Here is a 72,089-nt window from a genome sequence, read left to right as displayed (position 1 = left end):
CGTGAACATGTGCCAAGTCAAGCCACTCAAATCGTTCAAAGGAGGATACCACCCTATCATACCACATCACGTTTTAATAGCATGTTGGTGTAACATCCCAAATTTTTAATTTGGAATGTTATACATTAGATCATCATGCATATCATATTTTATTTTGCATTTTGGTTGATCCTAGAAATTCTACGCAACTCAATGACCCATGGAGAGAGTTGGGGATTTCGTTATTTTCATATTTGAGTTCTCTCAAATTTTGAGAATAGGATCATTTGATTTTATTTATTTTATCATCAATTATTTCTATTACAAAAATATGAGAGAGGGAATAAAATGACTTTCCCAAAATAAAGAAATATTGAGGATTTAATAAAAAAATCAAATAAGATTTTATTTCGGAGTTTTTCGGTGTTTTATTTGAATTTAGGAAAAATGTGCGTTTTTCAAAATTGCATTTAGGGCCCAAATAAATGTTCACCTTGTGCGGCTTGATTTTAGAAGCCCGTAAAAATTTATTTCGGAATTTTTGGAGTCCGTTTAGTATTTCTTTTTATTTTTCTTCCGAGCGAAATAATTAAAAAAAATGAACCGACTTCGGGCCGTACCCGAGCGGGACACCGCTCGGGGGCAGCCTTTAAATAGCGCCGCCCCGAGCCGCCCCAGCCCATCAGCCCCGCCTCGATCCGCGTGCGCCGTCGGAGCCGCCGCTGCCGACGATCCCGCCGCCCGAGGTTCGTTGCGCCTCATTTTCTGTGCCGAAAAAAAAGAGAAAAAAAAATCGGCGTTCGTCGTTTTTCTTTTTCTCGGATTAAATCCGCGATTTTTCTGATCGCGATTCCTGATCCGATTTTTGTTTTAGTTTAACTTTTCGCTCGTTTATCGGAATCAGGTGATTCAAGTGCCTAGGGATTTGTCTCGAAACCCTCTATCTGTTTAACCAACTTAAACAAGTTTTTCTTACTGTAAAATTTGCCCTAGATCCAGATTAGTAGAACGAAGTTGTTTTCTTTCGTCGTTTGTCTTTCGTTGCTTCGCTCGATTTGATTCTTTTTGCCAACCGGAGTTCTTAAGTTGAACCTTCGGGTTAGATATCTTATTTGAGTTTTACCTGTGCTTTAGATGAATGCTTATTGTATGCTTGTTTGTTTGTCTGCGATAGAGTACTCGGAGTGCGCCGCCTATTACTTCAAATTGTTAGGTTTCGCGGATCATCAGCAAGGCAAGTAACACTTTGATCATACCTTTTCTACTACCCAGTTTTATTGCATTAGATCAACCCTCACACATTGCATGATTAGGATCTAATTAAATTGTGGGATGGGAAGTAGATGAGGTAGTACCTATTACCTGTTATTATCAAACCTTTGGGAGTTACTTCTACGTTTGCTTATCATGCCATGCTATGCTAGTAGACGTGGATTGGGTGAGTGATATCCATGACAGATATGAGATTGTTAAATTAATGGTTTATCTAAGGTGGCAACTTAAACACACATCTGGGTGGATTGAGGCACCAGGGTATTCCAGGACTTGCCTGTTTTTTTTTGGACCGCCACCCAGGCTCAAAGGGATCATGAGACTATTCATACTATAAACTTCCGTGTGCAGCCACAAGCTATTATGGGCTCTAGCATAGTTGACTAAGTCGTGCGAGCTCTTACAGTGGTAGACTAGCAGATGTAGGGGATGTAGGTGGTACGGTCTACCCGATCGTAAGGTGCTAGCGCTTCTGAAAGACTATGTCTCGGTCATCCGTCTTCTCAAACACCATGTAGTGCGAGAAACCAAACGGAGGCGATCGAGTCTTGTGGGGAAAAGTGCGCAAACCTCTGCAGAGTGTAATAAACTAATCATGGTTAGCCGTGTTCCCGGTTATGGACATCTTGAGTATCTAGTACTTGGATTTTCATGTGAATCTCAACATGTTACTCTAAATTAATTTTGTTGGGTTATGTTTAATGATGATGCTTAATTGGGATTGAGAATGCTGTCAACCATTCTCAATGTTTAACAACCACCATGATAGTAATTAAGTTTTATTCCTTTGAAGTAGGGAAAAATTGGCTTTACGCAAAACTGTAACCATAGAGCTTTCCACCAGCCAAATATGCATATAGTATAGCTGTTTCATTCCATTACTCTCTATGTGTTACCTTGCTAGCATATTCCATGTGCTGACCCATTTTCGGGCTACAACGTTAATGTTGCAGACTTTTCATATGACGATTAAGGAGTTTTTAGGTCGTGGTTCTATACTCAGTGATGCTGTTGGAGTTGATGGACTCACTTATCTTCCAAGCCTTCCGCTGTTATCGTTATTAGATGGCCTTAAGCCATACTTATTGTAATAAGTTCTCTTTTGAGACACTCGATGTAATAAGTGTGTGATTGCTACTCTGTTATAAATCCTCCAAGTACTGTGTGGTGTCAGCATTACTGATCCAGGGATGACACCGGAGCACAGAGATTAGACTGTTTGAGGTCTGGTCGCTACAGAGATGGTATCAGAGCACACGCTGACTGTAGGACACGACCACTAAGCTAAAGACCTAGATCACTATTCACTCTCTTCTCTTCTGACCTCTCATCTTTTCTACTCTTTAGGATGGCGGATGCAAGGAACAAGTTCACACAACTGGATGAAGATACACCCTTTGGACGCCACTTGAAGGAAGTCACTAGATACCTGAATATAGGAGTACCAAGCTTCACGGGAACCTACAATGCCACTTTACCTGAAGAAGAGCGCTGGATGATTCAAGTTCAAGTTTCAGGAAGGACGTTCATGCCAGTCACTGAGCCCATAGAATTTTATTTTGATGCACCAACTTGGAATCTAGGAAAGAGCATGGCAGCTCACATCGCCATGGGACGCATTGGAGAAGTCTACCGCAAGGACCTCAAGGATACTCTCTACCAGATTTGTGGGCGCCGAGATGAACACTGGGAGATGATCAGCACCAAGAAGGATAGATCAATCGCAGCTTTTATCCAGGAGTTAAATCAGCACATTCGACGACAGGAGAACCAGATGTGCGCCGACATGATAGACCTGAAGAAGGCAAAGACTAGAATCAAGGAACTAGAGGAAGAACTCAAGGCTACACTGAAGATTATGAAGAGGAAATTGAAGTATTGGTGGAGAAGAATGATGACCTGATCAAGAAGATTGGAATATTTATAGGAGACCCTATGCTAGTAGATGAAGACGAAGAACCTCAGGAAATTAGCCCGGAAGACTACATCATCATCAACAGCACCGACTCGGAAGCAGATAGTAGCGATGATGACTATGTTGATGAAGCTGGAGCAGATATCATGGAGTTAACGACCGAAGAATATTTCTAGTAGACCACCTCATCAGTAGTAGTAGTCCACCATGTAAATATAGTAGTCCGAGCACTTTTGCGATAGATAGATCGATTGTATGCCCTTGTTTGATTGGTTGAAGTGAATTGTTTGTTTTGCCTCATGTGCATATGGGTAGTGTTTTCTCTTTAGACCCCCTCTATTCTTATATCTCATCTTTTCTAAATCCTCAGATGCCTCCAAGACGTGACCCCGGATTTGCCTTTCCACCGGAGCTCACCCAGTTGATCCAGCAGCAGAACACATTGATGCAGTTGTTAGTCCAGAATCAGAATCAGGGGAACAACAACAACAACCCACCACCACCACCACCTGTTGACCACTTAGCCCGTTTTCTTAGGCTAAATCCGCCGGTGTTTTCCAGTAGCACCAAGCCGATAGTAGCAGATGATTGGCTCCGCAAGACAGCTAGGGAGTTGACCACAGCAGGATGCACAGATGTGGAGAAGGTGAAGTTTGCCGCACATTAGTTAGAAGGACCCGCAGCATCATGGTGGGAGAATTTCACAGCCACTTTCCCAGTTGACACTATCACATGGGACCAGTTTCAGCAGGCTTTTCATACTGCACACGTTTCAGCAGGAGCTATGGCCATGAAGAAGCGTGAGTTTCGCAACTTGCGCCAAGGAGGAAGGACAGTTGGCCAGTATGTGGAGGAATTTAGTAAGCTAGCACGTTATGCCCCAGATGACGCCGCTACGGATGCAGCTAAGCAGGAGAAGTTTCTAGAAGGACTGAATGATGAGTTGAGCATGCAGTTGATGGTAGCCACCTTCAACAACTACCAGGAGTTGGTAGATCGTGCTCTTATGATTGAAGGGAAGCAGAAGCAGATTGAGAATCACAAGAGGAAGTATGGACAAGGAAAGTACAATTCAGGAGCTCAGCAGAAGCCACGTTTTACCCCTAGACCGGGAGGACATTTTCAGCATACTCATGGAGGAGGTAGCTCGCACAATCACAATGGCACCAAGAATGGTAATGGCAATGGAGGAAGCAACGGCCAGAACCGCACCAACCCCTCAACCCCAGCCAAGAAGGACCTAAGCCAAGTCACTTGCTTTAAGTGTTCGAAGACAGGACATTATGCCAATGAATGTCCTGACTTACAAAATGGAAATAGCAATGGAAGTTCCGGGAAGAAGCCGAACCCTTTTAACAGGGGACAGGTGAACCACGTTAGCGTGGAGGAGGTTCAAGCTCAGCCCGATGCAGTAATAGGTAAGTTTTTGGTTAAGTCATTTACTGCACTCGTTCTTTTTGATACTGGTGCATCGCATTCATACATCTCAAGGGGATTTGTGAATAAGTATAACCTACCAACCCAAGCCCTTAGGTCACCCATGTTAGTAACCTCGCCCGGAGCAGAGTATGTGGCTAGTCTATGGTGTGATCGGTTACCATTAAGGATTGGTAACTATGTTTTTCCCTCAGACCTAATAGTATTGGAATCTTAAGGATTGGATGTGATATTAGGCATGGATTGGTCATCAAAGTATGAAGGGAATATTGAGTGTGCTACTAAGACAATTTTGCTCACCACCCCAGAAGGGAGAAGAATCAAGTATGTATCCCGGCATGTGCCAAAGAGGACTCAAGTAAATTTCCTAACAGGAGTTGTGCAGGAGGAAGTACCAGTGGTAAGGGATTTCCCTGATGTATTTCCAGAGGAGTTGCCAGGCATGCCACCGGATAGAGATATTGAGTTTTTGATTGAGCTATTGCCAGGCACAGGGCCAATATCAAAGAGACCATATAGGATGCCAGCAAAGGATTTGGTGGAAATTAAGAAGCAGATTAAGGAGTTACTGGATAAAGGATATATTCGCCCAAGTTCTTCGCCTTGGGGATCGCCGGTACTACTAGTGGAGAAGAAGGATGGATCGTTAAGGATGGTTGTTGATTATCGAGGATTGAATGAAGTAACGATCAAGAACAAGTACCCACTACCAATGATCAACGATCTGTTTGATCGATTGCAAGGAGCTAAGGTATTTTCCAAGATCGATCTGCGATCAGGATACCACCAGTTGAAGATTCGAGAACAGGATATTCCGAAGACAGCTTTTACCACCAGGTATGGGCTGTACGAGTATACCGTTATGTCATTTGATCTGACTAACGCACCTGCATATTTTATGAACATGATGAACAAAGTGTTTATGGAGTTCTTGGATAAGTTCGTCGTAGTGTTCATTGATGATATCCTGGTTTACTCGAAGAATGAAGAGGAACATAAGGAGCATTTGCGTTTGGTACTTGGAAAGCTCAGAGAACATCAAATTACGTGCCAAGTTCAGCAAATGTGAGTTTTGGTTGAAGGAAGTAGGATTCCTCGGACATGTTATATCTGGAGAAGGTATAGCAGTAGATCCCGCTAAATTTGAAACCGTGACCAAGTGGGAAGCCCCAACAACAGTTGGAGAGTTCCGGAGTTTTCTTGGACTCGCAGGATACTACCGGAGATTTATTGAGAATTTCTCAAAAATTGCGAAGCCTATGACTGAGTTGTTGAAGAAAGATACCAAGTTCATATGGACAGAGGAATGTGAGGCTAGTTTCCAGGAGTTGAAGAAACGTTTGGTTACCTCACCAGTGTTGATTTTGCCAGACCAGACCAAGGATTATGAGGTGTATTGCGACGCTTCACGTCGAGGACTTGGAGTAGTGCTTATGCAGGAAGGGAGAGTTGTTTCATATGCCTCAAGACAACTGAAGCCTCATGAGTTAAATTATGCCACGCATGATTTGGAGTTAGTAGCCGTAGTGCATGCATTGAAAACATGGAGACATTTTCTCATTGGAAACCATTGTGAGGTGTACACGGATCATAAGAGTTTGAAGTATATTTTCACACAGAAGGAGTTAAATCTCAGACAAAGGAGATGGTTGGAGCTTATCAAGGATTATGATATGAAATTGCATTATCACCCCGGAAAGGCTAATGTAGTAGCTGACGCATTAAGTCGCAAGAGCCATGTCAATATGTTAATGACGGGAGGAATACCAAGGGAGTTAGTAGATAATCTTCGTGAACTATGTTTGGAAATAGTTCCGAGAGGCTATGTAGCAGCATTGGAGATTCAGTCAACCTTGATGGATAAAATCAGGGAAGCTCAGAAAGTTGACAAAGAGATTGCCGCTATAAAGGAGAAACTGAGCAAAGGAAAAGCTAAAGGATTTCGTGAGGATGAGCACGACACCTTATGGTTTGAAGACCGCGTTTATGTGCCCAATGACCCAGAGATCAGGAAGTTGATTTTGCAAGAGGCACACGACTCATCGTATTCAATTCACCCAGGAAATACCAAGATGTATTTTGATTTGAAGGATATTTTCTGGTGGACAGGAATGAAGAAGGATATTGCGGAGTATGTAGCAGTTTGTGATGTATGCCAGAGAGTAAAGGTAGAGCATCAGAAGCCAGCAGGATTGTTACAATCATTGCTGATACCCGAATGGAAGTGGGATAAGTTAGGCATGGATTTTATCACGGGATTGCCCGGGACTCGTTCAGGCTATGACTCGATTTGGGTTGTAGTTGATCGATTGACGAAAGTAGCTCATTTCATCCTAGTAAAGACCACTTATACCAGTGCTAAGTTGGCAAAGATATACATGACCAGGATCGTATGTCTGCATGGAGTTCCAAGGAGTATCGTATCGGATAGAGGAACCCAGTTTACCTCAAAGTTCTGGAAGCAGTTGCACGAAACTTTGGGAACCAGGCTAGAATTCAGTACATATTTTCATCCACAGACAGATGGACAGACCGAGAGAGTCAATCAGATTTTGGAGGATATGCTGAGAGCTTGTGCGCTAGATTACGGATCTAGTTGGGACGATAATTTGCCATATGCAGAGTTCTCTTACAACAACAGTTATCAAACCAGTTTAAAGATGGCCCTTTTCGAAGCTTTGTACGGAAGGAGGTGCAGGACACCGCTGTCATGGGACGAAGTTGGAGACCGCCAGTTGTTTGGTCCTAACTTGATTAAAGAGTCTGAACAGAAGGTGAAGTTGATTCGCGATAGGCTCAAGGTAGCCCAGTCCAGACAGAAAAGTTATGCAGATTCTAAATGCAAGGAGACAGTTTACAAAGTCGGAGACAGAGCTTATCTTCGAGTATCTCCACTTCGGGGAACAAAGCATTTTGGAATTAAAGGGAAGTTAGCACCACGATTTGTAGGACCATATCGAGTTTTGGAGTGTATGGGAGAAGTGGCCTACAAGTTGGAATTGCCCGAAGAATTGTCAGGAGTACATGATGTGTTCCACGTTTCTCAGTTAAAGAAATGTCACGCGGAGATGGCTGACATACCGTTGAGAGACACAGTGCCTTTGGAAACTATTCAGTTGGATAACGATTTGACCTACGAGGAGAAACCAGTCAAGATTCTCGAGTTTGCCAGCCGAGTTACTCGCAGCAAGGTTATCAAGTTTTGCAAAGTTCAGTGGAGCCATCACACGGAGGATGAAGCCACCTGGGAACGAGAGGAAGATTTGCTCAAAGACCACCCTCACCTATTTTCTAGCCAACCCGAATCTCGAGGGCGAGATTCATCTTAAGGGGGGTAGGTTTGTAACATCCCAAATTTTCAATTTGGAATGTTATACATTAGATCATCATGCATATCATATTTTATTTTGCATTTTGGTTGATCCTAGAAATTCTACGCAACTCAATGACCCACGGAGAGAGTTGGGGATTTCGTTATTTTCATATTTGAGTTCTCTCAAATTTTGAGAATAGGATCATTTGATTTTATTTATTTTATCATCAATTATTTCTATTACAAAAATATGAGAGAGGGAATAAAATGACTTCCCCAAAATAAAGAAATATTGAGGATTTAATAAAAAATCAAATAAGATTTTATTTCAGAGTTTTTCGATGTTTTATTTGAATTTAGGAAAAATGTGTGTTTTTCAAAATTGCATTTAGGGCCCAAATAAATGTTCACCTTGTGCGGCTTGATTTTAGAAGCCCGTGAAAATTTATTTCGGAATTTTTGGAGTCCGTTTAGTATTTCTTTTTATTTTTCTTCCGAGCGGAATAATTAAAAAAACGAACCGACTTCGGGCCGTACCCGAGCGGGACACCGCCCGGGGGCAGCCTTTAAATAGTGCCGCCCCGAGCCGCCCCAGCCCATCAGCCCCGCCTCGATCCGCACGCGCCGCCGGAGCCACCGCCGCCGACGCCGACAATCCCGCCGCCCGAGGTTCGTCGTGCCTCGTTTTCCATGCCGAAAAAAAAGAGAAAAAAATACGGCGTTCGTCATTTTTCTTTTTCTCGGATTAAATCCGCGATTTTTCCGATCGCGATTCCTGATCCGATTTTCGTTTTAGTTTAACTTTTTGCTCGTTTATCGGAATCAGGTGATTCAAGCGCCTAGGGATTCGTCTCAAAACCCTCTATCCGTTTAACCAACTTAAACAAGTTTTTGTTACTGTAAAATTTTCCCTAGATCCAGATTAGTAGAACGAAGTTGTTTTCTTTCGCCGTTTGTCTTTCGTTGCTTCGTTCGATTTCATTCTTTTTGCCAACCGAAGTTCTTAAGTTGAACCTTATGGTTAGATCTCTTATTTGAGTTTTACCTGTGCTTTAGATGAGTGCTTATTGTATGCTTGTTTATTTGTCTGTGATAGACTACCCGGAGTGCGCCGCCTGTTACTTCGAATCGTTAGGTTTCGCGGATCATCAGCAAGGCAAGTAACACTTTGATCATACCTTTTCTACTACCCAGTTTTATTGCATTAGATCAACCCTCACACATTATATGATTAGGATCTAATTAAATTGTGGGATGGGAAGTAGATGAGGTAGTACCTATTACCTGTTATTATCAAACCTTTGGGAGTTACTTCTACGTTTGCTTATCATGCCATGCTATGCTAGTAGACGTGGATTGGGTGAGTGATATCCATGACAGATGTGAGATTGTTAAATTAATGGTTTATCTAAGGTGGCAACTTAAACACACATCTAGGTGGATTGAGGCACCTGGGTATTCCAGGACTTGCCTGTTTTCTTTTGGACCACCACCCAGGCTCAAAGGGATCATGAGACTATTCATACTAGAAACTTCCGTGTGCAGCCACAAGCTATTATGGGCTCTAGCATAGTTAACTAAGTCATGCGAACTCTTACAGTGGTAGGCTAGCAGATGTAGGGGATGTAGGTGGTACGGTCTACCCGATCGTAAGGTGCTAGCGCTTCTGAAAGACTATATCTCGGTCATCCGTCTTCTCAAACACCATGTAGTGCGAGAAACCAAATGGAGGCGATCGAATCTTGTGGAGAAAAGTGCGCAAACCTCTGCAGAGTGTAATAAACTAATCATGGTTAGCCGTGTCCCCGGTTATGGACATCTTGAGTATCTAGTACTTGGATTTTCATGTGAATCTCAACATGTTACTCTAAATTAATTTTGTTGGGTTATGTTTAATGATGATGCTTAATTGGGATTGAGAATGCTGTCAACCATTCTAAATGTTTAACAACCACCATGATAGTAATTAAATTTTATTCCTTTGAAGTAGGGAAAAATTGGCTTTACGCAAAACTGTAACCATAGAGCTTTCCACCAGCCAAATATGCATATAGTATAGCTGTTTCATTCCATTACTCTCTATGTGTTACCTTCCCAGCATATTCCATGTGCTGACCCGTTTTCGGGCTGCAACGTTAATGTTGCGGACTTTTCAGACGACGATTAAGGAGTTTTTAGGTCATGGTTCTATACTCAGTGATGCCGTTGGAGTTGATGGACTCACTTATCTTCCAAGCCTTTCGCTGTTATCGTTATTAGATGGCCTTAAGCCATACTTATTGTAATAAGTTCTCTTTTGAGACACTCAATGTAATAAGTGTGTGATTGCTACTCTGTTATAAATCCTCTGAGTACTGTGTGGTGTCAGCATTACTGATCCAGGGATGACATCGGAGCACAGAGATCAGACCGTTTGAGGTCTGGTCGCTACAGTTGGTACGCAAGGTAAACCATTATAAACTCCTAGCAAATTAAGCATGGCATAAGCAACTATAATCTGTAATTGTCTTTGCAAACATGTTTCATTCATAATAGGCTGAATCAGGAATGATGGACTAATCATATTTACAAAAACAAGAGAGGTCGAGTTCATACCGGCTTTTCTCATCTCAATCAGTTCATCATATATCGTCATTATTTCCTTTCACTTGCACTGCCGAATAGTGTGGATAATAATAATAGTGCACGTGCATTGGACTAAGCTGGAATCTGCAAGCATTTAATTCAAGAGAGAAGACAATGTAATATGGGCTCTTTGTTAGATCAACAATAATGCATATAAGAGCCACTCAACAATTTCATTATGGTCTTCTCCTCTCGACCCCCAAAGAAAAGAAATAAAACTATTTACACGGGAAAGCTCCCAACAAGCAAAAGAAGAACGACAAATCTTTTTGGGTTTTCTTTTTAATTACTACTACTACAGGCATGGAAAGTAAACTAGCTAAAAGCTACAAGTAAATTTTTTTGGTTTTTCTTAAGGTTTTTCAAACACACAAGAAGAAAGCTTAAAAAGAAAATAAACTAGCATGGATGATACAATGAAAAAGTATGAGCACCGACAACTGGCATGAGTGTGTGAACATGAATGTAATGTCGGTGAGGAATACGTACTCCCTCAAGCTTAGGCTTTTGGCCTAAGTTGGTCTATGCCCAAGGATCAAAGTTGTAGCTGGGGTCGTACTGAGATGCAGCAGCAATTGCCTGATGAGCTGTAGCTTGGAGGCGAGCTGCCTCCGTCCTCCTCTCGTACTCGTTCGCCTCCTCCCTGGTTATAACATATCTACCTTTTGCCTGAAAGTCAAAGAAAGTAGGAGCAGGGAGAGCGACGCGATTGGTGCGTCGTTTGTCAAAGATTAGTCGGTGCTGGAGGAATTGATCGTTCCTCTCAACAAACTGATGACGAACCATGGCATTATAATCTAAATAAGCAGGAGGCAACTCAATATCATCTCCATGCATGGGTATCTCAAGAAAATCAGCTAAACGGGCTGCATAAATTCCACCAAAGAAATCTCCATCAATACTATTATTATGCAACCTACGTGCAACAATGGCCCCCAAGTTATATTGTCTATCTCCTAATACAGCACTCTTGAGAACACTAAGATCAGGAACACACATGTGACATGCCTCATCCTTACTGTTAATGCATCTACCTATGAAGAGAGCAAAATAATGTATGGCAGGAAAATGAATGCTCCCTATGGTAGCTTGCGTGATTTCCCTAGATTCCCCACTGTTATACTAGCAAGAAAGTCTTTATATCCAGATTTGCGAGGTTCACTAATATTACCCCACTGCGGGAGTTTACAAGCAATATGAAAATCTTCTAAGTCCATGGTATAAGATTTACCATAAAGATCAAATAGGACAGTTTGAGAATTGCGTGATGATGTAAATTTAAACCTTCTCACAAATGAGTCAGTTAAATAGAGGTACCGACGGCACTTATCTGCCACGAAGCTCCCAAGATCGGTGTTACGCACATATGTTTCAAATTCCTCCTTAATTCCTGCCTGAACCATGAAGTCCTCTGACGGTCATTCACAAGGCCGCACTTGAGCATCTCTTGGTAGTTCATTGTCTGGCTCGTGTATTGCGAGCCTTGGGCCTTGCTTCCTTGAGGAACCACCTTGGTACATTTTCCTAAACATATTTATTCCTCTGAAAAATTTCTGAAATTTTTATTAACTCAAAAATAAAAGTGAACCAAACTCAACAAAATTGATAGCAACTACTCCTACAAGTGCCTAGAGGCTATATCATGCATTAAAACTTCTTTTGACCACATAAATTTGACATGCAAGCGCAAGAGCAGGGTCACCTAAGCAGGAAAAATTTGCAATAAATAAAGCACTAGAACAAAAGCTAATTGGACCATTGGAGGAGTCACATACCAAAAAACAATCCCCCAAAGCAGTTTTGTGAATGGAACTTTGAGCAAGGAGATCGAAAATGGCAGCAACCTGAGCTAGAACTCGGGTTTGAGCTGGTGGGTGATTTTTTCTGGAGCAAGACGAAGTGTGTGGGTGCAAGGATAAGTGGAGGGGACCCACGTGGGGTCCATGAGGCAGGGGGCGTGCCCAGGGGGTGGGCGCGCCCTCCACCCTCGTGGGCACGTGGCTGCTCCCCCTGTTGTGTTCTCAGTTCCTAAAATCCTCAAATATTCTAGAAAAAAAATCATATTTCATTTTTAGGGCATTTGGAGAACTTTTATTTTTGGGGTATTTTTTATTGCAAGGATAATTCACAAAACAGACAAAAAATACTATTTTTGCTTTATCTAATATAAATAAAAAAAAGTAAAAAGAGGGTACAAAGAGTAGTGTTTTCTAAATTCATCCATCTCATGCTCATCAAAAGGAATCAACTAACAAGGTTGATCAAGTCTTGTTAACAAACTCATTTCGAATAACATGAAACCGGAGAATTTTCGAATAACACTGGGTTACCTCAACAGGATATGCACGTCCCCAACAATAAGAATGTCATATTTCTTCTTGACAGTAGGAAGAGGAAATTCAAAACCTCCAATAGTAATTGTTGAAATTTTTCCAATAGAATTGATATTGTGGACTTGAGGTTGTTTCCTCGGAAAATGTACCGTATGCTCATTACCATTAACATGAAAAGTGATATTGCCTTTGTTGCAATCAATAACAGCCCCTGCAATATTCAAAAAAGGTCTACCAAGGATAACCGACATACTATCGTCCTCGGGAATATCAAGAATAACAAAGTCTGTTAAAATAGTAACGTTTGCAACCACAACAGGCACATCCTCACAAATACCGACAGGTATAGCAGTTGATTTATCAGCCATTTGCAAAGATATTTCAGTAGGTGTCAACTTATTCAAATCAAGTCTACGATATAAAGAGAGAGGCATAACACTAACGCCGGCTCCAAGATCACATAAAGCAGTTTTAACATAGTTTCTTTTAATGGAGCATGGTATAGTTGGTACTCCCGGATCTCCTAGTTTCTTTGGAATTCCACCTTTAAAAGTGTAATTAGCAAGCATGGTGGAAATTTCAGCTTCCGGTATCTTTCTTTTATTAGTAACAATATCTTTCATGTATTTAGCATAAGGGTTTATTTTAAGCATATCAGTCCAACGCATACACAAAAAGATAGGTCTAATCATTTCAGCAAAGCACTCAAAATCCTCACCATCCTTTTTCTTGGATGGTTTAGGAGGAAAAGGCATGGGTATCTGAACCCATGGTTCTCTTTCTTTACCGTGCTTCCTAGCAACAAAGTCTCTCTTATCATAACGTTGATTCTATGATTGTGGGTTATCAAGATCAACAACAGGTTCAATTTCTACATCATTATCATTGCTAGTTTGAGCATCAACATGAACATCATCATTAGCATTATCACTAGGTTCATGTTCATTACCAGATTGTGTTTCAGCATCAGAAGTAGAAATATCATTGGGATTCTCAGGTGTGTCGACAACAGGTTCACTAGAAGCATGCAAAGTCCTATCATTTTTCTTTTTCTTCCTCTTAGAAGGACTAGGTGCATCAATATTGGTTCTCTGAGAATCTTGCTCAATTCTCTTAGGATGGCCCTCAGGATACAAAGGTTCCTGAGTCATTTTACCTCCTCTAGTTATAACTCTAACAGCATTATCATTTTTCTAATTATTTAATTCATTGAGCAAATCATTCTGAGCCTTAAGCACTTGTTCTACTTGAGTGGTAACCATAGAAGCATGTTTACTAATAAGTTTAAGTTCACCTTTAAGTCTAGACATATAATCACTCAAGTGTTCAAGCATATCAGCATTGTATTTCAATTGTCTACCAACATAAGCATTGAGGTTTTCTTGTTTAACCATAAAGTCGTCAAACTCATCCAAGCATTGGCTAGCAAACTTAGTAAATGGAATTTCCCCGAAAGAGAATTTACCTTTACTACCTGTGTCGGGTTATCAAGGCCATGCATTTCTTCAATAGATGGTAAATTTTTAAGATCTTCTACTTTGATACCTTTTTCTTTCATAGATTTCTTTGCCTCTTGCATATCTTCAGGACTAACAAATATAATACCCCTTTTCTTCGGAGTTGGCTTAGGAGTTGGTTCAGGAAGTGTCCAATTATTTTCATTAGTCAACATATTATTCAATAGCAATTCAGCTTGATCAACAGTTCTTTCCCTGAAAACACAACCAGCACAACTATCAAGGTAGTCTCTGGAAGCATCGGTTAGTCCATTATAAAAGATATCAAGTATTTCATTTTTCTTGAGAGGATGATCAGGCAAAGCATTAAGTAATCGGAGAAGCCTCCCCCAAGCTTGTGGGAGACTCTCTTCTTCAATTTGCACAAAATAATATATTTCCCTTAAAGCTGCTTGTTTCTTATGAGTGGGGAAATATTTAGTAGAGAAGTAATAAATCATATCCTGGGGACTACACACACAACCAGGATCAAGAGAATTAAACCATGTTTTAGCATCACCCTTTAATGAGAACAGAAATAACTTAAGGATAAAGTAATAGCGAGTTTTCTCATCATTAGTGAACAGGGTGGCTATATCATTTAATTTAGTAAGATGAGCCACAACAGTTTCAGATTCATAGCCATAAAAAGGATCAGATTCAACCAAAGTAATTAACTCCGAATCGACAAAGAAATCATAATCCTTATCAGTAATAAAGATAGTTGAAGTAGCAAAAGCAGGGTCATATTTCATTCTAGCATTCAAAGACTTTTCTTTAAGCTTAGCTAATAATTTCTTAAGATCAGATCTATCATTGCAAGCAGGAAAGTCTCTAGCAGTTTCTTCATCCATAGCATAACCCTCAGGCACAATAGGCAATTCATATCTAGGGGGAGAATCTTCATCATCACTTTCATCAATATTATCAGTTTCAATAATTTCATTCTCTCTAGCCCGAGCAAGTTGTTCATCAAGAAATCCACCTAGTGTCACAGTATTATCAAGCATAGAGGTAGTTTCATTATAAGTATCTTGAAAAGTAGAAGTGGCATCATCAATAACATGCGACATATCAGAATGAATGGCATGTGTAGGTGTCACAAGTTTACTCAAAACAGAAGGTGAATCAAGTGCAGAGCTAGATGGCAGTTCCTTACCTCCCCTCGTAGTTGAGGGAAAAATCTTGGTTCTTTGATCTTTCAATTTCTTCATAATGATAAGCAGATATAAATCCCAAGTGACTCAAAGAATAGAGCTATGCTCCCCGGCAACGGCGCCAGAAAATAGTCTTGATAACCCACAAGTATAGGGGACCACAACAATTTTCGAGGGTAGAGTATTCAACCCAAATGTAATGCTTCGACACAAGGGGAGCCAAAGAATATTCTCAAGTATTAGCAGCTGAGTTGTCAATTCAACCACACCAGGAAACTTAATATCTACAGCAAGGTATTTAGTAGCAAAGTAATATGATAGTGGTGGTAATGGTAGCAAAAGTAATATTTTTGGTTTTATAGTGATTGTAACAGTAGCAACGGAAAAGTAAATAAGCGAAGAACAATATAAGAAAAGTTCGTAGGCAATGGATCAACGATGGATAATTATGTTGGATGCGATCAATCATGCAACAGTTATAACATACGGTGACACAGAACTAGCTCCAGTTCATCAATGTAATGTAGGCATGTATTCCGAATATAGTCATACATGCTTATGGAAAAGAACTTGCATGACATCTTTTGTCCTACCCTCCCGTGGCAACGGGGTCCTATTGGAAACTAAGGGATATTAAGGCCTCCTTTTAATGGAGTACCGGACCAAAGCATTAACACATAGTGAATACATGAACTCCTCAAACTACGGTCATCACTGGTAAGTATCATGTTTATTGTCACTTCGGGGTTAACAGATCATATCACATAATAGGTTACTATAGACTTGCAAGATAGGATCAAGAACTCACATATATTCATGAAAACATAATAGGTTCAGATCTGAAATCATGGCACTCGGGCCCTAGTGACAATCATTAAGCATAGCAAAGTCATAGCAACATCAATCTCAGAACATAGTGGATACTAGGGATCAAACCCTAACAAAACTAACTCGCTTACATGATAAATCTCATCCAACCCATCACCATCCAGCAAGCCTACGATGGAATTACTCACGCATGGCGGTGAGCATCATGAAATTGGTGATGGAGGAAGGTTGATGATGGCGATGGCGACGGATTCCCCTCTCTAGAGCCCCGAACGGACTCCAGATCAGCCCTCCCGAGAGAGTTTAGGGCTTGGCGGCGGCTCCGTATTGTAAAACGCGATGAATCCTTCTCTTTGATTTTTTTTCTCCCCGAAAGTGAATATATGGAGTCAAGATGGACGTCGGTGGAGCATCAGGGGGCCCACGAGGCAGGGGGCGCACCCGGGGGGTAGGCGCGCCCCCACCTGAAGGAAATATGCCCTAGAGGCAATAATAAAGTTATTATTTATTTCCTTATATCATGATAAATGTTTATTATTCATGCTAGAATTATATTAACCGGAAACATGATACATGTGTGAATACATAGACAAACAGAGTGTCACTAGTATGCCTCTACTTGACTAGCTCGTTGATCAAAGATGGTTATGTTTCCTAAACATAGACATGAGTTGTCATTTGATAAACGGGATCACATCATTAGGAGAATGATGTGATTGACTTGACCCATTTCGTCAGCTTAGCACTTGATCGTTTTAGTTTACTGCTATTGCTTTCTTCATGACTTATACATGTTCCTATGACTATAAGATTATGTAACTCCCGATTACCGGAGGAACACTTTGTGCGCTACCAAACGTCACAACGTAACTGGGTGATTATAAAGGTGCTCTACAGGTGTCTCCGATGATACTTGTTGAGTTGGCATAGATCAAGATTAGGATTTGTCACTCCGATTGTCGGAGAGGTATCTCTGGGCCCACTCGGTAATGCACATCACTATAAGCCTTACAAGCATTGTAAATCATGAGTTGTTGCGGGATGATGCATTACGGAACGAGTAAAGAGACTTGCCAGTAACGAGATTGAACTAGGCATTGAGATACCGACGATCGAATCTCAGGCAAGTAACATACCGATGACAAAGGGAACAACGTATGCTGTTATGCGGTTTGACCGATAAAGATCTTCGTAGAATATGTGGGAGCCAATATGAACATCCAGGTTCTGCTATTGGTTATTGACCGGAGACGTGTCTCGGTCATGTCTACATAGTTCTCGAACCCGTAGGGTCCGCACGCTTAAAGTTCGGTGACGATTGGTATTATGAGTTTTTGTGTTTTGATGTACCGAAGGTAGTTCGGAGTCCCGGATATGATCACGGACATGACGAGGAGTGTCGAAATGGTCGAGATGTAAAGATCAATATATTGGACGACTATATTCGGACACCGGAAGTGTTCCGGGTGATTTCGGAGAAAACCGGAGTGCTGGAGGGTTACCGGAACCCCCCGGGAGAAATAATGGGCCTTATGGGCCTTAGTGGAGAGAGACAGGGCTGGCCTAGGTCAGGCCGCGCCCCCTCCCCCTCTGGTCCGAATTATACTATGAGAAGGGGGCGGCGCCCCCCTTTCCTTCTCCCTCTCCCCCTTCATTTCCCCCTCCTAGTAGGAGTAGGAAAGAGGGGAGTCCTACTCCTACTAGGAGGAGGACTCCTCCTCCTGGCGCGCCATAGAAGCCGGCCGGCCTCCCCCCTTCTCCTTTATATACGGGGGCAGGGGGCACCTCTAGACACACAAGTTTATCATTGATCCCTTAGCCGTGTGCGGTGCCCCCCTCCACCATAATCCACCTCGATCATATCGTAACGGTGCTTAGGCGAAGCCCTGCATCGGTAGCAACATCATCACCATCAACACGCCGTCGTGCTGACAAAACTCTCTCGTGAAGATCTACTGGGTTGGAGTTTGTGGGACATCATCGAGCTAAACGTGTGCTGAACTCGGAGGTGTCGTGCGTTCGGTACTTGGAACGGTCGGATCGTGAGGACGTTCGCATCAACCGCATTCTCATAACGCTTCCGCTTACGGTCTACGAGGGTACGTGGACGATACTCTTCCCTCTCGTTGCTATGCATCACCATGATCTTGCGTGTGCATAGGAATTTTTTTGAAATTACTACGTTCCCCAGCAGTGGCATCCGATCCAGGTTTACGCGTAGATGTTATATGCACGAGTAGAACACAAGTGAGTTGTTGGCGATACAAGTCATAATGCTTACCAGCATGTCATACTTTGGTTCGGCGGTATTGTTGGATGAAGCAGCCCAGACCGACTTTACGCATACGCTTATGCAAGACTGGTTCTACCGACGTGCTTTGCACACAGGTGGCTGGCGGGTGTGAGTTTCTCCAACTTTAGTTGAACCGAGTGTGGCTACGTCCAGTCCTTGAGAAGGTTAAAAGAGCACTAACTTGACAAACTATCGTTGTGGTTTTGATGCGTAGGTAAGAACGGTTCTTGCTCAGCCCATAGCAGCCACGTAAAACTTGCAACAATAAAGTAGAGGACGTCTAACTTGTTTTTGGAGGGCATGTTGTGATGTGATATGGTCAAGACATGATGCTATATTTTGTTGTATGAGATGATCATGTTTTGTAACCGAGTTATCGGCAACTGGCAGGAGCCATATGGTTGTCGCTTTATTGTATGCAATGCAATCGCCCTATAATTGCTTTACTTTATCTCTAAGCGGTAGCGATAGTCGTAGAAGCAATAGTTGGCGAGATGACAATGATGCTACGATGGAGATCAAGGTGTCACGCCGATGACGATGGTGATCATGACGGTGCTTTGGAGATGGAGATCACAAGCACAAGATGATGATGGCCATATCATATCACTTATATTGATTGCATGTGATGTTTATCTTTTATGCATCTTATTTTGCTTAGATCGACGGTAGCATTATAAGATGATCTCTCCCTAAATTTCAAGGTACAAGTGTTCTCCCTGAGTATGCACCGTTGCGAAAGTTCATCGTGCCGAGACACCACGTGATGATCGGGTGTGATAAGCTCTACGTTCACATACAACGGGTGCAAGCCAGTTTTGCACATGCAGAATACTCGGGTTAAACTTGACGAGCCTAGCATATGCAGATATAGCCTCGAAACACTGGAGACCAAAAGGTCGAGCATGAATCATATAGAAGATATGATCAACATATTTATGTTCACCATTGAAAACTACTCCATCTCACGTGATGATCAGACATGGTTTAGTTGATATGGATCACGTGATCACTTAGATGATTAGAGGGATGTCTATCTAAGTGGGAGTTCTTTAATAATTTGATTAACTGAACCTTAATTTATCATGAACTTAGTACCTGATAGTATTTTGCATGTGTATGTTGTTGTAGATAGATGACCCGTGTTGTTGTTCCGTTGAATCTTAATGCGTTCCTTGAGAAAGCAAAGTTGAAAGATGATGGTAGAAATTACACGGACTGGGTCCGTAACTTGAGGATTATCCTCATTGCTGCACAGAAGAATTACGTCCTGGAAGCACCGCTAGGTGCCAGACCTGCTGTAGGAGCAACACCAGATGTTATGAATGTCTGGCAGAGCAAAGCTGATGACTACTCGATAGTTCAGTGTGCCATGCTTTACGACCTAGAACCGGGACTTCAACGACGTTTTGAACGTCATGGAGCATATGAGATGTTCCAGGAGTTGAAGTTAATATTTCAAGCAAATGCCCGGATTGAGAGATATGAAGTCTCCAATAAGTTCTACAGCTGCAAGATGGAGGAGAATAGTTCTGTTAGTGAACATATACTCAGAATGTCTGGGTACCATAACCACTTGACTCAACTGGGAGTTAATATTCCTGTTGATAGTGTCATTGACAGAGTTCTTCAATCACTGCCACCAAGCTACAAGAGCTCCGTGATGAACTATAACATGCAAGGGATGAATAAAACAATTCCCGAGCTCTTCGCAATGCTAAAGGCTGCGGAGGTAGAAATCAAGAAGGAGCATCAAGTGTTGATGGTTAACAAGACCGCCCGTTTTAAGAAAAAGGGTAAAGGGAAGAAGAAAGGGAACTTCAAGAAGAACGGAAAACAAGTTGCTGCTCAAGAGAAGAAACCCAAGTCTGGACAGCCTGAGACTGAGTGCTTTTACTTCAAACAGACTGGTCACTGGAAGCGGAACTGCCCCAAGTATTTGGCGGATAAGAAGGATGGCAAGGTGAACAAAGGTATATGTGATATACATGTTATTGATGTGTACCTTACTAATTCTCGCAGTAGTGCCTAGGTATTTGATACTGGTTCTGTTGCTAATATTTGCAACTCGAAACAGGGACTACGGATTAAGCGAAGATTGGCAAAGGACGAGGTGATGATGCGCGTGGGAAATGGTTCCAAAGTCGATGTGATCGCAGTCGGCACACTACCTCTACATCTACCTTCGGGATTAGTATTAGACCTGAATAATTGTTATTTGGTGCCAGCGTTAAGCATGAACATTATATATGGATCTTGTTTGATGCGAGACGGTTATTCATTTAAATCAGAAAATAATGGTTGTTCTATTTATATGAGTAATATCTTTTATGGTCATGCACCCTTAAAGAGTGGTCTATTCTTTTTGAATCTCGATAGTGGAGATACACATATTCATAGTATTAAAGCTAAAAGATGCAGAGTTGATAATCATAGTGCAACTTATTTGTGGCACTGCCGTTTAGGTCATATTGGTATAAAGCGCATGAAGAAACTCCATTCTGATGGACTTTTGGAATCACTTGATTATGAATCACTTGGTACTTGCGAACCGTGCCTCATGGGCAAGATGACTAAAATGCCGTTCTCCAGAACTATGGAGCGAGCAACAGATTTGTTGGAAATCATACATACTGATGTATGTGGTCCGATGAATATTGAGGCTCGTGGTGGGAATCGTTATTTTCTCACCTTCACAGATGATTTGAGTAGATATGGGTATATCTACTTGATGAAATATAAGTCTGAAATATATGAAAAGTTCAAAGAATTTCAGAGTGAAGTGGAAAATCATCGTAACAAGAAAATAAAGTTTGTACGATCTCATCATGGAGGAGAATATTTGAGTTACGAGTTTGGTCTTCATTTGAAACAATGTGGAATAGTTTCGCAACTCACGCCACCCGAAACACCACAGCGTAATGGTGTGTCCGAACGTCGTAATCGTACTTTACTAGATATGGTGCGATCTATGATGTCTCTTACTAATTTACCGCTATCGTTTTGGGGTTATGCTTTAGAGACGGTTGCATTCACGTTAAATAGGGCACCATATAAATCCGTTGAGACAACTCCTTATGAACTGTGGTTTGGCAAGAAACCAAAGTTGTCGTTCCTTAAAGTTTGGTGCTGCGATGCTTATGTGAAAATGCTTCAACCTGATAAGCTCGAACCCAAATCGGAGAAATGTCTCTTCATAGGATACCCAAAAGAGACAGTAGGGTACACCTTCTATCACAGATCCGAAAGCAATACTTTTGTTGCTAAGAATGGATCCTTTCTAGAGAAGGAGTTTCTCTCGAAAGAAGTGAGTGGGAGGAAAGTAGAACTTGATGAGGTAACTATACCTGCTCCCTTATTGGAAAGTAGTTCATCACAGAAACCGGTTTCTGTGACACCTACACCAATTAGTGAGGAAGCTAACGATGATGATCATGAAACTTTAGATCAAGTTACTACCGAACCTCGTAGGTCAACCAGAGTAAGATCCGCACCAGAGTGGTATGGTAATCCTGTTCTAGAGGTCATGTTACTAGACCATGACGAACCTACGAACTATGAGGAAGCGATGATGAGCCCAGATTCCGCCAAATGGCTTGAGGCCATGAAATCTGAGATGGGATCCATGTATGAGAACAAAGTGTGGACTTTGGTTGACTTGCCCGATGATCGGCAAGCCATCGAGAATAAATGGATCTTCAAAAAGAAGACAGGCGCTGATGGTAATGTTACTGTCTACAAAGCTCAACTTGTTGCGAAAGGTTTTCGACAAGTTCAAGGAGTTGACTATGATGAGACCTTCTCACCCATTGCGATGCTTAAGTCCGTCCGAATCATGTTAGCTATTGCCGCATTTTATGATTATGAAATTTGGCAAATGGATGTAAATACTGCATTCCTGAATGGATTTCTGGAAGAAGAGTTGTATATGATGCAACCTGAAGGTTTTATCGATCCAAAGGGTGCTAACAAAGTGTGCAAGCTCTAGCGATCCATTTATGGACTAGTGCAAGCCTCTCGGAGTTGGAATAAACGTTTTGATAGTGTGATCAAAGCATATGGTTTTATACAGACTTTTGGAGAAGCCTGTATTTACAAGAAAGTGAGTGGGAGCTCTGTAGCATTTCTAATATTATATGTGGATGACATATTGTTGATTGGAAATGATATAGAATTTCTGGATAGCATAAAAGGATACTTGAATAAGAGTTTTTCAATGAAAGACCTCAGTGAAGCTGCTTACATATTGGGCATCAAGATCTATAGAGATAGATCAAGACACTTAATTGGACTTTCACAAAGCACATACCTTGACAAAGTTTTGAAGAAGTTCAAAATGGATCAGGCAAAGAAAGGATTCTTGCCTGTGTTACAAGGTGTGAAGCTGCAGAAGATAGAGAGAAAATGAAAGATGTTCCCTATGCTTCAGCCATAGGCTCTATCATGTATGCAATGTTGTGTACCAGACCTGATGTGTGCCTTGCTATTAGTTTAGCAGGGAGGTACCAAAGTAATCCAGGAGTGGATCACTTGACAGCGGTCAAGAACATCCTGAAATACCTAAAAAGGACTAAAGATATGTTTCTCATTTATGGAGGTGACAAAGAGCTCATCGTAAATGGTTACGTTGATGCAAGCTTTGACACTGATCCGGACGATTCTAAATCACAAACCGGATACGTGTTTACATTAAACGGTGGAGCTGTCAGTTGGTGCAGTTCTAAACAAAGCATTGTGGCGGGATCTACATGTGAAGCGGAGTACATAGCTGCTTCGGAAGCAGCAAACGGAGGAGTCTGGATGAAGGAGTTCATATCCGATCTAGGTGTCATACCTAGTGCATCGGGTCCAATGAAAATCTTTTGTGACAATACTGGTGCAATTGCCTTGGCAAAGGAATCCAGATTTCACAAGAGAACCAAGCATATCAAGAGACGCTTCAATTCCATCCTCGATCAAGTCCAGGTGGGAGACATAGAGATTTGCAAGATACATACGGATCTGAATGTTGCAGACCCGTTGACTAAGCCTCTCTCACGAGCAAAACATGATCAGCACCAAGACTCCATGGGTGTTAGAATCATTACTATGTAATCTAGATTATTGACTCTAGTGCAAGTGGGAGACTGAAGGAAATATGCCCTAGAGGAAATAATAAAGTTATTATTTATTTCCTTGTATCATGATAAATGTTTATTATTCATGCTAGAATTGTATTAACCGGAAACATGATACATGTGTGAATACATAGACAAACAGAGTGTCACTAGTATGCCTCTACTTGACTAGCTCGTTGATCAAAGATGGTTATGTTTCCTAACCATAGACATGAGTTGTCATTTGATAAACAGGATCACATCATTAGGAGAATGATGTGATTGACTTACCCATTTCATCAGCTTAGCACTTGATCGTTTTAGTTTACTGCTATTGCTTTCTTCATGACTTATACATATTCCCATGACTATGGGATTATGTAACTCCCGATTACCTGAGGAACACTTTGTGTGCTACCAAACATCACAACGTAAATAGGTGATTATAAAGGTGCTCTACAGGTGTCTCCGATGGTACTTGTTGAGTTGGCATAGATCAATATTAGGATTTGTCACTCCGATTGTCGGAGAGGTATCTCTGGGCCCACTCGGTAATGCACATCACTATAAGCCTTGCAAGCATTGTAACTAATGAGTTAATTGCGGGATGGTGCATTACGAAACGAGTAAAGAGACTTGCTGATAACGAGATTGAACTAGGTATTGAGATACCGACGATCGAATCTCAGGCAAGTAACATACCGATGACAAAGGGAACAACGTATGTTGTTATGCGGTTTGACTGATAAAGATCTTCGTAGAATATGTGGGAGCCAATATGAACATCCAGGTTCTGCTATTGGTTATTGACCGGAGACGTGTCTTGGTCATGTCTACATAGTTCTCGAACCCGTAGGGTCCGCACGCTTAAAGTTCGGTGACGATCGGTATTATGAGTTTTTGTGTTTTGATGTACCGAAGGTAGTTCAGAGTTCCAGATATGATAACGGAAATGACGAGGAGTCTCGAAATGGTCGAGACATAAAGATCAATATATTGGATGACTATATTCGGACACCGGAAGTGTTCCGGGTGATTTCAGAGAAAACCGGAGTGTCGGAGGGTTACCGGAACCCCGTGGGAGAAATAATGGGCCTTATGGGCCTTAGTGGAGAGAGAGAGGGCTGGCCTAGGGCAGGCCGCGCGCCCCTCCCCCTCTGGTCCGAATTGGACTAGGAGAGGGGGGCGACGCCCCCCTTTCCTTCTCCCTCACCCCCTTCCTTTCCCCCTCCTTGTAGGAGTAGGAAACAGGGGAGTCCTACTCCTATTAGGAAGAGGACTCCTCCTCCTGGTGCGCCATAGAGAGCCGGCCGGCCTCCTCCCTTGCTGTCTGCGGTGCGCCATAGAGGAAATAGGGCACCTCTAGATACACAAGTTGATCATTGATCCCTTAGCTGTCTGCGGTGCCCCCCGCCACCATAATCCACCTCGATCATATCGTAGCGGTGCTTAGGCGAAGCCCTGCATCGGTAGCAACATCATCACCGTCAACACGCCGTCATGCTGACGGAACTCTCCCGTGAAGCTCTGCTTTATCGGAGTTCGTGGGACGTCATCGAGCTGAATGTGTGCTGAACTCGGAGGTGTCGTGCGTTCGGTACTTGGATCGGTCAGATCGTGAACACGTTCGACTACATCAACCGCGTTCTCATAACACTTCCGCTTACGGTCTACGAGGGTACGTGGACGGTAGTCTTCCCTCTCATTGCTATGCATCACCATGATCTTGCGTGTGCGTAGGAATTTTTTTTGAAATTACTACGTTCCCCAGCACCACCCTCGTGGACAGGGTGTGGTCCCCCTGATGTGGATTCTTCTTCCAGTATTTTTTATATATTCCAAAAATAATCTCCGTTGATTTTCAGGTCATTCCGAGAACTTTTACTTCTGCACAAAAATAACACCATGGCAATTCTGCTGAAAACAGCGTCAGTCCGGGTTAGTTCCATTCAAATCATGCAAGTTAGAGTCCAAAACAAGGGCAAAAGTGTTTGGAAAGTAGATACGACAGAGACGTTTCACTCACCATTGCCGTTGCCGAGGCTCCGCCACGACGGTCCCGTGCGCCAGCGGCCTCCACCACGCCCAGCCATGGCCGCTAGGGGGGAATCCGAGCAGCATGGCCTGGACCACACACAGGGAAGCCCAGCACCGCGCAACGACGGGAAACCCTAGGGGCGGCGGTGAAGAACAACGAGTACGACGATCGATCAGCAACATGCATGGGTCGACGTACACATCAGAGATGGAGTCCAGTTTAGCCTGGGCTTCATACCCAGCTAACCCCGGCCCACTTGGTTTCAGCGCTTATTGAGTCGAATACCCATTAGCACTCCGGCCCACCGACGCCGTATCCACATCCAGCCCATCTTGGCCGAGCAAAAATTTCAAACACGAGATCCGTGCTTCACGGATCTCAGCCGACCGGCCGGCCGCCGACGCCGGCACCACGGCCGCCGCAGGCCGCCTCTTCTTCTTTCTCTGGACCAGTTTCCAAGGTCCCGCCTCGAAATAATCTGACAATGTCAGTTTCGGGAGATTCACCTTAGGTAATGGACCGCGCCAAGGACGAATTGTCGATGCCGTCATACGCCGATGGGTGACTCGTCGGACGATCTCGACCTTATCCTCCTCCTGCAGACCCAACCTCGCCGGATCGTCTGGAGGGATTGCCAAGTCCACGAGCAACGCCACCTCGTCTTCAGGGTACCCAACCCTAGACGCCTTGCAGATCGCGTCCGATGGCGTTGGAGATCCCGTCGGCGGATCCTTGCCATCTGAGTCACCGTCGTCGTCTTCCGCGTCCCCGACGCCGTCCAACAGCGCCCAGAATCGGCCCCCAACCTGCCGTTCCCCGTCAGCGGAGGTCACCCTCGGAGGAGCCCCGCGAGTCGCCCCGCGGTTCTCCATCCTCTAGAAGGCCACCGCTAATCCGATCTGCTCCCCAAAATCATTCAATAAGCTTCGAGATTCCTCCAGAATCGGTGCGGCAATCAATTTCGTGTCCAGAGTTTGAATTCAATGATTCTACAATGATCAGATTATCCAAATTGATTCTACAACGATCGGATTGTCCATTTGGACGTAGACTGAATTGCATCCAAGTCTTAAACCTAGTTTCCATTCGTCGGCAAGAGTCACAGCTTTTGTCAATACAATATTGACCACACGCTCAAGCTTTCCAATCTATGCGACACCAAAGTGCCATGGAAATCTCTGACAACAGCTCCATAAGACCATGTGTGATTATCGTCCGAGTATACGGCATCAACATTGAGTGCCAGTTGTCCGGATAAGGGCCTCCTCCAGCAATTGAGCCTCAGCGCTGCAGATGGTCCCGAGGCCGCCCTAACACAATTTAATGCCAATGCTTGTATAACAACACATGTCCGATTTGGATTTTGCACCTCCTCCTCTCTAACAATCTTGCGACACTGCCACCAAATGTACTAACTCAAAACATCAAACATTTCCTTCATCTCTACCACGTCCATGTATTGCTTCTCATGTGGAGGTTTACATAATAGGAAATCTACCTTTTCTATCCCTGATCTTTCTGTCATACATGTTACCTGCACATGGGATATGAATAAGTTGGAAACACTTCAATTTCTTAACTGCAATTGTAACACTATTACATAAAAGCAAATCACTCACGGGTGCTTAATCCGTAAGCATTGAAACATATTGCTTGCATCTCTCTGTCAGTTTGGAGTTTTTGATAAACTAATTGATGCACCGAACTAAATATAGTATCAAAGCCAAGACATTTTAAAAGTTTAAGTCCGACTAATTCACTTTAAATTAAAACAAGTGTAGCATATATCTTCGTCATCCAAAGGTGGAGGGATCCATCCATCCAGTGACGGAGCCCGGGGGCCGAGGGGGGGCCATGCCCTCCCCATCCCTGCCACAAGGTTGGAATTTTTGCATAGATACCCTTCAAATTTTCTGAAAAAATTGCATAGATACTCTTCAAATTTGTGTGCCCCCTGACCCACTTTCTTTCCTGGATCCGTCCCTACATCTATCCCGCTCCATCTATGTACGAGAAGGTTGTGAGATTTATTACCTTCTTCACGGACTCAAACTCATCCATAAAACTCTTTAGAAAATAGAATGTCAATAAAGGGCTCTAGCATTGGTCTTCGTACATAACTTTTCTCTCTGTGTACCAAATTTTTCAAAGAGTAACACTGACTCGATCATGGAAAAATAAAAACCATTTATTTGACAAAATATCTTGCATGTTGTTCATGTGCTCTAAGGGCATCTTCAACGCTCACCCTCAAACCTCCTGTAACTGTTCGGACCGCGCGGTTTGGAGGCGTGTTTGGCATTCAACTTGGGCATGTATCGGCCCACCGAGCGGTCCGGACATAGTTTTTCTTGCAAATCCCAGACAGCAACCACGTAGGCCTCCGACACCCCCAGCCCACCCAAAACCCTTCCCGGACCCCGCGCATCCATCCTCCCCATTTTCTCCCCTTACTTTTTGTCTCTCTTGCCTTTACCGCCGCTCCACCATCCCGGCCGCCACACCATAGCACTGCCGTAACTCTATGTCTCCGTCACCTCCAGCGTTCCACCCGGGCTACACCCCACTTCTCATCCATCGTTGTCCCACCCCTCTCCTCCGACCGCCCCGCCAGGTACCATCCGCCACTGCTATACTCACCATTTTTGGCAACTGTTCGGTGAATTGCCGAAGCTAAAAAAATTGTCCCTTCTTCTGTCAAGCAATGGGTTCGAATTTGGAGTACATATACAAGTGCTATGTTGAGTCGTACGACGAGAAGGACTACATGGATGAGATGGCGATGACGCAGGCAGTCCTTGAAGACGCGGAGCGTGCGCAGGAGTATGCTCTCTATTTCAAGGGTTCCACCAAGGGTCATCAAGTGCTCAACCGCAATAGGGTGTGCGGCCATTTGACACTGATGGACGACTACTTTGCCCCTGATGCAACTCCGCTGGCCATTTTCACCGGTGTTTTCGAATGTGCAAGACTGCCTTCAATCGTGTGTACCATGGTGTCCGGTCCTATGATGACTACTTCATCTTGAAGAAGGACGATGTGGAACGATTGGGTCCTAGGGTCCTACAATGTTGGAACGTAATATTCAAACTTTTTAAAATGTGAACTACTACTGCATTCGAACATTTGAACGTGTGTAGTCTATGTACACGGCCATTTGAACATGCGGCCTTTAAAATTAGGGAGGACAGATGTATGAGGGCAATGTTGGATGACCAGCACCTGCATCTGTGTCCGTGGACTGATCCCCCCTGTCTGTGGATGGATGCGAGGGAAAATATGCTGGTCGGCGTTGGAGATGCCCTAATATATCTTCGTCAACCAACACCCATACACATAGAGCCATCATGCAATCAACCAGTGAGTGGCGCCATGAGTCACATGCGTTGCAAACAGAACACTGACTAGTTTGCGACATCCTCCTGTGCTGGATTATATCACATGTCGGCAAAGATTGCTTCGCCAACCTCCATAAGAACACCTTGATCTTAAACAATTAGGGAGGGAACCTGAATCTTCCATAGGTTAGTCGAGGTATTTTCCTCTTGCTTAGGATTTGAACCCGATGGAATGTCGTCGATCCATGCCTCCCTTCTCTCCTTGATGCTCACTATCATATGGTATGTGGACTGAACCGTATATAATACCTTCTAGTAGTAATGCCATGACCAGATATCTTCCGATCTTCTAGTACAGATTGGGATATTCATGATGAACACAACATCAGTGACAGAGTCGATGCACTACCACATCATGTGTTGAGTCAGCTTAAATAACTCAAAACCACCTAAAATCTTGTTCAATGCCACCCATGGGCATATTGATATGGTTTGGTGTATTTTTTTAGGGGGGTGGGGGGTAACCGGTTTCGCACTTTTGTACGGGATTTGATCCCATTGAAGGAATTTGGGGGGGGGGGTAGGGAGGGTGGTTTAACCGGTTTTACACTTTTGTAGGGGATCTGATCCCATTGAAGGCATTTTTTGGGGTGGTGGGAGCGCATACTTTCCTCTTAAATTTATAAAGTGGGAATTAGAAGTGGGCTCCGACTCGAATAATGGCTTTGGAGCACGGGCACACTACGCATGTCTTTTGAAGTTAAAGAATGGATTTTTATGGCCTGGAAATATGTGTACATGCATGTATAGTAGTGTAGTATAAATGTTACAGATGCAAAAAAAGACAAATATATGCAAAAGATGGGCTTATTTTGTTGTTGTTGATTTTTGGCCAAAATTTGTCTTCTTGTGTAGTGTATAATACAACATATTATTGAACAAAATTTAAAGGGTGCTTGGGCCACATGTATGCATATTCACGTAAAAAATCATTCTTTGTGAACTTTTAAGCCCCACTTTTTTTAGAAGAATAGGGAGGTCTCTCCCCGGTTGCATTAACCAGAATGAAACCATGCAGCGTTTTGTTCGGAAGAAAACTACTGAAACTAGGGTTCAAAAGTTCAGAACTAAAACAGCGAAAATTACAGCCCTGCTCGAACGGGAGCCAAAGGACAAAACGAACGCACACTGAAGGCAAAACAAGCGCATGTCAACCAGAGATCACACCACATAACCCGCTCGCTCCCCTTCTCTTGAGTGGTGGCGCCCGGGCCGCCTGGGGCGACCAGCAGATTGCGAGGGTAGACACGGGGCTGTTCACCATGGTCTTGCCGTCGGTGTCATGCTTCTTGGCTTGAGAAGAGAAACCGCCGTCTTCAGAGATCTTGAGGATGTCCCAGCATACCTCAGCATCCAATCCAGGGTTCTTCTTCAGCCACATGATATCCTCAAGGGTTGCTGGAGTAGCTTTGTCAGCGCACTCAAGAACTCTTCCACGCGAGCTTTGCTTGTTTCTAGGATCAGAATCACCCAGAACTTGATCATCCTGTGTATCAGTCTCCACACCTGATTAATATATGACCAAATGGTGTTACTGAAAATCATAGAGTTCCTATATTTCCATAAACACCAAAGGACAGCAGAACTAACTACGTTCAAAGCTAAATTCTTTTTATTAGAGATCCAAAGTCGGGCCACAGATTCAAAGTTTGCCCCCAAGCTCTTTTGTAAAAAGAGATTGACAAATGACCATATATTTTTGGCTACCACATAGTCAAAAAATAAGTGATGGTTTGTTTCTTGCTTAGCACAGAAGACACAATCAAGCGGTTTGATTATATGCCTTTTCCTAAGGTTGTCTCTTGTCATTAGCTTGTTTTGGGAGAAGAACCAAAGGAAGACATGAATTTTTGGGGGCACTGCCAGTTTCCAAACCACTGGTAGAAATAGGGGTTGCACCCCTCTAAAGGTAATCACGTGGTACAAGGAGCTAGAAGAGTAGATACCCTTACTCTCAAGTTGCTAGATCAGAGCAACAGAGTCACCATCAAAGATGATTTCTTTGGCAATCTCCAATAGCTGGTATCATTGTTCCATCAACTTACTATCAAAGTTTCTCCTAAAGGTCAACTTCAGTGTTTCACCATCCCAGACATCCTTGACACTCTTGTTTTGCTCATTACACATCATATAGATGTGTCAGAATTGGACTGCTAGGGGGGGAGGTGCCAAACCAAGTATCTTCCCAAAACCTAATCTTATCTCCTGTCCCTATTTTCCATCTATACCCAAATTTCAAAGTTTGGATAATGGATTTCACTCCTTTCCGGAACCTAGAGGTATTAGTGGAGGTGCTAGGGACAAAAACATTAGTTTTGCCTCTCATATATTTCTGGTCTATCATCATCTTCCAGGGTTTCCACTCGCCTTCATAGTATCTTTTAACCCAAGATCCTAAGAGGCATATGTTGACCTCATGAAGATTTGGGATGCCAAGCCCCCAAAATTCTTTCTTCATACAGACCATCTTCCAGTTAGCTAAATGCAATTTCCTGTCTTCCTCAAAATCATTCCATAGACAATTTGCCATTTGGGCATTAATAAGTTCTATTGCCCATTTAGGAAATTTAAAGAAAGAAAGCAAGTACACAGGAATACTAGCTAAACATGCTTGGATGAGGAGTATCCTTCCCCTGTAAGAAAGAAGCTTCCCTCTCCATCCAGCAATTCTCTTCATAATCTTATCAATAAGTGGTTGAACATCTTCTCTCCTAAGTTTATCATAGTGCAAAGGTATCCCAAGGTACTTAATGGGGAAGGAACCTATAGTACACTCTAGTATCTCTAGGAACTCTCCCACCTCAGCTGCATCCATGGGAACTGGTATAAGCTCATTATTACTATAGTTTATTCTCATACCAGAGATCATCTCAAAACTGGAGAGAACCATTTTAAGGTTTCGGGTATGCTCTAGATTACTATCTAGGAATAAAATGGTGTCATCAACATATTGGAGACATACTATCCCTCCAGGGTAAATCTCATGACACAATCCTTGTATCAGCTCATGATTTGCTGCTTTCATTAACATTCTAGTTAAAATATCAACTACTAGGTTAAATAGCAGTGGGGAGATGGGGTTCCCCTGCCTTAAACCTTTTCCTGTAAGGAAAAAATCACTCTCAGTGTTGTTAAGCTTAACACCCACTGATCCACCTCTAGTTACTTGGAGGATCCAATGGATCCATTTATCTTCAAAGCCTCTCTTTCTAAGCAGCTCTTCAAGGAATTCCAAATCTACTTTATCAAAAGCTTTTTCATAGTCTAGCTTAAGCACCAGGCCTTGCCTTTTAGTAGAGTGGATGGAGTGTAGAATCTCATGGGCTGTAACCACACTTTCTAAGATATATCTACCTTTAAGGAAGGCTGACTGGTTACTAGCTATAAGCCTTTGAAGGATCACGGCTAGTCTATTTGTGAGGACCTTGGTGAAGATCTTGAAACTACAATTTAGCAAACTGATGGGCCTAAACTTTTTCATGCTGGAAGCATCAGCTTCTTTTGGAATTAAGGTCATCATAGCAAAGTTAAGTCCATGAATAGCTAGTTCCCCCTGATAGAAAACTTCAAACATGGCTATCAGGTATTTTTTGATCAGCTCCCAAAAGTGCTTGTAAAAAAAGAAGGGGATACCATCTGGGCCAGTGGAACTATTTGCATATGATTCAAAGACAACCTTCTTGATTTCCTCTTCTAAGAAGGGGGCCTCAAGGTTTTCATTTTCAGCAGAGTTAACTTTTTCTTCATTAGAAAAAAAGGTTGAGTCTAAGTGGATCCCACTCCTTTCCTCTTTCTTGAACAGGTTTTTATAGAAGTTGGTAGCAATTCCAAGCATTTCCTTAGTGTCAGTGACTGGTCCAAGTGGGCCATCCAAGGAGTGGATAGATGTTTTCCTCCTCCTTTGGTTTGCCACTGCATGGAAATACTCAGTATTCCTATCTCCTTCTTTAATGTCCCTATCTTGGATCTCTGTTTTGCTTTGATCTCCTCTTGGAGCCAAATCTTCTGGAGCTCATTATGTGTGAATTTGAGCCTAGCTACCTCAAAGTCAGAGAGCACTAATGTTTCAGATTTGATGTCTAGCTTGTCACATTCCTCTAAAAGGGTTTTCTTATATGTCCTAAGTTGGGCCTCTTCATTGGAGCTCCAACCTTTGGTCACTCTACTAAGCTTTCTCATATTCTCCTGCCAATTGTCTAAAGGGTTCGCCTTAAAGGTGGATTCATTCCAAATTTTGTAAATTAGCTTGGAGAAGTCTTCTCTAAGCAGCCACCATTTTTCCATCCTATAACTACTACTTTTAGGCACTTGCTCAACACCTGATTCCCAGATAATGGGTGCATGATCACTACCGCATCTAGGGAGAGCAATGCAGGAGGCTAGTGGAAAAATCTTGTCAAGCTCAGTATTACAGAAGAGCCTATCTATTGTGGACATGATCAGGTCAGCCTGGTTGTTAGCCCAGGTGAATTTTCTACTAGAAAGCTTGATCTCCAACAGACTCCAGATTTCTATCCAAGCATTGAAGTTGTCACACCATCTATGGTTGACAACACCATTGTTTTTTTCTCTAGCATACCTAACTAGATTGAAATCCCCCCCCCAATCAGGGTGGGGTGTGGATTCTCTATGAACAGGGAGTGAAGCTCAGAGATAAATGCTTCCTTCCCTTCCTCATAGGGAGATCCATAAACAGTGACAATTCTAAAGGTTACATCCTTGTTTTTCAGCTTAAGAACACAAGTAACCGAGAATTCAAGATGAGACTAGGAGATGATCTCAAAAAGGTCAGCATCCACACCCATTAGGATGCCCCAGTAGAGCCTTTAGATGGGAGGTGGTGCCAGGAGAAGTTCCTGCTTCCTACCAAGGATTTAAGGTAGGAGTCAGAAAATGCTTCCTTCTTGGTTTCTTGGAAACCTAGGACAGATGCTTGCAATTTCCTAATTGTGTCAACTATAAGGGTCTTTCTCCCTGGAGCAGAGATACCCCTGACATTCCAAAAAATTGCATTCATTGGGGAAAGAGGAAAGGTCGAGGAAGCAAGCCAGCGCCAGAGGAGCGGCGGCGACGACGGGGCAGCAACCCTAGGCTAAGGGAAGGGTGTAGGAAATAAAGGTTAAAAAACAAGCCATGTTATTTAGGTTGTTTTGGAAAGTTCTTCAAAAATTATTGATGGAAGAAAAGAGATAAAGTTGGTGATTTGGTTCAAAGCACTTTACACATCGAGTCATACACCTTAGTGGAATTGATCTTATTTTCTCACACACCAAATTCCTAATAATCACCTCACACACTTAATGGAAATAAGCCTAAAGTCCAATCACTTCTGCGCTAATAATTAAATATCTATTGACACGTGTAAAATAATACAAATAAAAAAATGCTAACTACATCATATCATTGTTTATTTTTCCTACAAGCTTTTATATAATTTCAAATGTCACATACTAGGTTCCACACTCCAACAGAGTCAAATATACTATTATGCTCCACCCCATCATCTATTTTTTCTTTTAGGAGGGTGGTGAATCCTCAATCAGGATCAACATTCCTGTCAGGATTCAAACAGATCGGGAAAGGTAAGTTGAGTATGTTCTCATCTCTAGTATCTATATCCATTCCTATTTTAGAAGCTATTGAAATAAAATGAGGATTATTGAAGAGGGAGAAAGGTGTGGACTTATTACCTTGCACTTTTTTAGTTACTGTATCTTGAGCCTCTTTGAGCTGTTGTGCCTTTTGCAGTATGGTTCTGGAATCTCCAGCATTTGTTGCAATGGCCCTAGGCGCCTATATGGGACCCCACTTCTCTGTCCTCATAGTCTGGAGGGGTGGGTATACCTCTTCATACTGTTTGTTCATCATTGTTCCATCCAGTCTCAGGGGCTCTTTGATCTGCATCTCCTCTTGCAGCTCATCCCATTCATCCTCTGTGTCTATGTCTTCATTGTTCCACCTTTCCATTTCCCTTAGCAAGCTAAAACCATCCACATTGTCATCATTGTTGCTCATGAAACAACTTAGTGCACTCCTTTTGGCTTGTTGCAAGGTTGTTGGAGCTTGTGCTTTCAAGAGAGAAGTGGGTGTGGGAGGCTCAGTGGTTGCAGTCAGCTGGTTGTGGGTAAACCTCTTGTCACTTTTCTCACTCCCAGCATTAGAGTTGCTGCTAGCTCCAGACTTGGCACTTTTCTGCATCTCTGTGCCCCAGGCTCCCCCTCACTCCCCTTATCAGTGTCCATTGAGACAGAGTTGTTGGCTTTTGGAGGCTCCTGAATAACTACCTCTGCATCTGCCTGAGGTGGTTCCACCTCAACTTGGATCTTATACAGCTTCCCCTGGATCCCAAAAACTCTCTCATGTGGGATTCTCCTATGATACTTGCAAGATATTTTAACTCTTATTGTTTCATAGAAGCTCTGGAAGTTGTGTTGCCAGTCCACATCCAGCAGAACCCCAAAGGTTGATGTGATCTGATCAAGGATTGTCCATTCACACCATTTAGGGTTTAGTTTCTTAAGTTTTAGCCAGACTTCTTGGAGTTCCTCCTCTGCTGTAACATCTCCCAACCAGGCTTCCACTTTGACCATGGTGTTCTCCTTTGTCAGACCAAAGTAAGGGTACCGAGTCACTTGCTCCACATCAATTTCTGGGGGAAACTTGACCAAAAAGGTCCATTCATATAGCTTGTCGATGGCCCATGGCTAGTTTGTTTTGTAGATATTAGCAAACTTCTTAGCTAGTTCTTGTTTGGTGACCTCCCCTTGCTCCACAAAGACAATTCCAACATTCTTGAGCCAGCCTTGGTGCTGGGCATTGACATCTGGCATATCCAAGTGGTAGAAGACCAGCCCCTGTGCAGCACCACCCACATATTTGGCAGCTGAGTGAGGTCTTCTCCTGGTAGGGCAATCTTCAACTTTGTGACTGATCATCTTGCAGATGAAGCACCCTTTTGGTTTGGTGCACTTGTCTTTGTGATGCCCAGGATCTCCACAAGTGTAACAAGTGACACTTGTATAGGACATCAAGCCTGGGTTAATCTGTTGCTTCTGAGCCCCATCTTGCTTCTTTTTCTGTTGAATCTTGCCTTAGTTCTTGCTCTGCTGTGAGCTCCCTCCCTGATTGTTGCCAGGGTCCGAGGACTGCCCCCTACCTGCCCTTGCATCTGCTGCTGGGAAGGGCCGTACCACTGTTGCTGCACGCCCCCCAGGACTGCTGTGGAAATTGGCCATGGAATTGCCCCGGGAAAGCCCATGGTGGGGGTGGCCCCTGATAACCAAAGTCGAAGAACGGCGGCCGCCCCTCACCTACTCCCATACCTGAGTTCATCTTCTCCTGCTGCCAATTGTTGGGGTTCTCTCCCCTTCCCCCTTTGCTTCTTCCACGGCCACGGCCTCTCCCTCCCTCCATGATGGGATTTGTAGCGGCCGCAATTTGGCTTGGTGAGGGCGGGGCGGTGGCGGCGGTGGGTGGGGAGGAGGAGGTAGTGGAAACCCTAAGCTCATCCCCTCCTCCCCCTGCTTTTATACCCATCCATAGCTGACTGTACCTGAGCTCCGCCTCATCACCATGGCAAGCTGGAAAGCAAACTGGTGATCTGGACGCTTTTTCCCTTAATTTTTTGTACTGTTTTTTGGCGCTCATCCTTCTCTGAACCACTCTGAATCCGCCAGCAAGCTCCATAATCAGCATGGTTTCTGTTTCATCAGAAACACTCATCCCCTGCTTTGGTTGGAGTTCAGCATCATCTCCATCAGATTCAGACTCTCTTGCGAATGAGCTCGAAAGAATGCTTCCCAGCGCACTCTCCCTTTCATGTATCTCGAGGTCCTTGCCGCCAGTGCCCACGCGATCACCTCCGACGGCTGGGTGGCCTGATTCGGAGCAATCAGAGGAAGCTCCCCCTCCTCCGCATGCATCAGGATGCGAGTCACAATCTTCTGGATTGTTTCTGCACCTCTCCTGGGCAGCCTCAACTCTCTCCGCAGCTTGCTGGTGAGATCCACAATCAGCAGCTCTTCTGTCGCCCTTTCCGGTGTTGCTTCTCGCACATTCATGACCAGAGTGGTAGGCAGAGTAAGCTTGGGTTTCTTCTTCCATGCCCTCTGCAAGCTCCAGTCCGCAATCCACCTCCTAAATTCTGTTATCGCCGCATCCAGCCAAAATTGCTTTGCCCCCTCGTGACACTTGGGTCCAATTTCGCCATTGTTGCAGGATGCCCCAACTCTCAATCCATGGTCGGGGCAGGGGAGAGGTATGGCCAGGGGTCGACCTCTTCCGAATCTGAAGGCAGCGCCGACGACATCTTCCCCTCGATGCATTCCCATCTCGCTCGCCGTTGTGGATCTGTGCTCCTCGCCTCTGCCCGCGCCCAATTGACGAAGTCCTTCAGGGAGGCGGTCGGGAGTGGCATCCTCCTCTTCTCGTCCCGAGTGCCCTCGAAATAGATCCTCCGCGCTAGGTTGAGGAGCTCGTAATTTGTGCTGGCACCACAGTTCTCGATTCCCCACGATGCCCACACCTTCATCTCCAGATCTGGCTCCGCCTCCGCTTTTTGCTGCAGCGCCCTCCACTCCTTCACGCACAGGAGGTAGGAGGATGCGTCGTCGCGGATCCGCGTGGCTCGCTCCGTCCACCTCCGCATCCTAGTCGCCCGCAGCGTCTCCGGTGACACCGACCCAATCAGGTGCAGCCTCTCTGGAAAGGCCCGGTACACAAAGGGGGGAGGCATGTACGAGATGGTCGAGCCCGGGCGAGGAGGCGAGCAGATCTGTCGACTCTCGGCATGGGGGGCGGGGTGTAGGGCAGGGGGCTCGCCGTCGCAGGGAAGTCGGCGGCGAGGTGGGGTGGGTAGGGTGGAGTCACGGTCGCCAGAGCGGAAGGCGGGGAAACTGCTCAAAATCTACCTTCGCCGGTGTGCAATAATTTCAAGCCCCACTTTTTTGAGAGGTTTTAAAAAATCTGTTCGAATGCCCCCGTGCTCCAAAAGCCCGTTTTGTGACTCGAAGATGCTAGTAGGCTTTTATACAATATTACTACGCCGTCAGTGGTTGTTGTCTGTTAAATCTAGGTCGTTTGTAACAGTCATCACACTGATGAATTCTCGGTCGTCCTCGATGGTAATACTTCTACCGATGGATAACTGTTGGCGCGTCACGTTAGCTGCGTCGTTGATCAGTACTATAGGCGAGCTTGCATTAGCTAGCGTGCCTACGTGGCACACAGCATTACACATATCGTGAGCTGCTTAAAGCTAGTGGTACGAGTGTAATGGACGGTGTGTTTAATCTGAACAATGTCTGGTGTGTGTCGTGTGCAGGGCCTGGTCGTGTGGGCTCCTAATAAAAATCACCAACGACTCTGTTATCATCATCAGTTGCTTAATTACTGATGAAAGGCACACTTGTCTTAACATAGTGCTGCAGTTCGATAGAGCTTCATGGAGGATGTTCAGAGATCAGGAGACATGTGGGCTCAATTTGGACGCAAATTAAGAGCTAGCTTTTGACTAAACCTAAACAAAATCCTGCCTTATCTTCGATTGCATTTAATTATACACTTTTGGTGGTCTGCTGCCTCGGTTGCTCTTTCTCAGCTGCCCATTCCTTTGGTTCAAGCATGTCGCGCACTAGACGCAGGTAGCTGAAACATTCCGGCTTGCAGTTCACGGTGACCACGACGGTATAGTCGGCATCAAAGGCGGACGTTTCAGTGTAGGAAAACGTGGTGGTTCTACATACATTGAACATCCATGCAGCGCTGCACTTTATTTGGCTATCAACTTAGTAGAATCTTGTGGCACTGCACCAACGTTGGTTCAGACTTATGCCACGCAGTCTGAGATCAAAAGACCACCACGATGCGAGCCCTCCTTTTCGCGCCACGCATGCATGTCATAGTGATGGACGTCGATCTCGGATTGTGACCTAGGCTGGTCGGTGTAAAGCTAACTAGGTCTTCGTACATTGAATCCGTATCCTTGAGACCCTGATTATACATCTCTGGCTTCAGACTCAGTGGAGGAAGGACGACGGTCCGCTTCTTGGAACTTTTCCTTTTTTTTCCGGACTACAGTTTTTTTTTTCAACTTCGGATTAGGGAATGCTTGTTTCTCATCAAAATAAAATGTTTTTGTTTGGGCCTGGTAGGAAGCCCCCCAACGGCTGAGCATTGCAGAATTGAACCACACATCAGGCTTGTGGGAGCGGCCAAACCTCGACGTATGCAGTTTTCTTTTTTCTGTCCTTTCAATTTCTTTATATCCTGTATGTTTCCAGTCTTTTTTTACATTTTCATTTTATTTTTATTTTAGTTTTAATTTTTATTTATTTTTTACTTTTATTTTGTGACCATCTTTCAAATTCTTGAACAGTTTTTGAAATCATCAACATTTTTTGAATTCATAAATATTTATGCAAAACTGTGACCATTTTATGGAGCCATGAACACTTTTTGAATTGATGAATATTTTTTTAAATCATAATCTTTTTTGAATTTGTGTACATTTTCACAAATCCATGAACTTTTTTTCCAATCATGAACATTATTTGAATTCACAAATATATTTTAAAAATTCACAGACATTTTCTGAAATGATTTACTTAATTCACAAACATATTTTGAATCAAGGATATTTCAAAAAATTTGAATATTTTTGAAATTCATGATCATTTTTTCAGATCATTAACATTTTTTATTTTTTTATTTGAGAACATTATTTTTAATTCAGAATTTTTTTTGCGAATTCATGATTTAAAAAATCGAACTTTATTCTCAAATTCAGAACAATTTTTTAAATGCCACATATTTTTTCAGAAGCAAAAAACTGAAACTGAAAAGACATAAAACTAAGGGGAAAAAACAAGAGTATCCCCCCACCCACCCCCAATAGGCCAGCCCAAAGCACATGCATCGGGGGGGCGCAAATACTCACTATCCCCCCCCTAATATAGGAAAATGGACTGGGTGTTTATGTGCCAGCCCATTTTCGTTTTTTTATTATCTTTTTTTTTAACACAGTACAGACGCAACCGCTCATATACACACGCATACACTCATCCCTATGAACGCACACACGCACACTCTATCTTTATGAGTACCTCCGAAAGATTGAGCCAGCACATCATCTTGAAATTTACGAAGTCACCGTAGTCACCTTTCCTTTTTTACTTCATTCATTTTTTCATTTTCATTTTCATTTTATTTTTCTTTTTCATTTCTATGTTTTCTTTTTTCTGCTTTCCTCTTTCTTTTTTCTTCTTTCTTTTTTTCACTTTTTCTTGCGTTTTTTCTTTTCAAATTTAAGAACATTTTTCTGTTCATTGAATTCATAAAATGTTTATCAATGTACAAATATTTTCATTAATTCAAAACATGTTCAGCGAACTCATTTTTTATTCGTTGAGATTTAAAAAATGTTCATAAAATTCGAAATTTATTCATCATTTTAAAAAATCTTCATCAAATTCGAAAATTGTTCATCCATTTTAGAAAAATGTTATTGAATAAAAATTTCATTCATAAATTTAAAATGTTCTTGAATAATTTTTTTCATGAAATATTTTTTCATCATTATTGAAAATTCTTATAAAATTTGTTTCATTCAAATTCAAAAAATGTTCATTCTTTTGAATCACAAACATTTTTAAACTCAACAACTGTTTTATGACAATTCACAATTCACAATGTTTTTAAATTTTAGAACCAATCTCGAATTATTTTTATATAGAATAAAAACAGAAAATAAAAAAGGAAAGGTAAAAACTGGAAAAAAAAACAGGGGCGCCCCGACCCGCGAATGGGCCAGCCCAACTGGGCGTGCGGGGTTGCGCGTCATGGCGCTAGGGGGCGCCTCATGCGCCATATAAGAGGTCCCGACCTTACATGGACAAGGAGCTCTCGTGGGGGCGTCTATGTCTCTCTTGGGGTCGTTCCTCTCTCTCGAAAATGAAAAAAAAAACGTGTTTTCTGTTTTTTTTCCTTTTACGAGACGCAGGGTTGTGATTTCGCAAGAGGCACGGCCCTCTCAGAAACAAAAAAATAATGTGTTTTCTGTTTTTCTTTTCTGCGAGAGGCACGGTTTTACTCGCATGAGAGACACGGAAAAAATGTGTTTTCTCTGCTTTTTTTCTTTCGCGAGAGGTACGGATTTGGTCGCGCGAGGGCATAGTTGTGTTTTTGCGAGAGGCACGGCTATGCCTATCGGGAACGAAAAAAATGCATTTTTTTCTTTCGCGAGAGGCACGGTTGTGCTTTCGTGAGAGGCACGGTCGTGTCTCTTTCGGATAGGAAAAAAATCGTGCTCTCGGTTTGATATTTCGTCCATTTTTTCATGAAAAAAAGTTAGTAAAAATCTATCAACATGAGATCTAGTTTTAGAAACATCGACGCAAGAAATCCAAGAGTAAAAACGGTTCGATATTTGAACGCATGGTTTAATACATGAAACGTTTTGAATAAAAAGATCTACGAAAAAATGAAAAACTCACAGGTTGCGACAAGTGACGCGTTGTACATCAGTTGTCGCAACCTGGGAAAGTGGGAGTGATTTTTGCAAGATGTACTCCTCAATTTTATTTTATTTTGAGACAAAGAAGTACTCCTCAATTAATAATTTCACATACGAGCTTTCACATGCACCTCTTCGTAGATGGGCCAGGCCCGGCATGCAATGGGAGACATGTGTTTAGGTGAGCTTCGTTCATGGGGCCCGCAAAGTCTGTATCTCGCTTATAGCGAGTCTTCCTTCGGTCTCGCTAAAGCCTCTACAGTTGCAGACCCACCAGAATCTATCTAGTGATCTCCTAGCTGCAGCATTGCACTGCTAGCCACTCGGCCAACATCTGGTTTGTGTTTCATTAGTAGGTCACGGACTTGTTAAAGAAACAAAGTGGGGTTTTCACTGGGTTTTTGCAGGTTTTGTGTTCTTGTTTTTTCATTGGTTTTTATTCGTCTCTTTTCTCTATATTTACAGGTTTTATATTTTATTTGTTTTTCCCTTTTCACTAGGTTTTTTCTTTTCTTTCATTTTCTTTAGTTTTGTTTGCTTTTTTAATTTTAGTTTTAATTTTTTTTCTATATACATTTCCATATATATTTATAATACACGTCTAATATTTGTCAAATAAGTGCAAAATTAACATTTATTGAGTACATGGTCAAAATTTTATTAATAAAAATTTAACATTTTTCAATTACAAGAGTTATTTTTTTTAATACATGATCAACATTTTCCCTATACAGATTTAACATTTTTCAAATTGCTGAGTAACAGGTTTCAAACACCGGATCTACATTTTTTGAGTACACGATCAACTTTTTTTCACATTATTTATATATTGTGTATACATTTTTCGTACACATAAGAAACATTCTTTGTACACTAACATTTTTAAATGCTTGGTTAGCATTGTTTAACTGTTTTATGTAGTGTGTTTTTTGTAATATATTTATTTTGAATATTTTGAAGTATAGACAAAAGTAAAAAGAAAAAACATGAACAAAAAAACGAGGTTGTGGCCTCCCCGCAATTGGGTCGGTCCATCTAGTGCCTGGGTTCAGGCGAGTCTTCCTACGGACTACTAGAAGCAAGGTATAGGCGCGCCCCATGGGAGCGCCCTTTTTGGAGGGTAACCCCTGTTTTTTGGCGAGCCTAGTATCCGACAGGCACGGGCTGCTTCCCATGTGGCGGCTGGCTAGCCAACCAAGTGGAGCGAGGCTGCGAGCCTAGCCATGGTACTCCAACCTGTTTTTTTATCTCGCATTCTCTTTTTTCGGCAATTTATTTATTTTTGGTCTACAACAAATCAATGTTTTTTTTCACCTGGTTTTTCCGGTGTTGTTTATCGCTCGTTTTTTGTTTGTTTCTTTTCCTGTTTTTCTACCCCCCCCCCCCCTTTTGGTACATGCCTCGAATGTACAATGTAGATATCACAGTGAAGCACTAGTTAAAAGGAAAGCACAAATGTGCTTCGTGGTGAAGCACTAGTTTTAACAACTGATTTTGCTAGTGCATGTATAAACAATTTTTTATCTATATCTTTTCTCTGTTCCCGCTATTTTAAGTTTTATAAAATTACTTTTAGAGAAAAATATATTACTTGAAAATTCTTATATGTACTTCCTCTATAAAGAAATATAAGAGCGTTTAGATCACTATTTTAATGAACTAAACACTTATATTTCTTTACGGAGGGAGTGCTTACAAATTTTTTATGAAGCTTAAAAAAGTTTTTGGCAATATTAAATAAAATATTCATAAAATATTTTTAATAAATGTTCACACATTAATAAAAATGTTCATGAAATTATAACAATTTTTGTATTTGTAAAAAATGTGCATACACTTAGAAAATTGTTCTTGACATTTCTCAAAATATTGATGTATTGTAAAACAATTACATAATTTTCTGTTAAAGAATTCATTATATTTTAAAAGTTTAGTTACAATTAGAAGAGTAATTTTAACATGCCCCCTCTTACCCCCTCTTTTCACATGGAAGATCAGAAGGTAAGAGTTAATATGACCACTACTTAAATCAAATCAATTGTAAGAGAGACCATGCTAAAATTTTCCCAATTACAAAGTTTTCACATGATTTAAAAAGTATTCATGAAATGAATTTTTTTTTCCAGTTTTTCAAATTTGTTCATTACATATGAAAAAAGTATTTGTAGCATTAAAAAATGCCCCTAACGCTTGTAAAATGTTTACATGTTTTTAAAAATGTTCATAGAATGTAACATGTAATTTGTAATATAATATCCATGATATATACGAAAATGTTTGTACACTTAAACTGGGTAGATTGGAAACGTCATGAATTTGAAAGGAAAAATGAAGATGGAAAATAAAAACCCAAAAACATAAAGCAGAAAAATTAGTAAAACAGAAAAAACAAAATAAAAACAACAACAACAAGGAACACACAGAAAAGAAAAATGAATGATCAAATCCTGCCTAAAGCCGGAGCTAATTCGGCCGGCACTGTAGGCAAGCTCTGCATCTTTTTGGCAAAGAATAAGATATGTAGCATTTGCGAGTGACCATAGCCTATGTGTCGCTTAAAAAGACCAGGAGCAGTGAGCGCATAACGGACCTATGCCAAAGGTACTCTCTGCACGGCCCGCCCCCCACACACCTTGCTGGGTCATGGGCTAAACCGAGGCCCATGAATTATCAGCGGCACGTGCGCCCCTCAGAACGCGAGCATATAAAAGCCATTCCCCGTCGCTGGTAGGGTTTTCCTCTCGCGCCGCCGGAACAGAATCGACCCGGAGGGAGGAAGCAGCAGCAGGTCAGCGAGGGAGGAGTAGAGGGGATGGCGGACAAGAAGGGCGGAGCGCCGAGGAAGGAGGAGGTCGTCACGAGGGAGTACACCGTCAACCTCCACAAGCGCCTCCATGGCTGGTATGCAACCTCCCCAGCGCTGTCACTTCTTGCTCGCCGTTCCGTTCCCGCTGCAAGATCTGACTCGATTGTTCACGCCGTCCTGCTGTATTCATGCCACGAACGGCAATTAGTAGTGAGATTTCGATTTGCGGTGCCAAGATCGTGCTCGCTGTTCTCGCACGTCTTGGTTCGAATAGATTGAACAATTTCCTGATGCTGCTGTGTCTGTTATCAACTTATTATAGAATGTGCCCTGTCATACTTCTCGAATCACGTTTAGACGTGAGCTGAGAGGTATATACTCATAGAGCTGTACTATCACGCTCCATTTTTCAGTTTGGATTACTGCTAGCTGTACTGTGATCCAGTTGTTATTATGAGTTACTAGCTTTTATTCTCGGGTCTCGTTGACGCATAAGCCGAGAGCTTACATACTAAGAGAGCTGTACCATAACATTCCATTTGCAAACTACTAATGCAACTAGTTGTAATCTAATTCATGTTGTTTGCTAGCTCTACAACAACTTAGCTACGCCCATGGACAGTTAAATGATTCGTTTGCCCCACCTAAGAAGGTTGAACCAGATCAGCTCAGCACAGTTGCTTGTTCGATAAGATTTTCCAATGGTTTGTGTACAAGCAGTTTTTGTTTTGCCTCTCGAATTGTAGGAACAGTGGTTAAACGTAGTTCATTCAGGTCATGAATAAAGCTGCTTTCTTGTTGTCAGGGTTGGTTAAATTAGGGCTAGTTTCGATAACAGTGATTTGAACCAATCACTTATCATGGAAACTATTTTGATCTTAATGTGCTGCCCGCCTCAGTTGGCATACCTGGATACACTTCGTCAATCCCGAACTAAAATGCTCTATCTAATTATTTCTACTTGTTATTGAACTAACCTCCTTGAGTATTCTCGGCTAACATATCACGATACCATGTTTTAGTTGCCATATTTAACTGTTCTATTCACATGTACCCCTACCAGTTTATCAATATTGATGTGTGTTACAGTTGAATATGGTCCCTTCTGAGTCTTCTATAATGTTTGACAGTACCTTCAAGAAGAAGGCACCCAATGCCATCAAAGAGCTCAGGAAGTTTGCACAGAAGGCTATGGGCACGACAGATGTCAGGATTGACGTGAAGCTCAACAAGCTCATCTGGAGCAGTGGGATCAGAAGCGTGCCCCGTAGGGTTCGCGTGAGGATTGCCCGCAGGAGGAACGACGAGGAGGACGCCAAGGAGGAGCTATACTCACTCGTCACCGTTGCTGAGGTGCCTGCTGAGGGTTTGAAGGGGCTGGGAACCAAGGTCGTCGATGACACTGAGTAGACTTTTCTTTATCAACATCGCTAGAATGAGCTGTTATTTTGCATTGCACCAGCATGTTTTTTGTATCCTGCGGAAGTTTTGGAGTATGGAATATCGCAAGCTATCTATTTTCCTTCATCTAAATCTTCATGATTGGTTTTGCCCTTCAAACGGTGCTCGTTATTGGCGTCAATACAGGATAAATGCGATTCATAGCTGGTAGTGCGATTAATGTTTTCCACGTATGGTTATGAATTGGAAGGTCCGAAGGTACATGCCTTTTTTGTGTGTCGATAAATAGTGCATGATCGATTGGTGTCTTAAGTTTGATTGGCGTTGCGCGCTTTTTCAGGAATTTGTACTGATGTGTTTCGTTGCACCGTGTGTTAAACATAGAATTCGAAGTCTTCATATAAACTGCAGTTCCACATGAAACTGAGGAAGCCGAGGACGAAGAGCACCTCATGGTCCTTGCCGCTCTGGCCGGCCTGTTCACCAGCAATGCAAAGCCATGGTGAGGTGGCTCGGCGCTGGCCCGCCAGAAGAGCAAGCAAAGGCATCGTTTGGAGGGCTATTGCTTGCTCTACGTCGACTACTTCGCCGATGCTACACTGCACGGCGAGAAAGTATTTCAATGCCGTTATCAGATGAGCCGGAAGCTCTTGCAAGAAGGATTGCACCGGCACACTTGGATTCACCTCACTCTAAAAGTGCACGACATCTATGGAGATGCTTGCATACAGACCTACCGGTGATATACTGGAAGACTGGAGGTATGGCCGAGTCCACCACCATTGAGTCTTTGTACAAGTTCTGCAAGTCAGTGGTGGCAGTGTTTGGACCACAATACTTACGATCACCCGATGCTGAAGACACTGCTCGGATCCTAGCACAGAACGCAACAAGAGGATTTCCTGGGATGCTTGAAAGCATCGACTGCATGCACTGGGCATGGAAAAACTGTCCATTTGCTTGCTAGGGATGTACAAAGGCGCTAAAGGTGCTTGCAGTGTGGTACTTGAGACAGTGGCCACACATGACCTCTGGATTTGACACTCCTTCTTTGATATGTCAGGAACTCACATTAATATGAACGTACTGCAGTGCTCGAATCTCTTTGCCAAGCTTGTTAAAGGTCATGCTTCTCCAGTGAACTTCGAGGTCAATGGGCGCCACTACAATAAGGGATACTACCTAGCAGATGGCATCTATCCGAGATGGTCCATATTTGTGAAGACTATCTCAAACCCTGTGCTAGGAGGCAAGAACTCCTACTTTGCCAAGTGTCAGGAGGTTTGCAGGAAGGATGTCGAGCAGGCTTTTGGTTTGCTCCAATCTCGATTTGTTGTTGTCCGATACCCCGCTTTGACCTGGTCGAAAGATCAAATGTGGGAAGTCATGACTTGCCGTGTCATCTTGCACAACATGATCATTGAAAGCGAGCAGGAAGAGCCAGTGTTTGACATTGAACCATGTTACAGCAGGGTCCTCTTGCCCAAGTTGATCACCAATTACCGGTAACCTGGGCTGCCTTCCTCAATATGCGTCAGGAGATCCAAGACCCACGGGTGCATCGAGAACTGCAGCACGATCTGGTGGAGCACCTATGGAGGCTCAAGAGCAACACCTAACTCGACGTGTGATGAAATATGAATTTGTATTTGTGTTTGAAACTTTGAATTATGAGTTCGATTCGTTGCACTATTTGATTTGTATTGATTTCTGTAATGAACTATGTGATAAAAAATAGTTGTTGTTGAATTTGTGCTGAAACATGTAGAATGTGGGCCAATTTGCGCCGAAATTAGGCCAAAATCGGCAGCTGGTGGGCGAACTTGGGGGGTTGGCTGGCCCCCAGGCGGCGCTATTTCAAGCCCCTAGGGGGCCGAATGACTGGAGATGCTCTTACCTGTTGGTACTTGCGATGGATGAGGAGGTATATCACACATGGAAAAAACATACCACCTATTCAACATTGTGTTCTTTCTATTCTTGCTATGGCCTCTAAGAGCATCTACGTTCGGGCTCTTCAAATGTCCCCTATATGTCTGGGTTGACGGCTAGATCAATGTTGTGACTTGGTCGGGCTCCTCAAACGGGCCATATACATTCGGACTATATGAGGAGGCATGGTCGCGTCTCGACGAGTCAGACTGACGGGCGGGACAAGTCAAAACTCATCGGTCTGCTGAGAACGCCGCTTCAGCGCGTCACCACCTATGTCATGCTCACTCCGCAATGTCGGTCGGAGCTCCTAGCGGAGATCCAGGCACAACGCACCACTCTCATTACAACCGGCTTGCCTTTGACTCTCCGGAGCAGGAGGAGGAGCAGCGGGCCGCAGACGTGGAGGTGGACTCCAACAAGGAGCCGGAGCTGCGGGCCGCGACCAGAGACCGGGAGGTAGGTCCGTCCGGCGCTATCAATACGAAGGTCGTCGACATCTCTGACAAAGAGTAATAGTAGGTTTGTTTTATCTATCTAGTAGTATGTAGCTTTTGTGTCGCATGGTGTAGTATGAATTTAGGGTGTGATATTTGAGGTATGTGGCTGCAAGGGATGAAAAATGAAGGGCGACCGAGCCCTCCACCCGGACGCATCCACGGACATACAAGGGATCACTCTTAGGCTATGCAGTTGTAGATGCTCTAACCACGCATATCGTAAAGGAAACACATATGTAGAAGATCAAACAGTGCAGTAAACCAATGCAGGATTCACGAAAGTTAATATTGATGCCTCGTTCCATGGTGATGATAGGAATGGCTCGGTTGAGGCAATTAGAGCATTTCCAACGCTGACCCGTAAATTTGTTTTGGCATCCGCCCATGGATAGGGGGAATCAATCTGCGGACATGGATGCTGGAGCCGGCCATCCAATGCTGCCTACATACATTTCAAATACTTTTTCAACAAAGCGGACAAATTCATGAAAACACGGCGAATTTCATACAATCCGGACGAAAACATTTACATTTTGGACATCTTTTAACAAAAGGTTAAACTATGTGCACCTCCGGCCGCGGGAAGTTCCATAATACACAACAATAGTCTAGGGTCGGCCGTAGAGGACCGCTTTGTCTTCCCCATGTCCGGCAACCCTTTCATCGGACTGTCGGGAGCTCCAGAGGTATATACCTTCCCCGTATGTTTCATATGTCTGGCTGCGCCGCTCATCGGAGTGGCAAAGAGGGTGCTTCAGCCGGAGGGAAAGGGGGGCATCCGCTTCCGTGTAGTACGGATCAGGGTTGGTTTTGTGGCAGGGGACGACGGTGGCCCGCGAGAGAGGGCGAGCCACCATCTATGTGTGCTGGCGATGCGCCGATGGTGGCCTTCCTGGGACCGAAGCGGCGATCTCCCATGTTCTACTTCTTCTCGATGTTGGCGGTGGCCGCGGACGTGCTGGCCGCCGCCTCGCCGATCTCCAAGTCTGCTTCTTTCTCCATCGGCAAAGCGCGGTTCCGCGAACGTTGACGTCTGATGGCTCACCGTCTGGCCTCGTTCACGACAACCACGATGCGCGTTCCACCGTGCTGGCCTGGAGCAACTCGCCACTCCTCCGCCAGCTGGCTTGGAGCGACCACTTGCTTCATCAGGCTCGGTGGCGAAGGTGGAGCAACCTGTTGCCTGGCTCGTATCCGACTGGCTCGAGGAGCTTGCCCTGCGTTGTGTTTAATGTCGGCCGGCTCGCGAATGGACGTGTGGCCAGAGTAGGTTTCTCGGCACGCGCCTGGGTTTAATGAAGGCATTTGAATGCGGCGAGGAGGTGTGTTCAGCCAGGTGTGCCCCGGGTGGTGCTTTCTCGGTTGGCGCGCCGCTTCAATGCCTGCGCCAGTGAGAGGTCGCGTTCGCTCTGAGCCGACTTCAATGCGGAGCGGTCGCTCTACAACGGCATGAATGCGGACAGCTGGTGCCGGGAGGGAACACGCGCGGGCAAGTAAGAAAGATTTTGGGTGGACCAGGGTGGTCAAAAGCGAGCATGGCTGCTGTCCGGACATCCGCAAAGCCCTCTGACTTGTCTCCAGTTTATGGGAGAAAGTGCGTCCCCTACAGACCGATGCAGGATCGTGTTGGATAACAAACCACGTGTGAACCGTATGATCCAGACGGTTACAAGTGATTTGAGGGTCAGCATTGCAGATGCCCCGTGACGCCAACGCAGGAAGAGTAAAATTTAAACATTGTCTTAGGAAAGCTAATGGCGCGGGGGATTGCTGTACCTCTAGAACTGATTGTAATTTGGTCGACGAACCTCCTAGATTTTTGTTACCCCGTCTTATGAACTGTGTAACATTGTTTTGCAAATCAATAAAGTTGTCATGAAGGCTTTTCCTTAAAGAAAGTGTATGAGACGACCGATGATATTTTTCTCCAGAAAACAGTCCTCCAAAAATCCTTTAAACATGCTTTATGTGTGGCACATACCGATAGATTCCAAAGCCCATATTTCTAGGTAGCGGGGGTCGGGGCACACCGATACCTACCGCTGCCACTGCTCTCGCTAGACAGTCGGCGGAGTGGAACCCTGACGCGGCCATCTCTGGCCCGACGAACGAGCCGGCCGTCGGTGGCACTGGCAGCATCTCCATTTGCGATCCCAGAGGAAGTACAATATCAACCATCAACCAGACCAGACCTCTCACTGTACACTCGTGCCAGATACAGTCTCCCTCACATCAGGCCGCCGCTGCACCACAGACGGCGGAACCATTACTGCTGCAGGAGCAATGCCGCCAATGCGGTTGTGCGGCGGCCTATGCAGCATCCGGAGGTGCGGGTGGCGAGTCCCCTTCGTCGGCGGCCGTCCGAATCGTCTGACGACGGCGACCGGCTGGCTGCCGTTGGGCCGTCGCATTCGCATCCTCACATCCATCGATATGCTTAGGCTAGTGGAGACAGCTCACACGAAAGCGCCCGTCAGATTCGTCGGTAGGAAGAAACAGTATAGAACTGCTGACGAATCGGCAAAGGACATAGACCAAATCTTTTTAGCCTCCAGGCGGCCATAGTGCCGTCCATTTATGTCCTATACACCACTACAGAAAAAAACAACAACATGTATATAGAGATGTACAAAGATATATCGTACAAGGGGCCCTAGTTCTGCTGCAAAAGCAACTTCTTTCGGGGTTTTCACCTCTCCAGGGTTTCCCAACCCCTTTTTCTTTTTATGTAATATAAGGAGTAACTATAGAGGTGGTGATCTTCACAAGTTCACCGGATCACTGCCGCGCCGCTCCGACCACACCTCTCTCAGGAGCTCGAACCTCGCGTTCTCCATGGAGGCTCCTCTCTGCTGAGCAGTGAAAGGCGCGGCGCCGTTTGACGGCGAAGGTGGAGCGCTCTTGTCGAACAGGGACGCGAGGGGGGAGTCCAGGTCATCTAGATCGTCGTCGCTGGTGTACCCTCTCCTCTGGACCATCGAGGCTCTCCTGTCCAGCTTGGCGCTGCCTCCGGCGACCGACACTTTCTCCTCCACATCCAGTTGGGAAGGAGCGCGGTACGCGATAGGAGCAGCGATGCAAGGGAATGCGCTGATCGCGTGTTTCGCGGTGTGACGCTCCAGCAAGCTCTGCATCATAACATGGAAGTGTAGTGTTAACTACCATGTCTGTTGCGCAAATGTTTGATATGTCAGCATGATAATGCTTGTAATAACTATGTAATCACAAAACATTGTGGGGAGAGAGAAATAACACCTCGGAATTCAGCTCCTCTAAGACTATGCTAGGGACAGGATCGGGGCAGAACTCGTCAGGGGTGAAGTTGCACAGGATTCTTGTTACAAGTGGAAGCCCGACCGAAGGGCAGATCTGATAGACAGTGCAAAAGCTTAATGACAGTTCAATCCAACAGAAAACAGTACGTTAACTTGTCTGGAGCTATGCGCGGACACTGACCTCTTTCCTGATGGATTTTTCAATAAGCATGTCCTTCGGGGTCATCAGGAGATCACTCAGTTCATTAAGCAGCTTAAAAGACTTTGCTTCAGCTGCACCAATTCTTTCATCATTCCCATTTCCTATGTCGAAACCTTCATCCTCAGGGTCATCAGCGTCAATGCCCAAGTTATCCGTCAACCATCTCGACCAATTTCCAATCTGCATAGACATTCATTTATTATAAATCGACTAGCACATTCATAATATGTGAGAATGCACAATAATTTTGATCTCAACCACAATCATCATCCCAACAAACAATTTGATAAAGAAAATATAGGAAAATTATTTCGGGGTGCGCTCAAAAGTTGGAATCAGGTACATACAGAATTTTTCAGCTGCGCTCCTGACCCAAAGCTTAGCTCACCAGCTGGGATCGGGAGGACTTTTGGGTCAACGATTGGGTCAGATATTGGATCAGTTGGTATCTCACTAGCTGATTCACGAAGAATGGCATTAAACATTGCAACATCTAAACGGGCTACACATTGCTCCATCACCTGATAATATAACACGTCAAATACACAAATACATTAGAAACTTTAAATATGTTTTCTTTTAGAAAAACTAGAGATGTCGATGAATACCAGTTTGGCCAATACTGGCAAACAGCCACACTCATGCCCACCAGCACGAAGAGGGCAGAGTCTGCTGTATGCATCGTGAAATGCAGCCTTCCACAAGTTAACAGAAAAGGTGCCTTGCTGCTGATCACCCAAAGAAGGGCCTAACACTTTCCGAGCCTTTGGGGTTGACGAACCTTCTGTTGGGGTTTGCATGTGAGGAGTTAATGCCTGGAAAAGAAACATTCTTCAGAGAGTCCGCAATGTGGAGAAATAAGACAAATTTAGAGAACAGTAGGTCCTTGAGAGAATCACTGCAGAGTATTTGTTTGTGAAGCACTGGACTAGGAATGCAAGAACAGTTTGGAGCAAGGGATTATATGGCCTAAGGAAAATATTACCTGCCACCAAACTGTCTCGACAATCCGAGAAAATATCCAAGATTCGATCCTCTCTAATGCGGCTAAAAGTGTGCTAGTTTCCTGCCAATTATCTGCTGTCTGTATTATAGCAAGTTCAGTTTGCTTGCCGTTGGAGTTGTTTTTCCATGGCACTGGCATGGATCTGGGCGTGGATTTTCCATCAAACCAGTGTGCACTGCCATTTAAGTTTTTTGTCGTCATGGTTGGAGTTGATTGACGTGAGATGCCAAAAGATTTTGAAATTATCTCTCTGAGAACAACTGTATTGGACAGCCAGTATGTTAACCTACATCAACAGTAGATTGTTAATGGGGGAAGCTTTATTCTTGTGCCACATCTCATACGCTGAATTCGAAATTGAGATTAAGTGTAGTGATATCTTACCTTGAAGCATCATTACTACAGGATTTCACAACGAGAACAAGACCAGAAACAGTATTTTTTGCTGCTGAAGCTCTCCTATCCGGGGACCAAAACTTGGATGCATGAGTGTACAGCCTAGAAAGACGCCGAGCTGGGGTATGCAACTTATGTGCTGAACTTCCATGCTCAGGCAATACAGAGTAAAGAGAAACTTCGAGTGCAGCAACTTCACGAAGTTCCTGCTCCATCTTCTCAAGTTTTGACTGTAGTTCCTCATTTCTCCGATGTAAAACTGCTTTGTCATCATCAACAATCTTTTCTTCAATATCAGCAATTTCATCATCAGTACCAGTACTCTGATCGCAATGTGGAGCTTCGTCTAACACATCGATCTCTTTGGCCTCTTCATTGCCTCTATCATCAATGGTTCCTGCTTCACTAGCTATATCATCTGCCTCCTCGGACAGTTCTGATGGAGGGCGAGAAGGGATTTTTACAATATCTGGTCTTCTAACTTCAATTGCTCTAGCACCATTAACTGCTGCTTTCCTAGGTTTTGGTGATCTGTTCTGAGTGTTGTTTGGTGCTTTCTGTTGCACCTTGTTTTGAACTTGACGACTTGTGCTGCTTTTGGCCATGCGAGGGCTATTTTCTTTGGTGTCTTTTTTCAAGAGCTTCTTTGGAACTACCGAACCTCTTTTCGCTCTATTGTCTTCATTACCATGAGCCTCACCTTGCGAGGAAACAGAAACTCTAGATGGTTCATAATCTGATCTAACTCCCTTCTCATCTCTCACTTCGCCATTCTCTTTGGCACCCATTTCAGGATACCTCTAATTTGTTAATCTGATTCCTGGAGAAATGATAAGACACAAATAATTACATAACCACGTTTGCAAAACAAGCCTGTCCAAACAAGACTGAAAAATGAGGAAAATCTAAGAAAAATACACAATTCAAATTCAGGCATAAAGGAATTAAAAACAAACAGCCCAAGATGTGGTTTATACTGGTTTGCGGTAGTAAGAATACACACCTCCAAGATGTGCTGTCTAATTCAAAAAGGTGAGAGGCAACTTTCTGAACCAAAATAAGCATTCTCATTTCCATATAGGATGTGATGTCGAAATCAAGGAAGGTGCCAAAGGACTCCACTGATAAGAGACCTTAGGCGTCCCGTCCATCTTATATTTTTCTTTGAAACTTCATCAAAAGATTTGCTACTTAGTTACACTGTGTAGGACAGCGGGTGTACTACCAGAGTAAACTAAAATTCATCCTTCTTTCTTTTAAATAGAGCCAAATTCTCGAAAAAGATCTAAAAAGATACGCTGCTTAACTACTTCACATGAAATGGCATAGCAGATCAGCAAGTCTTGATCGTTGCCTAAAAAATAACCAAGAACAACTAGATAGGCGTAGGACTTCCAGTAATTGCTGCACACGGCCAATTGGTTCATCGAACATCTTAAATGAAGAAATTAGTACTAGTTCGCTGGACAATATTCCTCCATAAATGCAGATGGTAAATGATCGCCAACCAAACCAAACCGCCGACTCGAAATTCCTAATACTATTCAATTCTGCAACCAACCTGCTCGTATCACAGCGAGAGCTCGCCGTGGACGACAAGGAAAAGGCACGCAAGAGTGCACCGGCAAATCAAGTCACGGGAACAACAGGGCTGCAAAACTCGTGAATGCGGATCGCAAACTACCACCAGTCCACTCCACGACCCCGAAATGTCCAATTCCCATCAGCAGGACAAGAAGACAGTGCTGAAGAAAGCGAACTCAATGCCGCTCAATCAGAGATCCCTGTCGCAAACAGAGCGATGGGACTCCAAGCGGAACCACTCCCAGAAATCAATGATCCAGGCAGAGAAATGAACTGAAAAAGGAAGCAAATCCGGCGAGGAAGGGTGTTCAAATCAAGAACCACGCGACTCGAGAATCCCTCCCTCCGGAGATCCGGTGGGGGCATCGCGGAGCAAGGTTCCAGGCTCGGGCGAGCGCAACGGTCGAACGGAATAGAAAATCAGCGCTCACCGACTCCGGCGCGACGGCAGGCGGCGACCGCCCCGGCGTGGCGTTTCGCCGGGAGCCGCGCGGCTCAATGCGGGGAGCTGGCGCAGGAGAGGAGTTCGCGGCAGCTTCGGCCTTGCTCGAGGCGGGGGTCCCCGCGTCTGGCGCCGCGCGCGACCGTCGGCGCGAGAGGCGACGCACGTCGGGCTCGTGGGTGAACTGGCGCTGCCGGTGCGGGCGTGGGAGTGGTGGGCGAAGTGGTCGTCGTGTAGAGAGAGGGGGGTCGTGTGTGGGGGAGGAGGCGGAGTCGCTGCTTATATCGGCCGTCCAGTGTGTTTTCCTTTTCCGCTTGAGAAGCATCCGACACGGCCCGGATCCGGTCACCATTGGTGAGGGTACCAACCGGCAAATGGTTTCTCTCTTTCTTTTCTCCAAGAAAAAAATTGGTTTTTCTCTTCCATTTGATTATTCATCAAACATTATGATAGTACAAATAACACCGGAAGTAACAAAACTTACATCCATTTTCATAGACCACCTAGCGACAACTAAAAGCACCGGAACAAGCCAAAGGCACGCCACCATCATCATCCTTTTCTCACCGGAGCGGGACAAACCTTGTTGTACTAGACAACTGAGGATTCATTGTGCTAAGGCCCCAAAGGGCAAGCACACCAGAACAACAACCATCATGGATGAAGATAAAGCGTATATCAGAAGGAGGCAACATCTAGACACACGAACACAGATGAACGAAGACCGGATCCAAGAAGATCCACCAAAGGCAAAAACCGACTGTATCCCGCAAGATCAACTAAAGACAAACATCGCCGAATCTCATGCGATCCGCCGAAGCCACACCTCCACACGTCCTCGGACGATGTTGGACACACTGTCAGGATGGGGGCTAAGTAGGAAGAACCTCATTCCATCTTCCGGGAGTCGTCGGCACCTCGGCTTCCTGAACAGGACACAACTCATAAACAAACTCTGAAAAAAACACACCTAAAAACGAAGCATTGCCCTTTCCACTGGCAGGGGTCGGGATCCACCAATGCATCCATGACCCTAAGGCCACAGAAAGACAATATAGATCGGCGGCAATGGCAGAAGTTGTGGAAACCCTTGTCGGCTTAGAGGCGCTTGTGGGGAAGGGTCGAGGAAAAAAAATCCCTCATAGAAACCGAGGACTGGAATTCCGAAGGAAAACAAAATAGTAAGAGCCCCGCAGTGAAATATATGCATTTCGATGATATGTAGCAGAAACACGTGATGCAGAGAAACATGCGTTGCAATGGGACAATGTAGTAGAAACATGTGGTGCAGTGGAACGGTGTAGTAGACAAGATGAATTAGAAACCGTGACATAGTAGAAAATCATGTACTCAAATTAAAAAAACAATTATGCACCCATTGCTGAAACACAAGAGTTCCTTATATTTTCTTGTCTAATATAAAAAATAATATTCTCAACTTTCTTTTATACAGAATTCGCAAAAAATGGTATGTTACTCAATCATTTACTTTTTATAATTTAGAGAACAACGTCTCTAAGCTAATGTGGGATCCACTCAAGGACCCACATGTTCTAGGTAAATATCTAATGTGTTCGTTTTCCCCTTATTTCATTAGTAATAGTTCATATTCCTACATTTCGACCCTAACATTTTAGAGAGAGACATTTGATCTTTTGACCCAAATTCATTGAAACTTTGATAGTTGCAAGTTATCATGTCTTTACTTGCCAATTGATCATTTGCTCTTTTAATTATATTATCTAGACAGTGGGCCCTTGATCAAAATTGCCACCCAATTGCATCTCTCGTCTCTATTTCTCACTTTCCTGATGTTCGCGCGCGCATGTGTGTGTAGAGATGAACCACAGGCCACCCACCAACGGCGTTAGTATTGCATTTTCGCAACCTTAGTTATGGCCAACCCATGGATGCCTTCACTGTCAATGGCTTGTGGCTACCTCGACACGACGCTCAACACGATTGTCTTCTCCCTGGCATTTAGCTCAACACTTGTTGGGGGCTCGGGGATACGTAAGGCCTTTTTCGTGAATATGCAAAACTTGCATATCATGTCATTGATAGAAGAAGTTTAGAACGAATACAAGATGTGGTACACCACATGACAAAAACGCAATAGGCGTGAACATGGTGCCCGAAGCAGAGAAGCAAGGGATGCTCAGCCCAAACAGAAGAACACAACTAAACTCGCCACCGCGAGGAGTAGCCCAAACCAACAACAAGACCGCCATAATCTCGAGATCCAGATCTGAGGACGCCGCAAGCAAACAATACGATGCCTTCATGAAGTAGAATGACGCTGAGATGCCATTGTTGTCCGATCCGGATAACCGGAACTAGGGTGGGATACAAAATACATTGCTGAGATGCTTGATGGAGCCCTTTTTTATCCTCTCCTACTGTGTTATATTAATAATGAAATGTTACAATATGCAAAACTTGAGGCGGGTCTCTGATACGTCTCCAGCGTATCTATAACTTTTGATTGTTTCATGCTATTATATTATCAATCTTGGATACCTTTTATGCAATTTTATATCATTTTGAGGGACTAACCTATTAACTCAGTGCCTAGTGCCAGTTGCTGTTTCTGCTTGTTTTTTGGTTTTCCAGAAAATATGTACTAAACAGAGTCCAAACACTATGAAACTTTTTGATGATTTTTCTAGACATAAGAGACCCTGGAAGCTTCGGGAGGAAATCAGACGAGAAGTGAGGAGATGGCAAGGCAATAGGGCGCGCCTTGATGCCTTGTGGGCCCCATGTGGCTCCGTCTGACCTAATTCCAGTGCCATAAATTCCCGGATATTCCAAAAACCCACTGAGCCACCCGAAACAATTTTTACACGGCCACAAGCTTTTGTTCTTCCGTGATCCCATCTGGAGGCCTTTTCCAGTACTCTGCAGGAGGGGGAATCGATCACGAAGGGCTTATACATCAACCTTGTTGTCCTTTTGATGATGTGTGAGTAGTTCAGCACAAACCTACGGGTCCATAGCTAGTAGCTAGATGGCCTATATATCGGCCCGACACTTCTGTGTCGACTCCCGTGGCGGGCATACCCTGCTACCAGCCAATGCTACTTCTCCAAAAGAGAAGTGGAAGGTATCTGACCCTGCCCATCACTCATTTGAGGCCACCTATAAGCCCTTTCCCAGTATTTTTTGGAAGATTGAATGGCCTCAGTTCCCATGAGATTGGGGTTCCACTGGACACCAACTTTTGCCCAGCAAGTCACGCAGAAGGAACAATGGAAGATAAGATGATCAATTGTCTCCTTTATTCCAGAAGAACAAAGCACATACACAAAATTGTTTCCTATATCATAATGCCTTCTTTTAAGCATATCGGACTTGTGAAATTTTGACTACCAATATCAAATATATCCTAAAATATCTATATCTATTTCTATACCAATATACTAGACCCAAAGAAGCAGATCCAACAAATCTCAGCCATTAATCCAAGTCGATCTAACGACTTAGGCTGCTTAAATGGCGAGCACTCAACACATTTAGTGTGTAGTTAATATCATACCAAATATAAGTTACAATGCTAATCACATAATTAACATGCAAATAATATCCTACCCAATGTTTGGGAAACTCGTAGCTGCTCGATAGGATTCATCGTAGCGATTAATCAGTAAATAGACATATTAACTAGATTAATCGACCGTCTATTAATTGATAGATTAAATAAGAACCTGCCAACAAATATATCTAACTTTTGTAAGTATTATTACTATAATTCCATGCTCCTAGCTATGTAATATACCAAAATATTCACTGCAGGCATATAAAAACGCACTCCCTCCGTCCCAAAATTTTTGTCTTAGATTTGTCTAGATACGGATGTATCAAAATAGGCAAAACTAATATTCCTATGCATCCATACCTTCAAAATCTCAAAATTTGAAATTATCAATTACACATTTAAACATTTCCACGTATTTTTGACATACAACCACACAATATGCTACAAATAACAACCCAAACTAACAGTTCCATTCACTAATCTACTAATCTATAAATGTTGGATTCCCCACTAGCAAAGAGGAGAGTAGTACGTTGCTTGCTCGTGATGCCATGGAGCAAGGGGTGAGGGGCAGCCGACTGGTCGGATGATGTGGAGTAACCCATAGGAGAGGATGAGGAGTAGCCTACGAGCGTGGATGAGGTTTAGGAAGGCGACTGGAGTGGAGTAGCTAGAGTTTGGAGATGTAGCGCATTGGCTGGCGCCAGTGAGGACCTGGCCAGCCGCCAGCCAGGTTGGGAGGGAATGAGAGGAGTAGGAGGGGGTGGGAGGGGGGTTGAACCCTAGCTATTGAGGAGTGGGAGGGGTTATGGGCCAAAATTTTGAGCTTTTTGCCCACCAGTTAATAGGGTAATAGCGATTAATCGATCTGACATGCTAGTAAATCGATCTGGCACGCCAATTAATCGGCTTGGCAAGTTAACACGATGAATATGTGTTATTCGAGTCAGCCACCTTACGAGTAGCGATTAACTAGCCCGTTAACTGATTACTAGAATGAATGATTGAATTGCGTAATATCAACGTGCATTGCACATACAAATTTACTAGTATCTCCAAAGAACATTTAGATTGGATTCTTGAGAATCATACATGTAAAACTATCTCGGATAATAGTTTCATAATTTACTGTCCTTTTGGAGCTTTGAAAGATACTGTGGCAGAATCTAATTATGAAACCTGTATTCTGGAAAATCATGTTAAAAAATGAAAGCTTTTGGAGGAACATGCATGATAAGGCATCTGATCACAAGTACATGGGATTAATTACAGTCCTTTCGATAAGTAAGAGTGCTGAACCCAACGAGGAGCAGAAAGAATTGATAGGCGGTTTTCATCAAGATATTCTCTGCAAGTGATGTAAGATAGTTCTACTAGATAGTTTGATAGCAAGATAATTGGTAACAAGTAACAAGTGACAAAAGTAGCAAGGTGCAGCAAGTGGCCAATCCTTAATTATGCTAATGACAAGCCGATGATACTTCTTATGGTGATTAAAACGCTCTTGAGGACACACGGGGATATCATCGAGTTACTTTCACCAGATTCATTGACTACATGTTAATTGCCTTAATAATTGTTATATGGGTGGACCGGAGCTAAGGTATTGTTCTTACTTGAACAAACACCTATTTATGATTATACTCTAGATGGAAGCATCCGCAAATACAAGAGGAGTAATTAAGATAAATCTAACCATAACATTGAACATACGGATCCAAAATAGCCCCTCACACAATAATTCATAAACTGGAGTTTAAGTTTCTATCACTCCTGCAACCCATCGTCCACAAACTAAATCCACGATGCTTCCCCCTAGACCCAAGGATGGTGAAGTGTTGGGTAGTCGATGTTCACATAACACCACTAGAGGAAGAACAACACATCATAATATCAAAATATTGAATGGTGATCAACTTCACATGATTACTAATAACAAGACGTCTTCCATGTCCTCAAGAACAAATAGAACTACTCACAACTCATCATATTGAACATGTTGAGTGGGTATAAATATGCAACAAACAATCTGAACATAATGATCTTCCACCAAGTAAACTAACTAGCATCAACTATAAGATGTAATCAACACTACTAGCAACCCCAGGTACCAATATGAGGTTTGATACAAAGATTGAACACAAGAGATGAACTAGGGTTTTGAGATGAGACGAAGGTGGTGAAGATGTTGATGATGATGACAGGAGTGTTGGTGATGATAATTGCTTCGATTTTCCCTCCTAGAGGGAAGTTTTCCCGGTAGAATCGCTCTGCCGGAGAACAAAAGTGCTCCGTCTTTGTTTTCGTCTCGAGACGGCGATGACAGGTCTAGGAAGACTTCTCTTGATTTTTTTCTAGGGTAAATGGGAGTATATGACCAAAGGACGTTGGGAGATGAGCTCTGTGGCCCCACAAGCCTGGGTGGCATGGTTTGGGGGTAGTCGCGCCCCTGGGCTTGTGGCGCCCCTGTTGGGCTTCCACTTACTTCCACTACCAGGAGAAAGCCTACTAGTAGCGCTTGAAATACATATAGCAGTAGCGCTAGGTCCAGCGCTACTGCTAACACGCTACAACTAAGTTGTAGCAGTAGCGCTGCCCTGACCAGCGCTACTAGTAAGTATGGTTAGCAGTAGCGCTCAGCGCTACTGCTAACTATCTGTAGCGCTGCAACAAAGCAAGCGCTGCTACTAGATGCATTCCAGCACTACTGCTAGTATTCATGCTTTCATAGATTTATACCCCCTCTACGTATTTGTGATGTATTTGTGCAGGCTCTATATAGTAGTTTCATCAGATCATAATAAACATACACTATTCTCATCATATCATACACATATAGTAGTCTCGTCAAACCATCATCATCATCATCATCATCATTCAACACAAATATCATCACATCTCGAAAATAGCGATACACAAGTCATGTCATGTCTCGAATAAGTGCAACTGCATGGTCATGGCACATATACAAATTTCATCATCTCTATCTAAACCATGATGTAGAAGAGAAGAGTGATCAACATGAGCAAGAGCGCGACTATGTAGTACTTGAGGCACTGACGGTTCTGCCCCCGCTTTTGCCGGAGCGTCCACCTCAAGTAACTACTTTCTGCTTCGGCTTTGCTGTCGAACCTTCTGTGGCTAGCACCCGAGTATTTGTCCACCTGGGCATGATCGTCTGGACAGTGGTCATAGACTCCTGGAACCCTCCCAATGAACACGGCGTAGCAGTCCTTCACCATCTCTGATCTATGTACTTGCATCGTCAATTGATGAATTCAACGATAATATGCAACATAATGTACTTAAGAAAACAAAGAGGCATAATTAGGAAAATACAAGTAACCTATAGTAAACATAAATAACAAAGTTCCTCATACCCAAACTAATTAACTAGAGCGATCTATGCTAGTTCAGGAGGACGATTTAATTACATCACAGAGTTTTGTCGTGCATAAATTCAAATTTTTGCCATAGAAAGACAGTAGTGACACATTGTCATCGACAATCAGTCCTCCATGTCAACGGTCCAATCTTCATAGTCAGGGAGGAAGCACCTGAGCTTCTTGAAAGGCTTTAGGTCCAGACGCTGAGCGAGTAGCAGTGCTCGGACATCTTCCCGCATCATTGGCCCATGGTAGAACATCCATGTTGGTTCGAGGACCTCCTTCATAATCGCTTGGGCAAGTTCACACTCAGCTCAGATTCGATGATCCGGTGTCTTTCCTATGCTTGTGGCCCACTTGACAATCTCGGCATCATTGGTAGTAGGTGACATGCGAAGGCGTTGATTATCCCTTCCGTACTCGATCAGGTGATGCATGGGGTAGAATCCATCAGCCTTACTGGTGTATGGTTGCTGGATGCAGCAAAAGTCGGTCTTATGGCCTAAACCCATCCCGTTCTTCATGTGCTTTTTCACCTTGATATATCCACCAGACAGGCTGAAGGTTAACATGGCATTATCGAGCACTCTTGATGTGTGTAATCCTTTTTATTGATGTTCTTCGATGAGTCCAAGTACATAGCATGGAAGCATTCTGGGTATAGAATAATGAGGACACCCCCGCCCCCCGCGTTGCACAAAATAAGTACACCTCAAATTAGCCTCCATGCTTGCAAAGGAATGATTAAAACTTATGAAAAGATATCTGCAGATGACTTGCATGGGATGATAAGGCATGAGAATCACTTCCTTGTCCTTATTAGCATACATGAATTCGACGATGTACTTGCTCGCATAGTCACAGTGCTCTTTGTAAACTGCCAAGAAGCTCTCGTGCATATAGTATAGGTCCGCAACGTAGATATATTTTATGTTCTCGCGCTTGATGAAGTAGTTGAGATACAATGCATACATGCGGATGAACTAGAAATCCAGCTTGGTCATGTGGAACATGTCGTAGATGTAGTCAAATCGCAGGATCAACTTATCCGTGGGCCATCTCTCGACGTACAACTTCCTACCCGGCACCTGAGCCGCGTAAAGCGGGTCTCCTGGTTTTTCCGAGATGAGAAGGCTTTTCTCTCTGGCCAGCACATCTTCATGGAATCTCCTTAGATCATTGTTCAGTATGTGCTCTAGCGCTTTCACAGGTAGGATCGGGTCGCCGGCGACATGGAAATGCTTCGCACCTTTGACAGGTATTCTGTCTACTACTCAGGGCTTTAGAGGCGGCTGGCTGCTTGAAGCAGCTCTGACGCCTTTAGGGTCTTTCTTGTGCGGTCTCCTCCACTGCTTCTTGGCGGGTGGCGGTAGTGAGCCCACCATACCTTCCCTAACCACCACCCCCAATGTTGTCGGGCTAACCAGTGGACGGCCCTCGGGTTGTTGCTAGGTAGAGGCGGCATCTGGAGGCGTCTCCTGCAAGGATCGCATGAAGAGAGACTTTTTGCATTCCCCTTAGGACATTTTGGCTCCGGCAAATCAGGCAACATCAAGTCATCATCTCCATGCTCATAGCATGAGTCTTCGTCGTCCCCAGCCATCAATCCTCCATCGTCATAGGCGGTATTAAAATACTTGAGAGGGTCATCATCATCATCCTCCATGTCATCATCAACATTTGCTTCTTTGACGGGGGCGATGTCATCTGGCACTCCCTCGCATCGTCCGCTATCACCAGCCACGACAGGTGCAGGTAATTTGGTAGGTGGGGTGGTGTTCATACCTTCTTGAGAAGCTGTCGTTGGTGTGATACTAGGCGCTTTGACACGAAGAAGAGTCTTTGGCCAAGGCAAGAACCAGCTCTTGCATGCGCCAGTCTGTTTAGGGGTCTCCTCATCATCGACTGGTACCGGAGGAGGCAAATCCTCGAAGCCCTCTAAGACACTGGCCATGTTAACCTTGAAGATGCCATCGGGCATCTCTCGGTTGTGGAACATGCGGTCCTTCGGCTTCACGATCGTTGCCTTTCCCACGACCACCTTCTGGCCCTTGATGTCGTAGAGTAGGGTGCACGGGGTATCGTCGGCCTATGAAGAAGACATGTCTGCGACGTCAAATATCCGAAAGGCAACTGAAACGGAAGACTATAGACATGCTGGTGAAAAGGGTATGACGCGTAATTACCGTGAGGGCGTCGAGCTCAGCCATAGACGAAGGCCCGCCGAGCATGCCAAAGACGGAGGTCAGGCTGCTATGAACAGGAGCGGTACCTTTTGCGGTTGCTTGAGGAGGTGCTGGTGGTGTGATGTTCACCGAATTGCTCCCGACGTAGCTGGAAAGGGGAAATTCCTCTGGCCCTTTATTTGGATTGCTCTTCGACCAATCGATAATTGCCGAAATCAAGCTGATAATAGTTTAAGATTGGAAGTGAGTCATGTCGCCAGCCACTGCATCATTGACCGCTGCATTGACTACCCCGAACAACTCTTCTTTGGTCTCGGCTTTGGTCTTATTGACCGCAATCGTGACCTTTCTCGTCGATGGTCTGCTAAGTGAGCAACCGTCTCTTCCTTCTTTCCTCTGGCTCCTCACGGTAGCACGTCTTCCATGAGGCGCCATCTCCGACGCCGTGCACACGTCCATAGGACGGCAGTTTGTCCTCCGAGAACTTTTTCAGTATGTTTAGGGCCCGGTTGAATGGGGTGTCCACTTGGGCCTGATACATCTCCAACATATCTATAATTTTTTATTGTTCCGTGCTGTTATATTATCATTCTTGGATGTTTTATAATCATTTTATATCATTTTTAGGTACTAGCCTATTGACATAGTGCCAAGTGCCAGTTGTTGTTTTCTGCATGTTTTTTACATCGCAGGAATCAATACCAAACGGAGTCCAAACCCAGTGAAACTTTTTGTGGTTTTTTAGACCAAAAGACATCCAGTGGGCTAGAGAAGCACCTCGGGGGTGCTCCGAGGGGAGCACAACCCACCAGGGCGTGCCTGGAGGCCCAAGCGCGCCCTGGTGGGTTGTGCCCACCTCGGGTGTCTCTCGAACCGACTTTTTGATCTATAAATACCCCAATATTACAGAAACCCTAGGGGAGTCGACGAAAATCAATTCCAGCCGCCGCAGAGTCTAGAACCACCAGATTCAATTTAGACAACATCACGGAGGGGTTCACCATTTCCATCGGTGCCTCTCCAATGATGCGTGAGTAGTTCGTTGTAGACCTTCAGGTCCGTAGTTAGTAGCTAGATGGCTTCCTCTCTCTTGTTTTATTCTTAATACAATGGTCTCTTGGAGATCCATATGATGTTACTCTTTTGCGATTTGTTTGTTGGGACCGGATGAACTTTGAGTTTATGATCAGATCTATCTTTTTATCCATGAAAGTTATTTGAGTCTTCTTTGATCTCTTATATGCATGATTGCTTATAGCCTCGTATTTCTTCTCCAATATTTGGGTTTTGTTTGGCCAACTTGATCTATCTATCTTGCAAAGGGAAGAGGTGCTTTGTGATGGGTTCGATCTTACGGAGCTTGATCCCAGTGACAGAAGGGGAACCGACACATATGTATCGTTTCCATTAAGGATAACAAGATGGGGTCTATTTCTATATAAATAGATCTTGTCTACATCATGTCATCATTCTTATTGCATTACTTCGTTTCTCCATGAACGTAATACACTAGATGCATGCTCGATAGCGGTCGATGTGTGCAGTAATAGTAGTAGATGCAGGCAGGAGTCCGTCTACTAATCTTGGACGTGATGCCTATATAATGATCATTGCCTGGATATCGTCATGATTATTTGAAGTTTTATCAATTTCCCAACAGTAATTTGTTTACCCACTGTTTGCTATTTTTCTCGAGAGAAGCTAGTAGTGAAATCTACGACCCCCGGGTCTCTTCTTTAATATATTTGCCTTTGCGATCTATTTTCTTTTACTTTTATTTTCAAATCTATTAAACCAAAAATATAAAAATACCTTGCTACAATTTATTCTTATTTATTTTACCTCGCGTTCTCGCGATCCAATTTGTCATATTTTTATCGCGTCCGTTTGCCAATTTCTGGCGCCGTTACCTGAAAGGGATTGACAACCCCTTTAACACGTCGGGTTGCGAGTATTTGTTATTTGTGTGCAGGTGCTATTTACGTAGTGTTGCTTGGTTCTCCTACTGGTTCGATAACCTTGGTCTTATTACTGAGGGAAATACCTACTGTCGTTGTGCTGCAACATCCCTTCCTCTTTGGGGAAATACTGACATAGCCTAGCAGACATCAAAATGAATTTTTGGCGCCGTTGCCGGGGAGGATCATCAACATCTACCAGGTTCCTAATCACAAATCTCATCTCCTCGCAATTTACATTATTTGCCATTTGCCTCTCATTTTTCTCTCCCCCACTTCACAAAAAATTGCCCTTTTATTCGCCCTTTTTTTGGTTCGCCGTTTTCTTGCTTTCTAGTCCTGATGGCTAGCGTGTCTACTTCTCCTTTGTCACCAGATTTTGAAGTTCTAGACTTCAAGAAACGACATGGAGAAAATTTGAAAGATGCTTGGTATAGGCTTATGGAATCCTATCGCATTTGCAATTTAAAGGGGGGCGCTAAGATCGTGCTTCGTAATTTTTACATAGGATTGGCTTTGCGTCATAGACAACTCCTTGATTTTTCCGCTAAAGGGAGTTTTATTGATCTTGATGCTAATGCTGCCTATGAAATTTTAAAAGGAATTCTAGGGGTTCCACCTCAAAAGAAGGGGTTCTCTTTCACCCCTGAGGGAGTTCAAATGTTGGACAAACTTGGTGATTTGCATAAACATATGGTTGAATTGCAAAAATATAACGAACCCCTCAAACATCTCAATGGTAGTATCAATCGCATGAACACCTTGATTACTCTCTGCAACAAACGATTGGATATTTTGGATCTAAAGATGGTTTCTTTTCCTGAGAATTTAGGGAAGCATAAAGAGCCTCCCGAGTCTGAGAAAACCCTTACAAAAGTCGCCAAAACTACAGATGACAAAACTTAGATCATTTGCTTTATGCCTAGCTAAGGGCGTAAAACGATATCGCTTGTTGGGAGGCAACCCAATGAATAAAATTTATTTTTGCTTTTTGCTTTCTGTTCTTGAGTGTTTGCACAATTATGCTACTGTTATGATTGTGTTTTTTGTGTTTTAATTAGTGTTTGTGCCAAGTAAAGCCTTTAGGATCTTCTTGGGTGATAGTTGTTTGATCTTGCTGAAAAACAGAAACTTTTGCATTCACAAAAACAATTCTCATTTTTAACCACATCATGATAAAATACCAATTCTTTTTTAGAAGATTAATATACAAATTTCTCAGGTTTTCCTAATTTATCAAGATTTTTGGAGTTTCATAAGTATTCAAAATATCCATATTACTACAGACTGTTCTGTTTTTGACAGATTCTGTTTTCTTTGCGTTGTGTGCTTGTTTTGATGATTCTATGGTTTTCCTTGAAGAGTTTTTTGCCATAGAAAAGTTGGAATACAGTAGATATAATGCAACAGTACTTATAGTAGTAATTTGCTTTCTTATACTAATGGATCTCACGAAGGTTTTGTTGAGTTTTGTGTGATTGAAATTTTCAAGTTTTGGGTGATGTTACGATGGATGAAGGAATAAGGAGTAAGAAGAACCTAAGCTTGGGGATGCCCATGGCATACGAAGCTATTATCCAAAGAGAAGCAAACAACTAAGCTTGGGGATGCCCCGAGTGGCATCCCCTCTTTCTTCTAACGACCATCGGTATTTTACTTGAAGCTATATTTTTATTCATCACATACTATGTGTTTTGCTTGGAGCGTCTTGTATGATATGAGTCTTGGATTGTTTTGCTTTGTGTTTTAAGTCTTGATTCCTTGCTGGACACACCTATTTGAGAGAGCCAAAATTAGGCCATGACTTGTTAGAATTGCTCTCTATGCTTCACTTAAATTTTTATGAGCTATGGAATTTCTCTAGTGCTTCACTAATATCTTTTTGAGCACGGTGTGCTTTAGTATTTTTGAAGAAATGCTCTCTTGATTCACTTAGATTTATTTGAGAGTTAGTAAAATTTTCAAGAAATTCTCTCTTGCTTCACTTAAATTAATTTGAGAGAAAGAAAAATTATGCTCATGATCTTCACTTATATTTGTGTGAGCTTATCAAAAGCAACACATGAAAATTAGTTCCAAAGTGATAGATATCCAAGAAGGATATAATAAAAACTTTCATGAAGATCATTGGACAAAATAAACTTGATTATTTGTAATAGTTTTGAGATATGATGATGTGATATGTGAGTTATGTTGATGAGTAATTATGCTTTAGTAAGAATATTGGTGTTAAGGTTTGTGATTCCCTATGCAAGCACGAAAGTCAATAGTCATGCAATGAAATTACATCCTACTTGTGGTGCATTATTCAGTGTTAATTATGCTCAATGCTCGCTTATGAGATTATTCGTTTCTTGGTTGGTCGCTTCTCAATCTTTTGCTAGCCTTCATTTTTCACTAAGTATGATCACGACTTGTGCATCCAAAATCCTTTAAACCAGTTTTGCCACATGAGTCCATTATACCTACCTATATGTGGTATTATTTTGTCGTTCTAAGCAAATTTGTATGTGCCATCTCTAATTTTCAAAATAAATTTCTCTATTGTGTGCTCGTACCGCTCGCGAGGCAGTGAGGGTGGCCAATATTTTACATGCTAGATGTGTTATTCTCACGATGAGTGTTTATTCACTTGCCATTGCACGAGAGTAAGGCAAATGTATTAGGGATGCCCAGTCCCTAAATGAAAAATGAATTCACTTTATGTTGTCAAATAATAAATTCCTTGGAAAGCGTTGGTATGGAAGGCACCCGTGGATACGGTTAGCCATGGAAAGTGAAAGTGTGGTGGAAAAAGGAATAAACTTTATTTTTTGTTTGGGAACCGCCTATGATGTATCTAGCATGGAAAGTGTTGGGAGCTCTAAGTCGTTTTTGTTGGTGGGAAAAGTATGCCTCTCAAAATGTTTTTATCTCTCAATTTTCACTTTGAGCTCTGGCACCTCTACAAATCCCTACTTCCCTCTGCGAAGGGCCTTTCTTTTACTTTATGCAATTTTTATTTTAATTTGAGTCTCCATCTTCTCTTATAAAGCACCAACTAGGGGGCACTATGATCGTACTTGAGCATTGGGTGTAGCTAATATGTGAGTGTGTTTCATGAATGGATCAATGATTGAGCATGATAGGCTAGGGATAACTTATTTTAGCGTTGGTATTTTGAAAGACATGGTTGCTTGTTGGTATGCTTGAGTATCTAAATTATCATGTCAAAACTAGACTATTGCTTTGAACAATATAAAATTCCAAATGTCCATGCTATAAAGAAAAGAATATGGGATGACATGTTAGGCAACATTCCACATAAAAAATTCTGTTTTTTATCATTTACCTACTCGAGGACGAGCAGGAATTAAGCTTGGGGATGCTGATATGTCTCCAATGTATCAATATTTTTTTATTGTTCCATGATGTTATATTATCATTCTTAGATGTTTTATAATCACTTTATAGTCATTTTATATCATTTTTTGGTACTAACCTATTGACATAGTGCCAAGTGCCAATTGTTGTTTTCTGCATGTTTTTTACATTGCGGGAAATCAATACCAAATGGAGTCCAAATGCAGTGAAACTTTTTATGGGTTTTTTTGGACCAGAAGACATCCAATGGGCTAGAGAAGCGCCTCGGGGGTGCTCCGAGGGGAGCACAACCCACCAGAGCGCGCCTGGGCCCTGGTGGGTTGTGCCCACCTTGGGTGTCTCCCGAACCGACTCTTTGCTCTATAAATATCCCAATATTCCAGAAACCCTAGGGGAGTCGACGAAAATCAATTCCAGCCGCCGTAGAGTCCAGGACCACCAGATCCAATCTAGACACCATCACGGAGGGGTTCACCACTTCCATTGGTGCCTCTCCGATGATGCGTGAGTAGTTCGTTGTAGACCTTCGGGTCCGTAGTTAGTAGCTAGATGGTTTCCTCTCTCTCGTTTGATTCTCAATACAATTGTCTCTTGAAGATCCATATGATGTAACTCTTTTTGCGGTGTGTTTGTTGGGATCAGATGAACATTGAGTTTATGATCAGATCTATCTTATCCATGAAAGTTATTTGAGTCTTCTTTGATCTCTTATATGCATGATTGCTTATAGCCTCGTATTTCTTCTCTGATATTTGGGTTTTATTTGTCCAACTTGATCTATTTATCTTGCAATGGGAAAAGGTGCTTTGTGATGGGTTCGATCTTACGGTGCTTGATCCCATTGATAGAAGGGGAACCGACACATATGTATCGTTGCCATTAAGGATAACAAGATGGGTCTATTTCTACATAAATAGATCTTGTCTACATCATGTCATCGTTTTTATTGCATTACTCCATTTCTCCATGAACTTAATACACTGGATGCATGTTGGATAATGGTCGATGTGTGGAGTAATAGTAGTAGATGCAGGCAGGAGTCGGTCTACTAATCTTGGACGTGATGCCTATATAATGATCATTGCCTGGATATCGTCATGATTATTTGAAGTTCTATCAATTGCCCAACAGTAATTTGTTTACCCTCCGTTTGCTATTTTTCTCGAGAGAAGCCACTAGTGAAATCTACGGGCCCCGGGTCTCTTCTTTAATATATTTGCCTTTGTGATCTATTTTCCTTTGCTTTTATTTTCAGATCTATTAAACCAAAAATACAAAAATACCTTGCTGCAATTTATTCTTATTTATTTTATCTCGCGTTCCTGTGATCCAATATATCATATTTTTATCGTGTCCATTTTCCAATTTCTGGCGCCGTTACCCGAAAGGGATTGACAACCCCTTTAACACGTTGGGTTGCGAGTATTTTTTATTTGTGTGCAGGTGCTGTTTACATAGTGTTGCTTGGTTCTCCAACTGGTTCGATAACCTTGGTCTCATCACTGAGGGAAATATCTACCGTCGCTGTGCTGCATCACCCCTTCCTCTTTGGGGAAATACCGACGTTGTCTAGCGGACATCAGGGCCTCGCCGACGACTGTGATGACTCGTCGCTTTCGGCTGCCTTTTGGTGCTGCTCTTTCTGCAAAAGGAACGTGGATGGTTTACTAATGTTACAAAACTTGTAGTCGAATTGATTGGAAGCAAATATGATAATATAACAATTACCAGAATCTCATGAACTCCCTCGTGTTCGGGTCTGTGTAAAAGATCTTTTTGACGCAGTCCCACTTGTACCGGGCCCTGATCCAGTCACGCTCCAGCGGGTCGGTGAACTCCGCCAAGGGGTCCGGGATTCCGTGACTTTCATGTTCAGCGTCCTCCTTGGCCCATACGTGCCTCTTCCCCTCGTAACCATGGCTTCTGAGGCGGTGGGAAGGCGTGTTCCTGGCCTGGAGCGCCTTCATTTTCTCCGACCTTGCCTTGACTTATTTAGCGCAAGTCTCCTTGAATTTTTCAAAATCCTCTTCCTTTATTGATGGATTGTCAGCATGAATCTTGGACCATGGTTCATTCTTGGCAATCGCTTTTTTCACCTGAACTTTCCAGGCGGACAAGTCGTTGGTGAACATCACCATCGCCTTGTCATTTATCTTTGTCATGGCATCGTCGTTCCACAGATCTTTGCTTTCATCCCAGCCGGGGAATAGGAACCTATTGTGCAACTTCTTTAGGAGCATGTTCTTCATATGTGGTATCTTCTTCAACTTCTCGTCGTTGACGTTGGCTGTTTCCCTGAGGATGCATCCACGTTGATTGCCCCAGCACGAGCGCGCTTCCTCCGGAGGTGTTGGCTCTAATTTCTTGGGGTGCATCTCCGTGACCACAATTTGTCCGATGCCGAGCTCCTTTGGTCTTCATGT

The 72,089-nt window shown here is 43.4% G+C and overlaps 2 protein-coding genes across 2 annotated transcripts; one reads left to right on the top strand and one right to left on the bottom strand.

The window, feature by feature from the left end:
• The first annotated feature begins 44,325 nt into the window (after positions 1-44,325).
• LOC125523127 (large ribosomal subunit protein eL31) lies at positions 44,326-46,024 on the top strand. Its single transcript, XM_048688178.2, has 2 exons — positions 44,326-44,592; positions 45,628-46,024. The coding sequence occupies exons 1-2, from the start codon at positions 44,504-44,506 to the stop codon at positions 45,905-45,907; spliced, it is 369 nt and encodes a 122-aa protein (XP_048544135.1). The 5' UTR covers positions 44,326-44,503; the 3' UTR covers positions 45,908-46,024.
• Positions 46,025-50,860: 4,836 nt separating this feature from the next.
• On the bottom strand, positions 50,861-55,503 carry LOC125519768 (uncharacterized). The gene is made up of 8 exons (XM_048684524.2): positions 55,225-55,503; positions 53,198-54,029; positions 52,793-53,099; positions 52,416-52,622; positions 52,155-52,328; positions 51,787-51,987; positions 51,586-51,699; positions 50,861-51,458 (listed from the first exon to the last, which is right to left on the bottom strand). Exons 2-8 carry the CDS (start codon positions 53,995-53,997, stop codon positions 51,093-51,095), a joined length of 2,169 nt encoding a protein of 722 aa, XP_048540481.2. The 5' UTR covers positions 53,998-54,029; positions 55,225-55,503; the 3' UTR covers positions 50,861-51,092.
• Between the last annotated feature and the right edge of the window lie 16,586 nt (positions 55,504-72,089).

Source organism: Triticum urartu, chromosome 7A (genome assembly GCF_056163025.1).
Source record: "Triticum urartu cultivar PI428250 chromosome 7A, HENAU_Tu73, whole genome shotgun sequence".
In the NCBI taxonomy this organism is placed as follows: domain Eukaryota; kingdom Viridiplantae; phylum Streptophyta; class Magnoliopsida; order Poales; family Poaceae; genus Triticum; species Triticum urartu.
The sequence above is the reverse complement of the archived record's forward strand: the minus strand, read 5'-3'. Positions and strand labels throughout refer to the sequence as shown.

What these genes read in the sequence shown, in the direction of transcription:
- LOC125519768 (XM_048684524.2), bottom strand. Translation starts at nt 53,997, where the DNA reads ATGGGTGCCAAAGAGAATGGCGAAGTGAGAGATGAGAAGGGAGTTAGA. An exon ending in TGTAGTAATGATGCTTCAAG is followed by an intron (nt 53,100 to 53,197) that starts GTAAGATATCAC and finishes CTGTTGATGTAG; the next exon opens with GTTAACATACTGGCTGTCCA. An exon ending in GAGCGCAGCTGAAAAATTCT is followed by an intron (nt 51,988 to 52,154) that starts GTATGTACCTGA and finishes ATGTCTATGCAG; the next exon opens with ATTGGAAATTGGTCGAGATG.
- LOC125523127 (XM_048688178.2), top strand. Translation starts at nt 44,504, where the DNA reads ATGGCGGACAAGAAGGGCGGAGCGCCGAGGAAGGAGGAGGTCGTCACG. An exon ending in CACAAGCGCCTCCATGGCTG is followed by an intron (nt 44,593 to 45,627) that starts GTATGCAACCTC and finishes AATGTTTGACAG; the next exon opens with TACCTTCAAGAAGAAGGCAC.